This window comes from Salvia splendens, chromosome 11 (genome assembly GCF_004379255.2).
Source record: "Salvia splendens isolate huo1 chromosome 11, SspV2, whole genome shotgun sequence".
NCBI classification, from domain to species: Eukaryota; Viridiplantae; Streptophyta; class Magnoliopsida; order Lamiales; family Lamiaceae; genus Salvia; species Salvia splendens.
This window is the reverse complement of record NC_056042.1, coordinates 21560140-21632228: the sequence shown is the minus strand read 5'-3', so window position 1 is coordinate 21632228 and position 72089 is coordinate 21560140. Positions and strand designations below refer to the sequence as shown.

General features: G+C 37.7%; 3 protein-coding genes, 2 long non-coding RNA genes and 1 other non-coding gene across 6 annotated transcripts; 1 reads left to right on the top strand and 5 right to left on the bottom strand.

The window, feature by feature from the left end:
• Window positions 1–9488: 9488 nt before the first annotated feature.
• LOC121755211 lies at window positions 9489–10532 on the bottom strand. Its single transcript, XR_006040658.1, has 2 exons — window positions 10173–10532; window positions 9489–10072 (listed from the first exon to the last, which is right to left on the bottom strand). It is a non-coding gene; the product is annotated as an uncharacterized LOC121755211 (long non-coding RNA).
• Window positions 10533–13054: 2522 nt separating this feature from the next.
• Window positions 13055–14116, bottom strand: LOC121754277. The gene is made up of 2 exons (XR_006040569.1): window positions 13471–14116; window positions 13055–13351 (listed from the first exon to the last, which is right to left on the bottom strand). It is a non-coding gene; the product is annotated as an uncharacterized LOC121754277 (long non-coding RNA).
• An 11467-nt stretch (window positions 14117–25583) lies between these two features.
• Window positions 25584–27976, top strand: LOC121754197 (cell division cycle-associated protein 7-like). The gene is made up of 5 exons (XM_042149567.1): window positions 25584–25965; window positions 26181–26408; window positions 26655–26738; window positions 27030–27159; window positions 27251–27976. Exons 1-5 carry the CDS (start codon window positions 25688–25690, stop codon window positions 27836–27838), a joined length of 1308 nt encoding a protein of 435 aa, XP_042005501.1. The 5' UTR covers window positions 25584–25687; the 3' UTR covers window positions 27839–27976.
• Window positions 27977–31887: 3911 nt separating this feature from the next.
• On the bottom strand, window positions 31888–38773 carry LOC121756251 (extra-large guanine nucleotide-binding protein 1-like). Its single transcript, XM_042151750.1, has 8 exons — window positions 37338–38773; window positions 37116–37253; window positions 36924–37028; window positions 36637–36804; window positions 35639–35816; window positions 33921–34162; window positions 33055–33218; window positions 31888–32705 (listed from the first exon to the last, which is right to left on the bottom strand). Exons 1-8 carry the CDS (start codon window positions 38457–38459, stop codon window positions 32123–32125), a joined length of 2700 nt encoding a protein of 899 aa, XP_042007684.1. The 5' UTR covers window positions 38460–38773; the 3' UTR covers window positions 31888–32122.
• A 2256-nt stretch (window positions 38774–41029) lies between these two features.
• Window positions 41030–44079, bottom strand: LOC121754586 (protein JINGUBANG-like). Its single transcript, XM_042149921.1, has 2 exons — window positions 43267–44079; window positions 41030–41527 (listed from the first exon to the last, which is right to left on the bottom strand). Exons 1-2 carry the CDS (start codon window positions 44077–44079, stop codon window positions 41030–41032), a joined length of 1311 nt encoding a protein of 436 aa, XP_042005855.1.
• A 957-nt stretch (window positions 44080–45036) lies between these two features.
• On the bottom strand, window positions 45037–45143 carry LOC121756632. The gene has a single exon (XR_006041012.1). It is a non-coding gene; the product is annotated as a U6 spliceosomal RNA (small nuclear RNA).
• Between the last annotated feature and the right edge of the window lie 26946 nt (window positions 45144–72089).

The window sequence follows — 72089 nt, the reverse complement described above, 5'->3', positions numbered from 1 at the left end:
GAATTTAAATTGGTATTATTATTTTAGCTAATAACGAATATATCATGATACAGTTTTTTTTTCGTAATTTATAGACAAGAACTTCAAGAGCTTCAAGTTCTTCAATTTTTTGAGGATAGTTTTTCTTGAAGCGTACCCTCTAAAATTGTTTTTCTTGAAGCGTACCCTCCAAAATTGGGTAAAGTTCGTGATATTATTTGTCAAATTTGAAAGTTCGTGGGAAAAAATCCAACTTTTTGAAAGTTCCATGATATTATAGGCCAATATCCCTTTATAAATTAAGATAGGTTTTGCAGCAATTGTGAAGTGATAAACTAATTTTGATGGACGGAGAAAAATGAAAAAATAGATTATTTTTTCATAAATAGATGGAGTATTAATGTGGGATGGACCGAAATGACAATGTCACGCCCGCATTTTCTAAGGATAGAAAACACGGTTGATCGAGACTAGGGGAGGGTTAAAGAAGCAGGGAAGAAAGAGGGAAACAACACAACTCGACCAAAACTCGAAACAAATGGGAATAGCTCGAATAAAATCATAGTATCTCAACAATCAACAACTCAAAAGAAACAATATTTAGTGGAAGCATTTCGAGAGTAGAATAATGCTATGTATGAAGACACAACATATTCTAGACATTTGATAGACATTCTTCACTTTTATGCTCAACACTCACCACGCTCGTCACTGCTCAACCTGCACATTTTTTAAAAAAGAAATGCAGGGCTGAGTACTTGATGCATTCAGTGGACTCATGCCGAAAACATTTTATAAAAAGTATTTATCATGCCACCATTGAGTGTGACCTTGGGGTTTTAACTTTAGAAATCGCCCAAGACACTAAAATCATTTCCATTGTAAAATTTGGTTGATCAACCATTTTCCCATAGATGTCTACCATATCTGATCCATTGATGACAAGGAACGTGGCCACATTCCAAGTCACTAGACCGGCCGACTCAAAAGACGGCTCACGATCTCCATAGGTGTACACTAGCCTGAATAGTGACTCACTCCCTAGACAGACCCGAATTCGATTATCCATTGATGGCAAAAGCCACATCAGATAGGTTCCATAGAATAAAACAAAACACGGCATGACAAATATTCATATCATTTTCGCATAAAAATATACTTAGGGCATTGCCCATATTTAAAAAGAAAGCCCACCTCAAGTTCTTAATCCGAAATTATTTCTTTTCCCTTGATATCACGTCTCGCTTGCAAGGAATCACCTTTAGCATTTAAATAACACATAAATCAACACAATGAATCAAGTAAATAAATAAGATGCATGCACCTTAATTAAAATCGTTTATCTCGTTTCTCGGTTTTTGGTTATTCGGCGGCCACGATCCTCCGTTGGCTCCTCGTATTTCCACCACGATGTCGGAATAAATTCTCAAAAATTATACAAACTTATAACTAAATTACTTACTAATTATATCTTAATACTTACAATATAACCATTGATGATCCCATCAAAACTTCCCATTTCTTCTTCCGAACCATGAATTTAAAAGTAATAATTTTTCTTCCTAATTATATCTTAATACTTACAATATAACCATTGATGATCCCATCAAAACTTCCCATTTCTTCTTCCGAACCATGAATTTAAAAGTAATAATTTTTCTTCCTAATTATATCTTAATACTTACAATATAACCATTGATGATCCCATCAAAACTTCCCATTTCTTCTTCCGAACCATGAATTTAAAAGTAATAATTTTTCTTCTTATAATAATTAACTAACTAATTAATTAATTAGTTCATTTGGAAAAGTACGTTCCGTGAAAGAAAAGCAACTAACCAACCTATACTCTACCATCCTTCACGCCTCCTTCTTTCCCTCTCTCTATCTCTCTACTTCTCTCTCTCGACAAAATTGAGAATTTCTCCAACTTCCCGTCGCTCGGACTGAACACCGCGAGATCGTCGCTGCTGTTCTCAGGCAGCCACAAACTTCTGATGCAACGCAGGCACTATAGCACGTCTCCTAACACGCCGCATAGTCTATCAGTCGCGTCTCCAAACAAGCTAAACATGGCAGCCACCCCCGCTGTTTCTGCTACTCGAATCCGTCGTCGGTCCATTCCAGCCATTGTTCATCACCGAACCAACCCCGAAACATCCCGAAACCAACCCGAACAGCCCCGCACAACCCCTAACCAACCCCGATTAGATAAGTCCTTAACATTCCGTTATGTTCTTTCATAGTTTTCGATTTATTGTAGCGTTGTGTATTCGCATATTGATGTTCAATTCGTGATCTTCGAATAATTCTGATTGTTGAATGAGTTACGTGTGGGAGTGATGTAAGATGATCATGATATAATATGGTCATGGGGTTCGAAAATTTGGTTGGAGAAAAAATATACCTTGAACAGAGTTTGAGAAAACAACCGCTAGCTCCGTCTTTCAAGTTTCACGGTTTCTTGATTAAAGTTGAGAAGAATTGCCTTGTTGTTTTTTTTTCTTGTTTGCAGCGAACGATTAGAAGTGAGATGGATTGAGGAGTGCATAATATAGAGGGTGGGTGGTTAAAGATATGAGAGAGATTTTAGGGAGTGGAGATATTGATGAAGAAACGTGTAGAATGAAATTAGGAGAAGGAATTCATGTTGACTGAGGATTTGACTGCAGGATTAGAATAATAAATTAATATTTTGGCTTCTTAAAAAAAAGAAAAAATTCCATAGGCTCTCAAAATAAAACGGAACGATAGTTGGCTAAAAAAATTTGACCGTAATCCAAAAATAACTTAAAGGAATAGGAAAAGTCGGGCGTCACAGATAAAATGTGACTCTTATTGTGGGAAGGATGAAGTATATAATAAGTTATTTAAATTAGTTTTAACTTAAAATAACAAGGTTATTTCAACTTAATATCAAAGTTATACTTTTATCAAAAAATCAATATTACATGATATTTTGAAATGTATGTTAAAATTAATTTTAACGGCAAATAATAAAGATCGTTGTGACAATAATAGTTTGACGCCAACCAACAACAAATATCGTTGTGACTTTAACGACAAATAATAAATACAATTGTCAACTAATGACAATGACAAATGTTACATATAATATTGTTCTAACGGCCAATAGACGACAAAGAACGATATAAGTCACAAAATTATTCTCTCACCAAACAATAAATTCATATTTAATTTCAAAAGCTACTTGAATTTATTGAATATTTGACAAATGTCAACTAACGATAAAAATTGAAGTGATAATTATTGTAAATTAAACCGCTTCTTTTTCGCTGGCGGAAAATAAAAAACTCGGGTAAAGTTCGTGATATTATTTACTAAAGTTGAAAGTTCATGGGAAAAACCCAACTCTTTGAAAGTTCCATGATATTAGAGGTCAATATCCCTTAATAAGTTATGATAAATTTGGCAACTACTGCGAAGTGATAAACTAATTTTGATGGACAGAGAAAAATGAAAAAAATAGATTAGTTTTTCATAAATAGATGAGTATGAATGTGAGACGGACCGAAATGGAAAAATGTGACTCTTATTGTGGGAATGATGAAGTATATAATGAGTTATTTAAATGAGTTTTAACATAAAAAACAAGTTTATTTCAACTTTATATCAGATTTATACTTTTATCAAAAAATCAATTTAACTTAATATTTTGAAATTTATGTTAAATTAATTTTAACGACAAATAATAAAGATCGTTGTGACAATAATTGTTCGACGCAAACCAATGACAACTATTGTTGTGACTTTAACGACAAATAATAAATACAACTGCCAATTAACGACAATGATCGATGTTACATATAATATTGTTCTAAGGGTCAATAGACGAAAAATATCATAGTTATTATTATTCTATCACAAAATAATAAATTCACATTTAATTTCTAAAGCTACTCTTATTTATTGAACATTTGACAAATGTCAACTAACGACAAAGATCATAGTTATTATTATTGTGCGACGACATAAAGACAACAAATATATTTGTAAATTACGAAAATAAAAGTTTTACCTTAAAAACACAAGCTTGGTTGAATTTAAATTGGTATTATTATTTTAGCTAACAACTATATCATGATACAATTTTTTTTTCGTAATTTCTCGACAACAACTTCGAGAGCTTCAAGTTCTTCAATCTTTTGACGATAGTTTTTCTTGAAGCATACCCTCCAAAATTGTTATTCAATCTATTAATATAGCCAGAATTTTTTCGCTGGTGGGAAATAAAAAACTCATGAAAAGTTCGTGATATTAGTTGTCAAAGTTGAAAATTCGTGGGAAAAACCCAACTTTTGAAAGTTCAATGATATTAGAGGCCAGTATCCCTTTATAAATTAAGATAGGTTTGGCAACAATTGTGAAGTGATAAACTAATTTTGATGGATGGAGGGAAATGAAAAAAATAGATTATTTTTTCATAAATAGATGGAGTATGAATGTGGGACGGACCGAAATGACAAAATGTGACTCTTATTGTGGGACAGATGAAGTATACAATAAGTTATTTAAATTACTTTTAACGTAAAAAACAAGGTTATTTCAACTTAATATCAAAGTTATATTTTTATCAAAAATTAATATAACATAATATTTTAAAATTTTTGTTAAATTAATTTTAACGACAAATAATAAAGATCGTTGTGACAATAATTGTTTGACGCCAACCAACAACAAATATTGTTGTGACTTTAACAACAAATAATAAATATAATTGTCAACTAACAACAATGATAGATGTTACATATAATATTGTTCTAACAGCCAATAGACAACAAAGAACGATATAAGTCACAAAATTATTCTATCACCAAATAATAAATTCACATTTAATTTCAAAAGCTACTCGTATTTATTGAATATTTGATAAATGTCAACCAACGAAAAAGATCGTAGTGATAATTATTGTAAATTAAACCGCTTCTTTATCACTATTGAGTTACCATCTCCGATCATACACCAAAACTCATTTTTGGGGTAGACAATTTCTCCAACCATACACCAAACACAAACCAATTTTTAGATTTTTTAATGGAATAACACCATATTTGGTGTTACTGCAAAAATTTTGTGAGACAAATACACAAAAATGCTGTAAATTTTAAATATGGTATAAATGGTTGGAGGAAAACAACTTTTTGATGTGAAACATACTCAAAAATGGGTTTGAGTTTGGCGTAATTGATTGGAGATGATATTAGTATAACATGAATATTTATAGTCGGCTATTTTTGCTTGAAAGGATCGTTCATATTTGTATCAAATTTGGCGTCCCAATTTCCATTGGCGTGTTTGATGCCATAGAATTGGGGGGGGCTTGCATAGAGTCTCTACCTACATCGCTTTAGCCCAGATAAAAAAAAGTAAAAAGGAAAAAGTGCAAGAAATTTTTTTTACTTAAATTTAATTTAATGAAACACCTCATTTTGTCCTTGGGAGGAGTGGGCTCTGGGAGAGATTGGACAGAGTTCTCCTTGGGGAGCACTGGACGACCGCCTTTGCGGCTACTAGGGTGACTCATTTGCCTAGGATCTCTTCAGATCATGCCCCTTTGCTAGTGCGGTGCCAGCTCACGACTCAGATTCCGAGGCCTTCGTTTAGGTTTCAGAACATGTGGGTTCGGCATCACACTTTCAGGGATGAGATTGCCAGAGTGTGGACGGCGGAGACGGGCTTCTTCGGCATGCTTAATCTTCAGTTCAAACTCAGCAGAATTAAGGGTTTTCTCAAGGGATGGAACATGGAGGTCTTTGCGAACATCTTTGACAAGCTGAGGGAGGCAGAGGATGCAGTTGCCGCTGCTCAGGCGGATTACGACGGGACCCGACAGGAGCCCACAGGAGTGAGCTTAGCCGTTGCACAGCTCTCTATGTACTCCGCACTAGGATGGAGGAGGATTTCTGGAAGTAGAATGCTGCCATTCGGTGGGCGGCAGAAGGCGAAAGGAATTCCAAATTCTTCCACGGGTGGGTGCGACAGAAGCGGGTGAAGTCCCAGATTCACGCCATTCAGGTAGGAGGACAAACTCTCACGTCAGAGGAGGACATCAGACAGTCGGCGGTTGGCTACTTCCAGTGGCTTCTCACGACAGACGTTGAGCACTTGGAGCAGCCGGACCTTGATCTCTTGCGCAGTCTCCCAGAGACCGTGGACTGCGAGGGCCTCTGTGCAGTCCCCGACTACGATGAGGTGAGAGGGGCGGTCTTTGGCATCAGTGGGGACAGCGCCTCGGGACCGGATGGCTTCTCGTCCTTGTTTTTCCAGCACTGTTGGGACATCGTTGGAGCAGAGGTGGTGGCAGCAGTGGTGGACTTCTTCTTAGGAGCGCCCATGCCCCGCAGCTTCACAGCCACGACCATCATACTCTTGCCGAAGAAGGCAAGCCCGGCGACCTGGGCTGAGTACAGGCCGATTAGCCTTTGCAACGTGACCAACAAGATCATCACCAAGATCTTGACATCGCGTTTGGCGTCGCTGCTTCCTCTAGCTTTGGCGCCGAACCAGAGCGGTTTTGTAAAGGGCCGCTTGCTTAGTGATAATTTGCTCTTGGCTCAGGAACTGATTCACGACATCGGCAGGTCGCTCATTAAAAAAGCAAACTCGTCTAATCTGGCCCTCAAGCTAGATATGGAGTGGCCTTTTCTCGTTCTTGAGAGGATGGGATTCCCGTCGGGGTGGGTGAGTATGGTCGACCGATGCATCTCTTCTTGTTGGTTCTCAGTGCTTGTGAACGTGGCTCTGGCAGGTTTCTTTCAGTCTTCGAGGGGACTTTGCCAGGGAGATCCGTTATCGCCGTCGTTGTTCGTGCTTGCTGCAGATTACCTTTCGAGGAGCTTGAACAGGCTTGTTGACACACATCCCGATATGGAGTATAGATGTGCTAGGCGCGCGCCGGCCATATCCCATTTGTCTTATGCCGATGACATTATCATTTTTGTCAGGGTGCACAGACAGTCCGTCGAGAGGCTGGTACATTGTCTTGAGCACTATTCTGTCGTGTCAGGTCAGATGGTGAACAGGGGAAAGAGTCATTTCTACCTCTTTGAGAAGTTCGACGCTTGGGCGGCTGAGGTGGCAGAGGTGAGTGGATTCCAGCAGGGATTCCTCCCTTTCACTTACCTCGGTGTCCCTATCTATAAGGGGTGGCTGAAGGCCGGCTACCTTTTAGATATCCGACAGAAGATGGTGGACCGGATTCACAGCTGGTCTCACAGACATCTTTCTCTTGGAGGGCGTCTCGCTCTGATCAAGAGCACCCTTGTCACCATCCATCTTCACATCTTCCACGTCCTCAAGCCGTATGAGTATTGGATGAGGGAGTTGGAGCAGATCTTGGCCCGGTTCTTTTGGGGCACGGTTGGGGAGCAGAGGAAGATTCACTGGGTTAGCTGGAAGAAGAAGATTTGCTTGCCATTGGATGAGGGAGGCCTCGGCATCCGTCGTTTCCGCGGGGTCGTCAAAGCCTTCAGCATCAAGCTCTGGTGGAGATTTCTTGCGCAGTATTCTTTATGGGCGCAGTTCACCATGCGCAAGTATTGTTTCCATCCTGGTCGTGTTTTCATTTCTCCTTACTCTGTGCATGATAGTCCTATCTGGCATCATTTCACGAACATTAGGGGTCAGGTTCATAGTCTCATTAGGTGGTCCCTAGGCAAAGGGCGGATTAGTTTCTGGGACGACGTGTGGGTCGGGGATCGCCCCCTTAGGACCTATTGTCCGCCCGGGACTGATCTTCCTGCCGCTGAGGTCTCTAGATTTTGGCATGATCATACTTGGCTTTGTATGGTGTTCCTTTGTATGTGTTGGATATTATCAGGGCTGTTCCAATTGAGGTAGGCAGGCGGGATGTGATGCGATGGAGCCTCACTGGCGATGGCGAGTTCTCGACGGCCTCAGCTTGGGAGCTCATCCGGACACGGTCCCCTAGACATTTCGGACTTCGCATGGTCTGGAATGCTGGGCTGACCCCTACCATCTCTGTCTTCATCTGGCGCCTCCTCCTCCAGAGACTCCCTGTTGAGTGTTATGTTCAGGCCCGTGGTATCTCTCTTGCATCCAAGTGTCTGTGTTGTGTCTCTTCTTTTTCATTCGAGTCGTTTCAGCATTTGTTTGTGTCGAGTCCTCTGGCGAGATCGGTTTGGGATTACTTCGATGGCTGGTTCCCTTACCTTAGCACGCACATTCACACGTGCACTGATATTGCACTTAGATTAGGTTTTTGGTGGAGGTCCTCTCACATGGCCACCGCCTTGCACATCAGCTTCATTATTCCCTGTTTGGTATACTGGTTTATCTGGACGGAGAGGAATAGCTGCAAGCACCGCGACATTTCTTTTCGTTCTTCCCATGTTATTTGGCAGGTTGTTCGGCATTTGCGGACGTTGGTGGCGGCGGGCATACTTGTCCCCCTTCATTGGCGCGGTTGCACCCCACCTGTCGACTTCATGCCTTTTTCTCCTCCTCGCCGGCGAGTTCTGAGGTCCCTGCAAGTGCTTTGGCATCCACCCGACGATCCTTGGGTGAAGCTGAACACCGATGGGGCCTTTATCACCTCGACGGGACAGGCAGGCGGTGGGGGAGTGGTTCGGGGCTCAAACGGTTCTCTCTTGGGGGCCTTTTGTACGCCTCTCGTAGCTGGGTCGGCCTTCGAGGCGGAGCTTTTAGCTCTTCTTCACGGGTTGACATTGGCTATGCAGTTCTCCTCGCAGGTTTGGGTCGAGATGGATGCAGCAGCAGTGGTTGCGATGTTCACTTCAGGACGCGGAGGAGCGGCGGATGTGAGACACCACATGGCTCGCATTCGCACTTTGATCTCACAACTGCAGGTCATGTTCTCTCACATCTATTGAGAGGGCAACCGGGCAGCCGATTTTTTGGCAGGTAGGGGGGTCCAGACCACTGCCATCACCTTCTTTGATGCAGATTCAGCGCCTCGGTATTTGAAGTCGCTCGTGAGGATGGACCAGTTGGGCTATCCGAACTTCAGATTCAGATATCAAGATGGATGACTACTTCACATGGTTCGTGGTTTTGATTTATGGTTTTTTTGTTTCCTTTGGATTTGGACAACATCTGGCCATCATCCTTGTTAGTATTTTGATGTATAGCTTTGTTATGTTTGTTTTCTTGCTAGATAAATAGTTAGTACCCGGTCTGTGGGCATACCATAGTAGCTTTGTTAGGTCTTGTGATTTGTATCTCTCGTGCGGACCGAGTCACTTTTGGGTTTGGTTGATGTATGTTCTTTTGATGATTTTTGATATATACAGGTTGGGTATCAGTCTTAACCCCCCGCCGTGATGGTGTTTGAGAAAAAAAAAAACACCTCATTTTGTCCATCACCATGAGATGTCTTTTGTACACCTTATAAGACTGGCCAAAGTTTAACCAAATTTAATGATTTATGAGTATTATCTCTCAAAATACATGAAGAAGCATCTTATTACATTTATATACTAATTAATTAGTAGTATAAGTTTCATGAGTTAATAATAATGAGGGATCCCATTCCCATATAATAGTTCCTACATACACAATTTTATGAAAATAAACATAATAACTATGCTAAGAATGGGGAATTAAACTACAAAGTTAGCCTTTCATTTAGAGGACATCATTGATGACAATCAAGAACACATTGCATCTTCAAACCTCATTCAACCATGGCGGAAATTCATCCATTTCTTCATCAAAGGGCGAGCTCACAATGTCCTCTTTGCCGCCTCCTGAAGGTGTCTCCTCGCAGAAGCTTTCTTCTGCTGCGGAGGCAGCCAACAAGAGATACAGTAAGGCGAGCAGGGATACATGATCTGCATTTAAGGATTGGGAGCTTAGATTCTTGGAAAATCGAGGCGCCGTGGCTAGATTTGAGGCGGTTTCATGGCTGCGCGGTGGAGATTGAGGGCCGCGGGCCTCGGGCCTCGGCCATGTTGAGGTGCTTCTGTTGGTAAGTCCTTCTTGAGAAAATTGTTGATGCAGGCCCTTGATATATATGTAAGGGCTTCACATAATCATTTCTCACATTTTCTGAGTTCGCTCTCTTCATGATCGCTTTCTTCATTATGGATGGCTATAATCATCGTTGAGAATGTAATTAATTATATTGAGCGAGTGTAATTTTTTTACATTAATATCGCGTACTATCAGTTGGTTTTAAATGAAATCTTTACCTTCTCCATCTTATGCGATTCATTACGCTCGGGAAGCTGGACTAACCACATGCCTTGTGATCGTTGTGCGATTATGAGGTTGCTTTGATTGTCGATGTTCGAGTACACTTCCACCTTTGTATCTCTCTTGAGATTCCTTGCCCTTCTTACAACATCTTCCTATAACAAAAAAATATAAGTACCAAAAATGTGACAAAAAAATGACTTATATATGCAACTGTGTTTATGTAGAAGCTAACCATTGCCATAAAAATGAAAATTAATTGAATATCATGTGAAAATTATTAAATAACTAGATCTAAATTTGCTATTTCAAATATAAACATTATTACTATCTTTTATTATTACTATAAAGATAGGTATGTGACCTGAAATTTATAATGGCGCATGGATCACTTTTACAAACTACTATAATGGTCTTAATCACCATTCTACACAAATTTATTAAAAATAATACTTGTATAATAAGAATATATACACTAACTCGAGATTAATCATTCATATCAATTGATTAATAACTCAAAAGACAAAGTAAATTCAAAATTATAGTAAAACCCAACACACAAGAAATTAAAATTGAAGGAAAACAATAGAATCAAAGAATTAAGAGTTGGGACTGAAAATGAGACACAAAAAGTGGAACACATCAAATTCCATGTTTTCTTTTTGTTAGGAAAGACGCTCGATTTTAGATCTCTCTGCTTACAGAAAGAGACTATGCCGATTCGATGTTCTTAAGGGGACTTAAGATCCCATATCATAACAAACATCAAAATAAGGATCCCAAAATATACAACATGAGAGAGAGAGAGAGAGATGCATACGTATTTAGATGTCATTTGCTTGAATAAAGTGAACTGTTTTAGAGAGAGTGAGATGAGTGAAATGTGTGTAGTTTCAGACTGTAATTTATAGAGACATTAGCAACCCTAAGAACCTTTTTTGCAATTAATGCTCAAAATCTTGTATAAAATATTTATTTTTTCTTATTGTTTTACTTGTGACTCAAAACCATGAATTTGATGTTCATATAATAAAAAGTTAAAAACCATTCTCTCTCATAAGTAAAGTTAAATGATTTTATCCCAAAATTTGGAATTTAATGTTAAATTTATTATTAAGTGAGAGTGAAATTAATTATGATCTGGGTGTATATTAAACTTATTTTTTTATGGTGAAACTCTTATTACGTTGCATACAACATTCTTTTGTTGTATGTCAGTTATCACGACGATTTTTGTCGTTAGTTTATCGTTAAAACAAACTTTTAACTTATCTTATATTCGTTATTGGTAAAATAATAATACTGATTTGAATTAAAATAAGCTTGTATTTTATGGTAAAACTCTTATTTATGTAATCGACAACTATATTTGTCGTTTGGCGGTTGTTGCACAATAATTATCACATTGTTGTTTGGTGGTCGTTGCACAATAATTATCACATTTTTCCTTCAAATTTTCAACTCGCACACGTATCATTAATTTATTGTGTTATATTGGATAGTACTTTTTTTATTGTATTCTCATTATTTTCACTCAATTTCATCTCTCGCATTATAATCATTAATTTCAAAAGTTGTAACTAAAATTTATTTTTAGATTTTGCCACTTTTGTTCCTCATCATTAATTGCAAAAAATTGTAATTGTAATTGTAATTTTTTTTTGCCATTTTTATTTTGGGATTTTGATTCTTTTCTCCCACGTATCATTAATTGCAAAAGGTTGTAACTGTAATTTAATTTTTTGTACCATTTTAATTTTGGGATTTTGGCTCTTTTCTTCCACATATCATTAATTGATTAAAATTATAAATGTAATTTAATTTTTTATATCATTTTTATTTTGGATTTTGGCTCTTTATATGAGTATATCTACACATGAGATAAGAACTAATTCGTTCTACATAGAGAAATTAACGTATGATGATTCATCTATAGTAAAATATTATGGAGTAGTAATTTTTTTGAATGAAAATACGAAATTGCTAAGTGAAGAAAAAAAAAATTATGACTCTTTGCATACTTTAAGAATGGAAATGTTAAGTGGAGAAAAATAATTTACGACTCTTTGCATATTTTAAGAATGGAAATGTTAAGTGAAGAAAGAAAAATTTATGACTCTTTGCATATTTTAAGAATGGAAATGTTAAGTGAAAGATAAAAAAATTTATGACTCTTTGCATATTTTAAGAATGGAAATGTTAAAGAAGTGATAAATAAATAATTTATTAGTATGGGTTTCGAATTAGATAGATAAAAAGAAATTAAATAAATTAGATTTAATTGGTCATTTTCACAATTTATAAAAAGAAAAGAAATTAAAATACTATCAATTCAGTTTAACTTATTTTGGTTTTCATTTGTTTTACCAATTCAATTTATTTTCTGTTTAATTTCAGACACTTATAAACTATTTAGTTTTATATTTATTTAAAATTACATGTTTGGCATGCCTTAGACTGTTAGAGTTTGTATACTAGAAATCACATTTCGAGTGATTGAATACTGTAAAACTCTATATGTTATTTTTCAAAGGAATGAAACAGATTACTTTTGTCATAATGTTGTTATGTTTTACATTTAATGGATGTTTATGGCATATTTAAATGTATAAGCAACGTAACAAAGTCTAAGTCTTTGTTTTAGTAGACCGGTTGTGGGCGTCGTCCACTTTAAGGTAACACGGTCAGTTCTGAACAAAGAAAAATAAGAATTTCACAACCTAGATAGGCCTAGATTACCTATCGTGAGAGGTTGCAATGTCAGTCCGCATATTTCTAAGCCTTACTTGTAACGCCCGTACTTTTTATAGTACTTGGAATAACATCAAGTTACTACGAGACAAATAATAATTTGTCTAAACGAAAGGAAACGAACAAAAAAATAAGAACTTAGGGCTGATCCAAATAAATATAGAGAAAGTCCAATGTGTTATTTTACAAAATGGCTTTGGGCCATGGAAAATAGAAAAATGCTGACAAATATATATAGTTGGGCTTGAATGATTTACAACAAAATAAATTATTTTGAGCCCAATTCTTTCAAAAAAATGTGGGAGCAAGCCCAACACTTTTCTTCCTTTCTTTTCTTTCTTTTTCCTCCTTTCTCGGCCGGTCCTCTCACATGGAGACTCTCCATGTTTCCAACTCCTTCACCTTCCCTCTTCCACCTTCAATTCTAAAATCAAAAGTCACACAAATTAATACATCAAGATCCTTCATTTATCTCCTCTCTTACCCTTTCACTTCAACATTTCCAAGAAAAAAAAAAAAAGATTTGTGAGAGAGAGAAATAACCGAGAGAGAGCCGAGAGAAGGGGAGGAGGAAGAAGTTGCGTCCATTTTGTTTCAACACCCAAGTTTACGTCGCAAGGTATAATTTTTTCCCCTTTTTCGAATCATGAACTGTTAGCATTCGTTCATAGCATTCGCATCACATAAAACCAAACAAGAAAATCAACAATCAACTAACGAACATCACCGTAGTTAATCGAATGCGGAAAGAACATAATTTGAGTACGAGAACTTAGCTTCGGGACGTTTCGGGGCTGTTCGGAGTTGATCGGGCCTGCGCGGTGTCTGTCCGGCGGCTGGACCTCTCTGCGATAGCAGGGGGTGACTGCTCCGGCGGCTGGGTTGCCTCCGCTCCAGCAGTGACGACTGACGGCGAAGGTGGTAGGACGCCGAGGACGAATCGGTGACGGAGCAGCAGCGGCGGCCGCGAACAGCGAGCGACGGCGAGCTGCAGCGGCGGCACCGTCGACGCGTCGGGTCCCTCGGCGGATTTGGGGCCATTGATTGGGTGGTGAGCAGCGGCCGGCGACGGGAAGGAAGTTGGCGGAGGCGGCGACTCAATCTTTGAGAGGGATGGGAGACGGAGGGAGGCGCCGCTGGGTTTTGTCCCCAATAAGGAAATTCTCAAATGTGAAGTTTTGGAGAAGAGGGAGTTACGATGGGGATGGGGATGGGGAAGATGTGGACTTAAAGATTTGGACCTTTTTAATTAATCTTGGGCCAATCTATTGGGCTAGGTCTCAATTTAAATTAGAGTATTGTTTTATTTGGGGCTTTTAAATTGGAAATATAAGGTGGGTAAATAATTAAACGTTGGACCGATAATTTAATCGTAAAGAATGATTTAATTAATTTCCAGAATAATTCGAAAGACGAATAATATTATCCCAAGTGCGAAATAAAAATAATGGCGAAGAGAAATAGTTGCGATAATTTAATTATGCGCTTGAATAATTTTTGGAAAGTTATTTCGACGTCACCGAAAATACGAGGAGCCAACGGAGGAAGTATTAGTGTAAGCGGCCGACTGGCGATGCCTTGGGCGGCTGCCGAATAATCGAGAATGCATAAAAACCGAGAAAACGAGATAAAAGACTTTAATTAGAGTGCATGAATTCTAAATGTTTTCTTTCTTGAGATTGATGTGTACTTTAATTTTTCTCAAAAGGTGGTTCGCACGCTCGTTAAAGTCGGATCAAGAAGTTTGTTAAGAAAATTACTAAGCTTTTGAGGTGGGCTTTATTACTTAAACTTTTTATTTGAAATTGATATGTTTATGGTGAAATAAGGGAGGTTTTAAATAGTATGTCATGCCGTGTTTTATGTTTTGAAATTGCCTATCTGATTGTCTACTAGAATAATGTTCTACCAGACTTTGATGGTTAACGAATTCGGGTCTGATTAGGGAGTGAGTCCCTACTCAGACTAGTGCACTGATGAGGATCGTGAGCCGTCCTTTGTGGTCGGCCGGTCCAGTGATTGAGTTTGTGGCCACATTCTCGTTTCACATGATGGTTCAGATACGGTACATGATGGAGGATGACGATGATGTTGCATGCGCATGCACCTTTTTTATGGAAATGATTTTAGTGTTTCTCGGCATTTTTAACGTAAAACCCGAGTTTCACTCAACGGTGGCTTGACATAACTTTATTGATGAAATGTATTTTGGGCATGAGTTCACTGAGTGCATCAAGTACTCAGCCCCTGCATATGTTTCCCTATGTGCAGGTTGAGCGTGGACGGGGGGACGGAGGATGTTGAGTATTTGGACGAAGACAGTATTCAATAAATGTTCCGGTTGCTATTGTGTCTTCATACATAGTAGTAGCCAACTCTCAAATGCTTCCGCTATGCCAAGTTTTAAAACTCTGATGTTTCTGTATTCTGTTGGATTATTTTCATATGAACTTGATACTTCGTGATTTCAACTATTATCTGGTAATAAAGTTTCACCTTTTGATCTACATGTCGAACCCTTTGATTGTTTTCCCCTTCTTCCCCGCTTCTTAATTCCCCCATTAGTCGCGACCCACCGTGTTTTTTATCCTTAGGAAGTGCGGTCGTGACATTACTGAAATAAGATGACATTGATGTGGTATAGCACTGAATGGATCTAACAGCAAGACGAGTCTTTATGCTATCTACTGAAAGACGAGGTCTTGATAATTAATTTCTTAATCATTGTACGTTAGCATTGAGCATACGGTATTGATTATGCACTACTTTGACTTACCAAAAGGTGCGGGTTTTTTGCAACCCAAGAATCCTGGTATATTGGGTAGTGGTGATTAATATCTAGCGGTGCTAGGATTGCTATTATATTGAATCGTGCGCGAGGTGAGTCTCGTTTGATAATGTCCACAAGAGGAGTTCGAAACAAGGTTTTATTATTCGGAACCTAGCTAGTTGGAGTTTGATTACTCTATGAATAATAAATAAGTGTTTCTTGCTAAGTCCACTCTTGGAGATAATAATATGTTAATTAATTAAGTCCATAACAGACATTGATTAATTAATGGATGTTTCTATCTTAAGCACGGGAAATAGATGGCAAATAAATGGAAACCCGGAATACTTGTAATTTCGGAATTGCATGGGCAGTGCAATATTACTTCTGTAGTCGCTGCTCGTAATATTCCAATATAAGCTTATATTAAATTGTGGGTTCAATTTAATTAGTAAAAAGCTAATTGGGGAAGGTCATATCCAAATTCTTCCATAGATCTCTGACTGGGCCCAATATGTGACTTAATATAAATAGGATAATAAAGGAGACAGAAAAGACACATTTTTCCATCACAATTTTCGTCCCCCTCTCTGTCTTGAAGAGGGACGATTTTCAGCTCCCTCCGTGAACAGTTTCCGTCTTCTTTATTTGAGTCCTAGTATTCTGGTAAGATCATCCCACACTGATATCAGATTACAGTCCGGGAACCAGTCAGAAGATCTGTGGTTTAGTACTCAAGATCTTCACGTGGAGAAGACGCGAGCCATCTTCGATTATTCAGTGAATCAACGAGGTAAATTGGCTAACTCCGCAGCAAGCGTGTTTTAAGGATTGTTTGTGCGAATAGAATGATACATGTGAAAATTATGCGAATAGAATTTGTCTAAATAATCTGCTAAATAGATCAGAATTTCATGTGATCCGTGAGAACGTACGCTTCCGCTGCCAACCCCTTCATAGACGACATTGGCCCCTAGTATCATGAAATTTTCAAAAAGTTTGGTTTTTCCCATGAACTTTTAACTAGACAAATAATATCACGAACTTTACCCGAGTTTGTTATTTTCCGCCAGCGAAAAATTCCTGAAAAATAATATCATGATACAGATTTTTTTCATAATTTTCTTGACAACGACTTTGAGAGCTTCAAGTTCTTCAATCTTTTGAAGATAGTTTTTTTTAAGCATACCCTCCAAAATTGTTATTCAATCCATTAATATAGCCGAAATATTTTCGCGGGTGGGAAATAAAAAACTCAGGTAAAGATCGTGATATTATTTGTCAAGTTGAAAGTTCGTGGGAAAAAAACGCAACTTTTTGAAAGTTCCATGATATTAGGGGCCACTATCCCTTTATTAATTAAGATAGGTTTGGCAACCATTCTGAGTGATAAACTAATTTTGATGGACGGAGCAAAATGAAAAAATATTTTTCGTGAATAGATGGAGTATTAATTTTATAAAGAAATATGAGTGTAATATGAATGTGGGACGGGCCGAAATGGCAAAATGTGACTCTTATTGTGGACGGATGAAGTATACAATAAGTTATTTAATTGAGTTTTAGCATTAATAAAATAAGGTTATTTCAACTTTATACCGCAGCAATACTTTTTATCGAAAAATCAATTTAACATAATTTTTTAAAATTTATGTTAAATTAATTTCAGAAAATAATTGTTCGACGACAACCAACGACAAATATTGTTGTTACTTTAACGACAAATAATGAATATAACTGTCAACTAACGACAATGATCGATGTTACATATAATATTGTTCTAACGGCCAATAGACGACAAAGAACGATGTAAGTCACAAAATTATTCTATCACCAAATAATAAATTCACATATAATTTCAAAAGCTACTGGTATTTATTAAATATTTGACGAATGTCAACTAACGATAAAGATTGTAGTGATAACTATTGTGCAACAACAAAGAGACAACAAATATAATTGTAAATTATGAAAATAAAAGTTTTGCCATAAAAATATTAGATTAATGGATAGTTCTTAATTTAAATCGGTATTATTATTTTAGCTAATAACGAATATAACATTAGATTAATGGATAGTTTTTAATGATAAACTAACGATAAGATCATCGTGATTCGTGACAATTACATTGCAACAACAGACATACGACAAAGATCGTTATAAGCTAGTACATAATAAAAGTTTCACCATTAAAAAACAAGCTTAGTTTAAATCTGGTCATAATTAATTACACTCTCACCAAATAATAATTTAACATTAAGTTTCAAAATTTAGGATAAAAAGTAAGATCTCTATTTCTATTTGCATATCTAATCAATTGACTTGCTTCGGAGAGAGGATGACTTTTTTCATCCGAACTTGCAATACATGGTTTTGAGTCACAAGTATTTCCCATCATAAAAAGAACCAGTTGAAACAATATACTCCCTCTGATTCCTAATAAAAGTCCCATTTTTTACCTGCACGGATTTTAAGAAAATACGGTACTCCTTCCGTCCCTCTGTAGCTGAGTCGTATTCTTTGTGAGTCAGTTCCTTTTTTGGCAAAAAATACTTTACTCCATCTTCATCTCTCTACCTTTTTCCTTTCTACTTTATTCTCCTTTTACTTAACTCATTTAAAACAATTTTTCTTAAATCCCGTGCCGAAAAGAGATGCCTCTACTACAGAGGGACGGAGGGAGTATTTTTTTATGGGACGGATGGAGTAATTGGAATTATGAAATTTTTTCATAGCCAATATCATCATGGCTAGAGATGTCAGATGGAGTTTGCATATCTATATCTATTTGCATATCTAATCAATTGACTTGCTTCAGAGAGAGGATGGCTTTTTTCATCCGAACTTGCAATACATGGTTTTGAGTCACAAGTATTTTCCATCATAAAAAGAACCAGCTGAAATAATATACTCCCTCTGATTCCTAATAAAAGTTCCATTTTTTACTGGCGCAGATTTTAAGAAAATATGGTAGTTTTTTATGGGATGGAGTAATTGGAATTATGAAATTTTGTCATAGCCAATATCATCCTGGCTAGAGATGTCAAATGCTTAGGCCTAGGCTTAGGCTGGGCTCAGTAGATTAATCGGGCTCCAATTGGGCCTTTTTACAAACCCAGGCCCAGGACTGGTCCGAGCCCTGGCACGGCAGAATATAACTTATGCACTTAATTTTGTACTATTAGTTCTTTCAATAGAGTTATTTATGCATATACTTATATCAACCTTACGTGCGTGTATATTACGTGTATATATTTATCATGTACATGAGTGAAGATTGGATATTATTCATACATAATAACATATCCAATAACTAGAGAATTGTTCTTTTGAGCAACAAATTTGAGCTACTCTTGTGAGTGCCGGCTCCACGTCAGACTTTTCCTTATTTTCTCTTTCATCATCTCCTTCCTTCTCCACCCACTCTTTTTCAATTAACAGTTTCGATGTTACTTACTTCTACCCTTTTTTCTTCAATTGACAAATCCTGCACCACAGTTCCAATTCTCCTTCATATATTTTCCTTCCTTCTATTAGAATCGTGCTTGGTCAAACGACTTTGACTAATAATAAATGTTAAAAGACATTTAATTTTGTGAAATTAAATGCAATAGCGTCGATCTACGTTCCGAGTAGATGACCGTAGCATATTCATTTTCTCAAATCCGATTCCCGGTGAGTGAGAAATAATATATTAAAGTTAGTCACAATAAAGCTAGAAATGAGCTAGGAGAAAAACGAAAGGGATTAATTAACTAAGTGTTAATTATCCCACATCGGGGATGATAAACTTCTTTGATGAAGTATTTAATAAGATGAATTATTATGTGTAATAATTATCGTGGAATAAGATGGGTGACAGAGCCGACACGGGCGCCACCGTTAGCCGCGCACCGTGACCCTTGCCCCGTGCACCGGGCGCCGTGTGCCTTGTGCCTTGGCAATTGGTCTTTAGGTGGTCTTTGGGTTGTTCTTTGGAGCTGGTCGTTGAGCGTGGTTCAAGCCCGGTTGTTCCTTTTAGACCACCTCAAACTCCACGCTATCCCCGAGGGACCCCGACTCAAGGTGGTCCCGGTCCACGTCAGGTCCCCGCTGGACCCCGACGCATAACGGGAGACAAAAGGTCCCCGCTAGATTAATCGGGCTCCAATTGGGCCTTTTTACAAACCCAGGCCCAGGACTGGTCCGAGCCCTGGCACGGCAGAATATAACTTATGCACTTAATTTTGTACTATTAGTTCTTTCAATAGAGTTATTTATGCATATACTTATATCAACCTTACGTGCGTGTATATTACGTGTATATATTTATCATGTACATGAGTGAAGATTGGATATTATTCATACATAATAACATATCCAATAACTAGAGAATTGTTCTTTTGAGCAACAAATTTGAGCTACTCTTGTGAGTGCCGGCTCCACGTCAGACTTTTCCTTATTTTCTCTTTCATCATCTCATTCCTTCTCCACCCACTCTTTTTCAATTAACAGTTTCGATGTTACTTACTTCTACCCTTTTTTCTTCAATTGACAAATCCTGCACCACAGTTCCAATTCTCCTTCATATATTTTCCTTCCTTCTATTAGAATCGTGCTTGGTCAAACGACTTTGACTAATAATAAATGTTAAAAGACATTTAATTTTGTGAAATTAAATGCAATAGCGTCGATCTACGTTCCGAGTAGATGACCGTAGCATATTCATTTTCTCAAATCCGATTCCCGGTGAGTGAGAAATAATATATTAAAGTTAGTCACAATAAAGCTAGAAATGAGCTAGGAGAAAAACGAAAGGGATTAATTAACTAAGTGTTAATTATCCCACATCGGGGATGATAAACTTCTTTGATGAAGTATTTAATAAGATGAATTATTATGTGTAATAATTATCGTGGAATAAGATGGGTGACAGAGCCGACACGGGCGCCACCGTTAGCCGCGCACCGTGACCCTTGCCCCGTGCACCGGGCGCCGTGTGCCTTGTGCCTTGGCAATTGGTCTTTAGGTGGTCTTTGGGCTGTTCTTTGGAGCTGGTCGTTGAGCGTGGTTCAAGCCCGGTTGTTCCTTTTAGACCACCTCAAACTCCACGCTATCCCCGAGGGACCCCGACTCAAGGTGGTCCCGGTCCACGTCAGGTCCCCGCTGGACCCCGACGCATAACGGGAGACAAAAGGTCCCCGCTGGACCCCGACGCATAACGGGAGACAAAAGGTCCCCGATGGACCCCGACGGTCCATGGTGTATCTTGTCGTGTAGTGTGTCAAGATGCATCGTGTCTCTTCAGCTCCCAACGACTAGTTCACCAGTCAGTAACCCCGGCGGTTACTGTCTATGGCCTTGATGACAGACATTATGTCTGTTGACCCCAGCAACCCCTGCAGGTGGACTTAGCCTATAAATAGGCATGCATCCATTGCATTCAGTAGACAACAAACTCAAGCATTCTTGCATACACGTTCTCTCCCTCTCTGCATAATCTTCACGTCGAAGCTCTGCCCCCGCCTTACTCCCATTCGCCGGAGCTCTGCTGCTAGTGGTGCTGCTACTTTAGAGACGAAGTCGTTTTATCTTTGGGGACGACACGCCAAACCGAGAGCACTGCCAGGGGTATCTCGTCTTGCGGAAAGAAAACTCCTCGACTCGACTTACATCTTGACGATTTATTATTTCGAATTCTTCTTTGTAATTTCAATTCAGTTTATTTCCGTTTAATTTCTCCATTCTTCATTGGATTGTATTATGCCCGATTAGTGTATCTTTGTATCGTAGTCAATTTTCAACTAACACCTTCTACTTAAGATATTTTCCTTCTTTCTCCGTTGATTCTCCTACAGATAGTTTCCTTGAACTGTTTATCCTTTTTCTGTTTTCCGCCGATTCAACAATTTCCTCACAATAGCTCCGTGTTTGTGCACTGCAATTTTTCTCACTATCTGATTTTTTGTTCTTGCTTTCTAATCTCTGGAATTAAACTTCCCCAACATCGCTAATTCTTGTGGTATATTTGGGGCATGATTATCAATCACTTATTCAAGTTTTCCATTATTTGTGGAGATATTCAAAATAATAATCTCTATATGCCGATTCTAGTTTCTCAACAACCATGACAAAAAAAATCAAAATTAGGGATATTCGACAAATATGGGCGATGAGCAGACCAATATATAGAACAAAATTAGGATATTCAATGTGCGGGGAATTTTAATAATTCGATGGGAAGAAGAAAAAGAAGAAGTTGATGCCGAAAAAATTAAATCTATATTCTCGTTGAGATTATACTTTTGAGAAGAGGAACTGACAGTAAATTTTTGAAGAGATAAAAGAAATGGACGAGAACGACTGAGAGTTACATCGGAACTGTGGTGCAGGATTTGTCAATTGAAGAAAAAAATGGTGAGAGTAACGTCGGAAGAGTCAGAACTGTTAATTGAAAAAGAATAAGTGAAGAAGGAAGGAGATGGTTAAAGTGAAAATAAGGAAAAGTCTGACGTGGAGCAGGCGCTCACAAGAGTTGCTCAAATTTGTTGCTCACCAGATCAAATCATCAATTCTTCCAATAACTATATCCCCTAGTTAATTTATTATTAGAAGCATCATTAGACCATCCACTGTAGGGGCAGCGCACCGGCCGCCCACGAACCGCCGTCGCCGCGCCTACCTATAGCATGGGAAGCGTCCGCCCCGAGGCGGACGCATTTTTTGGGGCGGAAGGCCCATCGGCGAGAAGGCACCGAGGACGCGCCGGGCGTGCTTCGCCAAGCCGGTCATCGGCGCCAGCAGAGGCCTGACACTTTTTTTTTAAATTATTTGTGAAAATTTTATTATAAATACCTCTCCTCCACACACACACTACACACTCCATCCATTCATCCACTCTCAAAATTTTCACTCTCTAAAAATACACGGTGGAAACGACGAATCACCCGGCTCTGACAAATCGGGATATGGCGACTATCCTCCTTCCCAGCCGTGGGGATCGAGTCAAACTCCCCCTATTCAGAGGAATTTGGGTCGCTCGGCATTTGGAGATTACAGACCCAGCATGGACGCTCTTAACCAACCGCAACCGGAGACCCCTTTCCAATCCAGTCAATCTCCTTTCACCGATGCAAATAGATTCGCACTAGAGCAGATGATGGGTTGTTTGAGTCCGGGATTACCGGATACTCCGCCAGCCCGTGTGGATACGCCCGTTCCGACGAGTGTCAGCGGGTTCGGTGGGGCGGGTGGAAGCAACGGTGGCAGGGGAGGAGGCGGTAGCGGCAGTGGTGGTGGCGGCGAGGTCAGCGGCGCCAGTGAGGGCGGCGAGGCAACGAGGCCCGACGGTAAATGGTCCACGCACTACACCAAAGCAGAGTCCATTGCTGTGGCGAGGGCATGGGATGCCGTCACATCGGACCCCATAGTGGGCATCGATTAGACCGAGCCGAGCTTTTGGAAGCGCGTCCTGTTAGCATACAACGAGTTCAAGCCGAGAGGTGCCAAACGACGTGACCCAGAACAGCTCCGCAAAAAGTGGTCTAGGATTCTGAGATCCACCAAGAGGTTTGCGGGCATATACGAGAACAACCTGCTCACTACTGAAAGTGACCGAAGCGAAGCTGACGTGAAGGCGTTGTCTATGTCCCAATTCAACATGGAAGACTGGTCGAAGTTCAACTCCTGATAGGAGTATCTCGTTCTTGAGAACTGCCCGAAATTCAAGGCCATCTGTGAGGAGGAGAGCGGGAGAGGTCCTGGGGCGAAACGAACTAGACACAACATAGCCGGGGACTATAGCGGCGGTAGTGGCTCGCAATCAATCAACCTCAACGACGCCCAAACGGAAGAGCCCTCCGCTACACACTCTAGGCACCCACGCCCTCCGGGCCAACATTCCTCTATCCGAGGCGCTAGAGTGGCTGCAAATTCCTCCCGCCACTCGTCAGCCGCGTCTAGATCGCGCATCTCGCAGCCCGCCCCTAAACCGCACTCCGTGGGCACTGGTCCCCACGAGGTCTTGCAGAGGAACCTTGATGTGCAGTTGATGAAACAACTGCAAGAAAACTGCTGTTTCTACGAGACCGCAACCGACCCGATCACCAAGGATATATACTACGCGCTCATATGTCGGATCAAGGATCAGCTGGGGTTGTCTGGGGCTGGGGCAGCGCCAGGGGGCGGCGAGCGGCAGCGGGGGAGAGGGGCGGAGAAGAGGAGGCGGAATCGGACTCCGCCACCAAGTAGACGGTGGAGGAGGTTTTATTTGTATTTTTTTTAAATGTTCGTTGTATAATTTTACCGTTTCCGTAATACAACTAATATTTGGTCCCAATACTTTTTTTAAATTATTTACATTCCGATAATTTTAATTAGAATTGAATTAAAATATATAAAAAATAAAATAAAATGAAAAGTGGCTAAAAAAAGTGTCCACTATTGCTGCAGACACTTTTTTTTGTGGGCGCGGATAAATAAGAAGTGGCCGTGGACAAAAAAAGTGGCAGGGCTATTGGAAGTGTCCACCTTATAGTGGATGCTCTTATGGAGTATTATATTTGTATATTTATTTTCTATAATTACATAGATTAGTTATTGACTTTTAAAAAAAATAGTGCATCCTAGAATTGATTGTATTATAATAATTTTGATTTGCATAATTATAGAGATAAGTTGTCAATGATTTATCTCTATCAAATATAGTTCCATAAATATAATGATTGATTAGTTATTTATATGTATATAATATATGTATATGAGTATGAATTGATTGGATTTTTATATGTATTTGTATATTTTCATGATAATCATAGATTTTATTAATGAAATTATGCAAAATAATCAACTAATTCAACTTATCAACCTAAATCAAAACTTATAACAAATTTATTTCCATTTTGATTTGCATAATAATAAATATTAATTGTTAATTGATTTGCATAATTATAGATATTAGTTTTTTTATGGATTTATCTCCATTAAAAATAGTTTCATAATTATAGTATTATGATTCCTAAATTTGTGGGATTATATATTTATGCGTGTGTAATCTATAAATATAATATACAAAATTTGTGGGAATATATAAAACTTCATGTAAAATCTTGATTCCTTATTTTGTAGGAATATGTATTTATACATCATTAGTATTATAATACTATTCAAGTATAGATTAATATTGTTTATTCAAGTAGAGATTAATATTGTTTGATTAGTACAATAAAAATTTTGAACTTGGCCCAGCCCAGCCAAGTCGGTCCGGCCCGCTTATTAACTGGGTCCGGACATGAGCCTGGATTGGGCTGGACTCAAATACCGCCGGGCCCCACCAGGCCCAGCTAGGTCTGTCTGGCCCGGCCCGACATCTCTAATCCTGGCCATAAGACTTAAAATAAAGTACTAGTATTAAATAACAAATTTTGAATTTGTCTGGACTCTCTCTTTTGATAAACAATATTTTGTTAATGATCAAAACCACTTGTATCAATAAAAAAATTATATTTTATTTTAATTATTTTCTCTATTCCATATTAATTGAACATTATTCTATATTGAGAAATTTCAATATAGTTCAGTCATTTACTCTTTTACTATATTCTCTATCTGTTTCTCTTATTTTATTCACCATCCACTTAAAACATTATTTTTAATCTCCGTAAAAAAAGAAATGTCTCTATTAATCAACGCTATTTTGAGTATCTATTGATTTTACACAAATATGATCATTAAAATAAATAAATAAATAAATAAATAAACTAGAGTTTAATATTTTATTTTCAAGTCTTATAAAACTGATAAAAATTGGAAATGAATTAATCATCCCAAAAAAATGGAAAAAACAGTCGTAAGTAAGTTGGATGAATGGTGTCCCAATTTTAGGCAAAAGGTATCGAGTGACGCGACGCTTAAATTTCCCTCGTCTCGAAGCAGCTATGCTATGCTATGCTACGCTATTAATATGACCGTTGCAAAACTCAACTCCATTTCAAAATTCAATTGTAATTTGAAATGGTGGCTCTCACAAATCCGGCGCCGGAAAACCTAGACATTCCCCAACAGGAACAGATGCAGCAGGAAGAAGATGATCGGCGTGGCTCCGAGATTTTCGATTATGAACTGTGCAGAGAGGAACGAATCAGAGAGAATCGCGAGAGAATGCAGAAGCTCGGGATTTTCTCCCTCTCTCAGCAACTCAAACCCTCTCCCGTCAGATCTTACCGCAAAGCTAATCGCCTTTACAATCCGCTGCCTCCCTCCCCTGCCGGCCCCACCCGCCGCTCTTCTAGGTACTTTCTCAAGAGCATCTCCAACCATTTACACTATGCTCAATTTTGGTTTTGTTTTATGTAAACCTAAAAATAGGTATTTTAACTCAAAAACTAAAAATTGAATTAGTTTTGGAGTACGATTGGAGCTAATTGCTTATTCTATTTACTTGTATAACTGAATGCTGAAATGTGGAATATATAAAAATATTTGTGATCTGATTTTTTTTACATAGGCTGCAAAGCTCTACGCCTGTTACTTACTGCGAAATAGACATGGGGAAAAAGGAGAAATCAGTGAAGGAATGGAGAGAGGAGGGGTCGAGGCCTGAAGTTTACACTGAGGAGCATGACAAATTGCTGGGAAGCACTGAAATGAGCTGGACTCTTTTTGTTGATGGATATGGAAAAGATGGCAAGAGAATTTATGATCCCATCAATGGCAAAACTTGCCATCAATGCAGGTTGCCAATACTTCCTTTCCACTGCTGCCTCTTTATTCATTAATTTCTCTGTCATAACTTTTTGACTACTGTGATGATTTGTTGTTGTACTAGTTACTATGATTCTATGTTTGCTCCCCACACAACTTTTGAAAAGAAAAGCAGTTTTACCTTTTATTACTTGATGTGATGCGTATTTCTTATTTGGTGATGTGTTTGATTGTTTTTCGGTGTTTCTCAATGCTGAAAAGAGCCCCTAATGTGCAGGCAAAAGACTCTTGGTCAGCGTACGCATTGCAGCAGCTGCAACATGGTCCAGGGACAGTTCTGTGGAGATTGCTTGTACATGAGGTATGCAGAATATGTTGAGTGGAGAGGTGTATATCTTTTGTATTCCATGGGGTTTAAACGGGTTAATCTTCTTCTTCCTATGTCATTAACCAGTAAAAAAAATCAGTCGTTATATGTCACAAAGCTCTTTATAAGTTTTTACGTACAAATGCTTTCTACGTTGCGTCTATTCTAACATCTAAGTAAAACATATAGTTTCCATACCGACAAACAGAGTGTTGTGGCAGTGAAACCAGTCATATATCATTACAAGTATAGATTATTTTATCAAGGGCAACCGTTCTATTGCAGGTATGGGGAAAATGTGATCGAAGCAAAAGCAAATCCTGACTGGATCTGCCCGGTTTGTCGTGGAATTTGTAACTGCAGTTTGTGCCGGCAAGGAAAAGGGTGGCCTCCTACCGGGATGATGTACAAGAAGGTAAATGCACAAACTCAAGTCGACTTGTTTCCTATTATACACTTTTCACAAACAGCATTGAAAGCGGACATTAACTTTTTACCTTTTTCAGATTGCAAATCTTGGCTACAAGTCAGTGGCACACTATCTTGTCCAAACACGGCGTGCAGATACAGATAAAGAGACCAATGTTGGCAGCAAGGTTCCAGTTTCTGCAAAGAGATCGCTGCCCTTTACAGACTTTGAGGTAACTGGTGAAGAAGGCGATCTTTTAGAACCTGGCCACGAATGTTCAGAACCTTTGCCTGAAGCTTTGGCAAAGGATCAAGTTGAACATCAATTGAATCCCGAAGTTGAAGAAGATTCTGCTGGATGTGACGACGATAAAGAAACTATACCTGTGGCTGGTACAGCATGCATAAATGGTACAGAGCCATTGAATGATGAGGCAATAGCCGATGCTAGTGCCGATGAGATTGAGAAAAAGGAGCCTATTCCGGACATCAAGTGCATTGCTGGATCAGAAACGAGTCCAAAACCGACCAAGAAACGAGGGCGCTATGAACCAGCACCAGATAGTATTGGTGGGAGGTTGAGAAAGAGGCGCAAAGAGCCGCAGTTGGGAGGTGCGATCCGTGCAGACACAACAGCAGAGGTGGGAGGTATTGCTAGTCGATTGAGAAAGCGTCGTACAACGTAGTTACTGACATGACAACAACCTATTTATGGTGCAGTGGTTTTGGTTTTGAGGTGTCTGTTGTGATGTAGTTTTAACTGACAACTACTTTTGTCGTGAATGATGCATGCAATCTCACCATGTTTTGCTATTTGCTTGTAATTTTTGGTGCAAAGTAGTTTAACTACAGAAATGACAACAATACACACGTGTACTGTAGCATCAGCCCAGCTCAACATATTCTATGAAGATAAGAAAAAACGACATTCGAAGAAAATTATTAATAATCCTATTTAGTAAATTTGCGTTTGAAGAAAATAAATAAAGGTTATGAAATAGGGAATCGAGATACCAAAAATCATTTTTATATTAGAAATAAGACTAAACTAGATTCATTACATTAGGATGATCAACCGCTTAAACGGAATCATGTAGCATATTTATACTTCATCCGTCCACAAAAAATAAAGCACATTTGTCATTTTTTGTTGTCCACAAAAAATAGAGTGCATTTATAAAAGGAAAGTTTTCAACAACTTCTTTCTTACTTTTTTCCCTCTCTCTTACTAATAATATAGACCCTACATTCCACTAACACTACTTCTCTCTTACTTTTTTCCTTTCTCTCTTACTTTTTTCTCTTATTAATTATATGGGTCTCACATTCCACTAACACTACTTCTCTCTTACTTTTTTCCCTTCTCTCTTACTTTACCAATTCCACATTAAAACCTGTGTCATTCACAATATGTCCTATTTTTCGTGGACGGAGGGAGTATGATTTACTCCCTCCGTTATTTAGTAGTAGAGTCATTTTGTCATTTTGGTGCGTTCCATAACAGTGAAGTAATTTCCCTTTTTAGTAAAAGTCAACATATTTCTTCTCACTTACTTTTCTCTCTTACTTTCTTCTCTCTACTTTTCCCTCTCACATACTTTATTATCTTTTTATTTAATACATTACACACATTTTTCTTAATCTCCATGCCAAAAAGAAATATCTCCACTACTATGGAACGGATAGAGTATTTTATATAGAAAGAGTAAATTAGGGAATCAAAATTAGTACTTAAAAATCTAAAAAAAAACCCATAAATTAAAATATATACTTTCTTATTTAAATTATTTTTCACTTATCATATACTACCTACGTCCTACTAGGAGTAGTTTCTTTTGAGCACAGTTTTTAAGAAAATTATATTTATTGAATTAATTGAAGAGAATAAAGTACTCCCTCCGTCCCTTAAAATTTGGCAACATTTGATTCGGCACAAATTTTAAGAAATGTATAGAAAGTGGGTTGAAAAAGTTAGTGACATGTGTGTCCTACTTTTATATATTGGATTTAAAATAAAATGTGAGTGAGAATGAGTTAATGGAGTGTGAGGTCTGAAGGGGCTGGTAGCGGAAGCGTACATAAATCAATTACATAATAATTCTAATCTATGTAGCAGATTATTTAGACAAATTCTATTTGCGTAATTATCTCATATATCATGCTCATAACTTGAATTAAATCATGTTTTAGTGTAATTGAAACCTAAAACATGTTTTCTACGGATTAGCCATTTTACCTTGGGGATTCTCCAAAGAATCGAAGATAGTTTGCGCCTTCTCCACGTGATGATGTTGAGTGCTAGGCCACGGATCTTCTGACTGGTTCCCGGACTATATGCTGATATCAGTGTGGGCTGATCTTACCAGGATATCGGGACTTAAATAAATAAGACAGAAATTCTATCTCATGAGGAGAGCTAAAGGAAAAATTTCGTCCCTCACAGTGTAGGAGAGAGGGACGAAAATTAGGAATAAAATTAAGTGTATTTTCTATGTCATTTATTCTCCTATATATATTAAGTCACATATTGGGCCCAGTCAGGGATCTATGGAGGGTTTTGAGTATGGTCTCCCCCAATTAGCTTTTTACTAATTAAATCGAACCCACAATTTAATACAAACTATTATTGGAATATTACGAGCAGCCACTACAGAAGTAATATTGCACTGCCTATCCAAATATGAAATTATAAGTAATTCGGGTTTCCATTGTTTGTCGTTCATTTCCCGCACTTAAGATAGAAACGTCCATGAATTAATTAGTGTCTGCTATGAACTTAATGTATTAACATCTTATTAATTCTAAGAGTGGACTTAGCAATAAACGCTTATTTATTATTCATAGAGTAATCAAACTCCAACTAGTTAGGTTCCGAATAATAAAGCCTTGTTTCGAGCTCCTCTTGAGGACGTTATCAAACGAGACTCACCTCGCGCACGATTCAATATAATAGCAATCCTAGCACCGCTAGATATTAATCACCACTACCTAATATACCAGGATTATTGGGTTGTGAAAAACCTGCACCATTTGGTAAGTCAAAGTAGTGCATAATCAATATCGTATGCTGAATGCTAACGTACATTGATTAAGAAATAAATAATTATCAAGACCTCGTCTTTCAGTAGATAGCATAAAGACTCGTCTTGCTGTTAGATCCAATTCAATGCTATACCACAGCAATGTCATCTTATTTCAGTAAGGCTTAGAAATATGCGGACTGGCATTGCAACCTTTCACGATAGGTAGTCTAGGCCTATCTAGGTTGTGAAATTCTTGTTTTTCTTTGTTCGGAACTGACCGTGTTATTTTAAAGTGGACGACGCCCACAACCGGTCTACTAAAACAAAGACTTACACTTTGTTAAGTTACTTATACATTTAAACATACAATAAGCATCCATTAAATGTAAAACATAACAATATTATGACAAAAATAGTCTGTTGCATCCATTGGAAAATAAAATAAGAGTTTTTACAGTATTCAATCACTCGAAAGGTGATTTCTAATATACAAACTTTAACATGGTCCACTACAAAAAATGGTAAAAAAGTGAAAGGTGACAAATTTTTAGGGATGGACGAAAAAAGAAATAAGTAACAAATTTTCAGGGACGGAGGGAGTACGAGAGAAGAAAAAGTAAGAGAAATGTAAAGTGGATAAAGTAAAAAAGAGAGAATAAAGTAAAAGATAGAAAACAAAATGTGTTGCTTTTGCCAAAAAAAGAAATCAATCACTTATAGTGGGACAATCTAGAATGAAAAGTTAATTACTTATGATAAGACGGAGGGAATATCAAATTAAAGGTAATTTTATGAGGATTCTAACGAAATCTCAATTGCATATGTTCCGATGAAAAAGTTACAATAAATTGTAATTTTTATATTTCTAAAACGACTTACACATTACATAATGCTGAAAAAATTGGAATATAGTTTAAGTATATTTTCAAATTTGCAAAGTGTTGTATGTAAATACCCTAAGTTCAATGTACAAAATGCTGAAAAAATTGTACTACATCCGTTTCCAAACAAGAACTTTGGAAACGACACTGGTTTTAATATAAAATTGATAAAGTAAGAGAAATGAGATGAAAAAATGTAAAATAAGAGAGTGGATGAGAAAAAGTAGTGGAATTAATGCTAGTGGATTGTGAGATCTATTTCTTAAAATAGAAAATTTCTATTTTTATGTAATGGACTAAAAATGAAAGAATTTCTATTATGTTAAGTTTAAATCCTTTTTCAAATTTTCAAGCAGTTGTATAGGACACTAAAAAGATGAAATAAAAACTCAACACTAAACGAGATCTCTTACACATTTACTACTACACAAAACACCATCTTTATTCATTTCCCTCTACAAAACTAAGTTATTAATCCCAAAGAAAAGTTCTTAGTTCCGGGGATATAGAGAAAATAGTTAAGTTTTCTGCGATTGTTCACCTGATAACGAAACCGGCGACGACGTCATGGACAGTCAAGATCAAGAAAATCAACGGTGATTTCCACATCATCGACGGCTGGTTCAAGTTCATCAACGACAACGACATCCTCGAAATGAAGCTACTCAACTTCCACATCGTTGGAAATTCCACTCTCCAAGTCACCATTTTCAGCCTCAGTTCCTGCCTCGAACTCAGTAAATTGGTAACGCTTTCAATAACTAAGACCATCTCCAACCATGCACCAAAAATGAATTTTGGTGTAGAAAACTTCTCCAACCACCGCCTAGCTACTTTAATCACATGATGTTATTTTTTATCTTTAAAATAAGCATTCTTAGTAACTGAACAAACTCATACAAGTAGCTTTCAGTTATGGAATTTTACATTTGTACTAACACTACCTATCAATCTATCATGAATTCACACAAATCACCTAAAAAAATGAAAATGGAATATGTAATCTCTATCAGAGTAGGATCAAAATCTAAATGTGAATTCTGTACAACAGGCATGGGAGATATTCTCAATGAGAAAACGAGCTTGCATCCGTGCTATAAATCGAATATTCACTCAGGCAACCATTCGGCCTCTCCTCATCCCAGTTCAATACCTCTCTTGCATATTTCAGCGCTGCGTCTACACTCACAGGCTCCAGAGCCTTCACCGCCGATGCATACAGCTTTCTGCCTGTTAGGGACACGTACAGCCTTTTGAACTTCACGGCGACATAGTGAAAACCCAACTGCCCCAGGGTTGGATGATTTGCGTTGTTGCTGTTGGAGCGGTTACGACTGATCACCGGGTGGAAATCATCAAACCACTCACATGTAGTCAGAGGAACTTGCTCGACCTTCTCCTCAAACGAGTCGAATTTGTTTAAGAGGAGAAGGAACTCCATCTGATCAAACGTTGGGTGAGTGACCATGTTCTCAAACAACTTTTTGCTCAACATCATCTTGTTCACTCTGTTTCCGTCACCATCAAGAGCAAACTGATCATAGTCACTTAGAGAGACACAAAATATAACGATCCGAACATCTTCAAGCATCTCCAGCCACTTGCAGTTTTCTCCAAAGCCTTTCGCCTGCATCCTGATTAGCTGATATCTGTGATCAATAAATAGAAACCGAGTCAATGAATGCACAAATCACAATTATTTCACCTAATCCAATCAAGCAAGCAATAGAGAATGAGGCACAAAGTTGCTGGATCCTGAAGGGGCCTCAGGAAATTACACATAATTTTCTTCGTTTTGTATCCAATAAATAGAAACTTAAAAGGCCACAACATGGTGGACTTGAACCCAAGACCTTGACCTCATGCACCCACATAATTTTCTTTTACATGTGTTCTTAACCATTTCAAAAAGAAACAAAATGACGCATTCAAAGATATTCTATAAACAATCAAAGCTAAGAAATTCTCAACGTTTAAGGTTTGGGGAGCAGAATTAACCTGAGCACGGAATCATGCATATCCCCACAGTCCGCATCACCATCATATACTGGCTCAGGGAAAGAAAACTCAACGCATGCCAGCCCATTGGACGAAGTAACATGTTCAGCATAGAGGATATCCAAATCAGATGGTCTGTAATCTGGTTTCACTATTTCAACAGCCTGGAAAAACAATAAAGGATCAGGCAAACAGTCAATCGAGAGGAAAAAGTTCAAATGGAGATACAGTTAGACACAAAATCATAGTTAATACACAAACGCAGCTTGTTATCTAACAGTGCAATTAAGTTTTACCATTTACCTACTTCTTTACAGGCGAATATTTCACCCTATTTAAACTTAAAAAGTAAGATTACATTTTCTTTTCTAAGAGTGGCTATCAGTCAGGACTAGGCAAAGCAAAATTCATTAACAACTGAAAGTGCAATATTCAAAATCCTTCAGAATGTGAAAAAAATTTCTTCCTTTCAGCGGCCAACATGATGTTTACAATCTGAACATCACAACTATAAACACACTTAAATATTTTTTGGAACAAAAAAAGTAGAGGAACCCAAAAGAATAATCATAGGTATAGTCATTCTCCTCATGGTACAAAAAGTACAAAAAATTAAGGGTTCATGTTCTCCTCATAATAATCTTTATGCTTCTATTTTTTATTCTTTTGAAGACATTAAAGTCAAATGCCACCTAATCATCCCTTCCACATACGACTGTGATTAGACTATTAGTTCAGTACCCTTTACATGAACATCCATAAATAAACACAGCCATCCACATACAACTTTGTAGTTTTTTTTTAATATTTATTTGGTGCTCAATATACTTATACAGATCGACATATATGGTGGTAAAATATCTTGCCTGCTCTAGGAAGTGGCTTGAAACACTGGGGAGACTTTCCAATTCATGTCTTCGTTTGTAAGTTGCCTGGAAAGCAGCACTACTACACAACTCCTGAACTAGTGGCGCATATTCCCGACTAGCAGCAGGGAATATTTCTTCCAGAGTTCCCGATGCATTGATTTTAAGTAGCCAATCTGAAAATGCCTTCAGTCGGGGACAAATTGAATATGGAGTCTCTTCACCATTGGCATCATCATGCCCTGCAATAAACCAAAAGATAGGGGGAAAAGATTACATCTACATATAATACATTAGTTGTGACTGAATACATGGAAATGAATCAGTAAAAACTTCAGAATCAGGTCACAAAGAATGTTCTTCGTTATATATGATAATGAAGGTGCTCCTGGTTAGTGAATCTGGGAGACAATATGATACAGATAAGGTTTACATGAGTAGGGGCAAATAAAAATTCAAGGCTATCACAGATTGAAGAGTGACAGCTAATCCTTGAGTAACCTTTTATTGAATATCTGCTTGATTAGTTTAGTTTAATTATTTTTGAGTTGCTTTCATATTTGTTGTTTCAATAGCTTCAGCTATTTAAATATAATGCCATGAAATAGAGTAGTCATTCAATCTGTTAGTTACAAATCAGCATTTTTTGTTGGGAAAGATTCACTCCATAAGCTCATTGTGATATTCATTCGTGTTTGAATCGGATATGCTTGACTCTTCAAAAATATGTATCATGCATCCCTTCCTGGTAAATGTTTAATGTGTATCAACTGCCGAAAAAGGGTTTGGTAATTATTTTTCATAAAATAATCGCGCATGTAGACGAATATAATGGGGAATCAAAGTTCTTGCCCTAGGTCATTGTGGTTAGAGAGGAATAGGAGAATCTTTGAGGATGAAAACAAAAATCTTAATGGAAACAAAAATTGGAGGAAACTGCATATTTGGCTACTAAAAAATTTCAATTTAGTTATTATATTTAAAAATATTAATTAGCTATGCTAATCTAAGAGTTACCATAATTTATTATAGAGAAACCTGGGTTCATATCTGCAAATTTATTTATTTATAGGATTCAAGAAAAGGAAGAGTATATTGTGATATCAATTGTAACATATCAATTGGGGGATCCATTGTGATATGTTACAATTGTCCATCATTATCTTGACTGATAATGATTAGGATGTGCTTTGATTTGTTATCAATTTGCTTTCATTTGTTTCCTTGTTTAGTTTCAAAGCTAGAATAAAGTATTTTAGGACAGTATCAACCTTAGGCCTCCTCGGAGGATTGTCTTGGGCCTCTTCGGAGAATTATCTTGGGCCTCTTCGTTGGATTGTTCTTCTTTTGATATTAATTCAGTTCTTATTTTCACTTTTTGCTTGGTTTTCATTATTTTTGTGTCAACTGCCTTTCACTCCATATCACATTGTCTCGTTGTTTTATATTGGGAAATTGACTTAATGGTTTTTACAAAATAGGCACGGAGAAGATACATTTTTAAATAGCTAGATTTTACAGCTTTAATATCTTGTTCTATTTCAACTACCAAGAAACTTGGAGAGTTTATAAGCTCTGGCACACAGAACTCTAAGAGAGGAAAAAAGGATACTTGAGCTTATTTACTTTATATACAATAGAATCCCAAATGCAACCTAACAATGATATTTTTACTTACATTTAACAAATGAGGAAACTGAATATCAGATGGAACATACCTGCAAGAGTTGTTCCACAAGACTGATTTTGCCCCAATTCATTCAAACTTTCTTCTTCAAATCGTTCACGGCCCTCAAGCAGTATCCCAATATAGCTATACACATGGCTCTGGATGATTAATTTAATGTGTTCCCGCTCATCCTCGGAAAAGGGTATGTCTTTATAAAGAATTCTAGCCTAATTCAACAAAATTAGACTTGTTAAATTTAAAATGTTAAATTTTTTTCATCCTAGCAAAAACTCATGCATCTAAATTTTCGGCAACATTGATACGGAAATCAATCATGACATAACATAAAATGAAGATTAAAAAGTCACGGATAATTAAATGTTGCCAGATCTTTTCTTTCAACACCATAATCAAGCATTGTCATTCAAATACGCCCTTCATCAACGAAAAATAGTCTCGTTTTGCCATTTTGGGATGTCCACAAAAAATAGTCCTATTTCTAAATATGTAAAGTTTCTCTCTCATACTTTACCCACTTTTTCTCTCAATCTCTCTTTACTTACCTACTTTTTCTCCTCCTCTTATTTTACCAATTTCTCATTAAAACTTGTGCCGTCCACAAATGGGACTATTTTTTGTGGACGGAGAGAGTAGCTACAAATTTTTCCAAAAATGTGGCATTTTGTGCTAAGAACTAGATGGGGTACAGAAAAGAAAACAAAGTTTTCGCATTTTTCTAAGAGTCGTTTTAGCCGAAACGAAACATACATATACTGTGGGTAAACAGCCGTTATAATGAGTCCATAATTCCAAAATAAACCCAGATAAAAGGTACCATAAACTAAAAATATTAAGACAAGGGCTTGCATCCATATGTTAGAGACCTGCATTTCCATTAGACTTGTGAAAAGGGGAAGTTTATAAAACAAAGGAAACATGAAGAAAAGGTGTTAGCACTAATACTACATATTATTCTGTCCATCCAACAATATGCTCAGAGCTTGTGTTATAAAGTGGAATAAATGCAGAGCGAATCTTCAAAGCTACCTGTTTAAAAATGGTACTTGTTCCAGATCCGCTATATCCAATCAGAAGAAGCTTCTTAATCGCTCTCTGCTCGAGATAATCTGAGCTAGATATTTGTTCTCCACAAGTATAAGATGATTTAGAGGGAACTGGGAGAGAAAGAACAGCACAAAGCAGCTTTGTTCCAGCCTGAATAGTAGCATTAATGAGGTGGGGGAAAGACGACGTATGAAGAAGAAAAAATGAGCCACGATATTATTCCCCCGGAGGGCAAAATGAAATACAAATTAGATTTAGCAGAACCAAACCTTTCCCCATATAAAGCCTTTTGTATTGTTCTGTCCCTCCTCTTGGTATGAACCATCTTCATTCACCCAAAAATGTGGATTTCCAGCACATTGAACTCCTGCTAACTATATAAAATACAAAGACACGTATTATTAAAAAACTGTTTAAAGAGGGGTTTCCAAATATGCACATATGAGCAATTAAATGCCAACCTTTAACATGCGCAATTCCACTTTGGTGATCTCACGACCATTTATGTAAACTTGGGTGTTCCCGTTGCTAGCGTCTGCTTTAATAGGACCCCCAACATTGAGATGCGGACTAATAATTTGTAAGGGCTTCTGCCCTTCCTGCAAAATTCAAAACACTACCAGCCTCGTGAGCAATCTGAAAATGAAGTTACTAAATTAAGGTTATCACAATTTACAGCTCACCTTTCCCCAAAGACCTGATACTTTGTCATACCAATAGTTTCCTGGCTTCAGCTTCTTCGGCGGATTAGGACAGCTCTGGAGCATGACAAGCTCATCATTATATAGCGGCACACCATTTACACAGATATACTCAGGCGGCAACTGATTCACCTCACAAAATTTCTCAGTTTTCATCACCTGCTTAACCTCCAGATCATTAAGCAATCGCTTGAGCATTCTCGAGCATTTTCCCAAAGAGACACGCTTCGATTCACTAATGGGGTAGCCAATGCAACTCACACACTTCCTACCCTCCGGCATCGACCCCATTGCTCTAAGCACACAATTAGCACAATACTTAGCATCACAAACCATGCACACCTCCTTCTCCGTGAACCGGCTCCCTTTCATGCACCGATAGCATGCTCCTTTCCTGACCTTCCCCGCAGGCTCTTTCCTCATATCGACAACCTCAGGCTTAGAACGCTTGTACTCCTCGTTAACATCCTCATCGTCCGACTCAATATCACGAAACGTCACCAGCGACGCTCGCCTCCCATCCCCACCGCCAGAATCTCGATTCCCAACCCTAGACGAAAGATAACGCCCGCTCAAAACCGACTCATTCGACTCCCAATCCGTTCTATTCGACTCGTTGAAATCCAAGCTCTCCTTACAAGCATTCGAAGACCCTAACTCTGAGCTCCCAACCCCACCAACACCAACTCCACTCAACACATCACCACGATTGCAACACTCGAAATCGCTACTCAATTCACCAGATATGTCATTAAGATTAGGATTTTCAGTTTCAATTTCACTTTGCAGCGATGCATTATTAGGAGAAACGCTACTAGTATCAGTGTCTTTATTGTAAGAGCCCTCACTCACCTCATTGACCAAAGCAATCACCGAAGTCGGAGAAACGGAGCTCAATTTCAAATCCTTGGTTAGTTTCATGCCGATAGGGTGCACCACCGGCAGAGACAAGCTGCCGGAAAAGGGGAGCGGGGAGACGACGGAGGCCACCGGAATCCGATCCACATTGATGGGGACGGCGCGCGGCAGCTCGCGGGTGATCGGAGGGCCGTGATATTCCACCGCGAACGAATATTCCACCGCATCTTCCACAGCAGTTGCCATAGATTCTTTCCCCTGAAATCGAGCCCTCTGTTTTTCCTTTCAGAACCCACTTCGCATAGGTGCGAAATATCACAGAAAAACAGAATCTTGAACAAAATAAACGCGAGTTTTTTTAGTAAAGAATCAAAAATTGGGCTGTGTTGTGAGGAAGGGTGGGAAGACAGCAAGTTGAAATCTCAGCCAAAAAAAGTCTGTTTTCTATTTTCTGTTTAAATTTGTAAGGAAGAATGAGGAAAAGTGTAGGAGAAAATACAATAAGTGTTGGGAAAGAGAAAGTAGAACAAAGGGTGTGGGCACTGCATCGTAATTGAGCATCTTTTTATGTTGTTTTAATTTAATTGAGTTGTTTGTTCTCTCCTTGTATATATGTTATAGTCCCTTTTCTAAAAATTTGTCATCTTTTGATCAGGGATTTTACAAATATGATGGAAAGTCATTGAAAAAATTATTGAAATATGTATCCTACTTTTATATACTCATTTCGTCTCATTCTAAGTGGAGTATTTCTATTTTGACACAAAATTTTATATAGTGTTATTTTGTGTATGTTAAGAGAAAAAAATAAAGTAAAAGAGAGTGAAAAAGTAGAGAGATATTATTATTTTTAAAAATGTTCGTATCATTTAGATTTGGATATCTCAAAAAGAAAAATGGTTCATTTATAGTAGAACGTAAGAGTATATTAGTTTTATAATAAAATATGAGTAAGAATGAGTTAGTGAAATGTAGGATATTTTAAAAAAATGATAAATATAAAATGTGACAAAATTTTTAAAATAAATAAAAATGGAAATAAGTGATAATTTTTAGGGACAATGAATATCATTTTCTTTTAGAATGTTGATGGGCAGAGTATAGAGGCGAAAACTTTGTGAGTGACGGCAATGGTAGAGTGGAAATCACCATTTTGTAAACATAAATATAAGAATCTGTTTTTGATATTTTGTTTTTTTTCATTAACAAACAGTGAGAGATTAAATTTTTTGAATCTATGGTATAAATAGATACTCCAGTTTTAATTATAGATAGGATTGTCCAGTTGTAATGATAGATAGGATTGATATTGTGTGATAAATGGAAAATAATTTTACTTAATAGTATTAGTATTAGATTGATATTGTGCAGTAAATGGAAAATAATTTCACTTAATATTAGTATTAGTGAGGTTGGATTAGGACTCCCGACCTATAAAAAAGTAGGGATGAGCATAAAATCTAAAAACTGAATGTCCAACAAAATCAAAATTTTAAATTCAATTCGATTTTTTTATTTTTCAATTCAGTTTGAAAAAAATCAAAAAGTAAGATTTTTTTCAATTTCTAGTTGATGCTAATGATCAAGCAATTATCTATCCAGTTCTTTACTTTTTTAATTTTTTTTGTTGCCAAACATAATGCATCTAAATATGTAAGATGAAACATTATGTTCTTTAATTTCACAATATACAACCTATCACAAACGTGCACAAACATAAATATTAGCACTAAATTTATGAAAGAGAAAATAAAATTTTATAAAAACAAAATAAATACAAAATAAGCCTGAACCCTTGAGGAAAGATGAAAATTTTGGCTCTAAAAATTCAATCGATATATAATAAGACCAGAAAAAACCAATATAATTAAGTTGAATCCAATCCAATTACCAACTACAATATATAATCAGAAATTCAATAACCATTGCTAATAAAAACACAAAAGGATTAATATCTAGAGTCTAAAAATTAATATTGACTTCGCTAATAAATTCATTCGTTTTAAATGAATAACAATTTCAAAGTTTCGTGATTGAATTATTTGAGCCTCACGGGCATGGGTTGGGCCCTACACAGCCCATTTGTCAAATCATCCATTTTATTAAATACTATCTTCATTAATTAAAAATAGTCTCACATTTCCATTTCCGACCATCCATAAAAAATAGTCTTATGGAGAAAAATTACTTCTAATTTATTACTCATTTTTCATCTTGTTCTCTTTTACTTTATTCATATTTCATCTTGGTCCTTCATATTTTACTCACTTTATTTCTTTATATCATATTTTACTCACTTTATGTCTTTATATCATTTACTAGCTTAGGTTATTTTATAAATTAGTTCAATATTGTTAATTTTGTATATGGTTACCAAACTTGAATTCTGATTGAAACGAGGCAATAGAGAATCGTTAATATGGTTACCAAACACGAAGTCTAAGCACCGACCTCATTTTGGTCATATTTATACATAAAGTCGGCTTACTAAATCTCCTTTCACTATGAAAGACCATCAAATATGTCAGGCGACTTGATCGATAATTCACTCTCCAAACATGTCCAATTCTCAATAGTTAAAAAGTCCATCCTTGTCCTACATCAACGTGATGATGATCATGTCTCATCTATATATTCTCAAAAATGTTCTTTAAACAGACTCATAATTTAATATCGATGAAGTCTATTGTACATAACAATCCTACGACAGGTGGTCTCCAGAATTTACATTTAAAGCATCTAAATCTAATAATCTTCACTGAATACTTAAACCAATATCAATTCAGAGGCTTTGAATAAATTATGGAAGACAAACTTCACAAATACCTCCTTTGAGGCACGGTTCGACTAGTTTGCGATGGCACGGTCTGGTTCGGGTCCTGCCCCGAAACCCTCCACATCTTGACCGACTTGTCAAGGCTTCCGCTGTACACCACGTAGTGGGTTAGCGGGGAATCCTTGATCTCGACGGCCAAGCACTTCACCGGCCCGCTGTGGCCGCTCAATATGGAGAGGCACAGATGATTCCGGTCCTCCCTCCTCCACACGCATATGTTTGTGTCCGCGGATCCGCTGAACACGAGATTCCCGGACGTCGCCAGGCACAGCACCGCCAGCTTGTGACCGAGGAAGTATCCGCCGTGCGACAGGCACTTGTCTCGCTCCCAGAAGTTCACCTGCCCGTCTGACGACCCGCTGTAGAGCACGGTGGAGGATGCGTTCACGGCCAGCGACGTCACGGCGCACTCCTGCTTCAGCAGCGTCTGCGAGAAGTAGTGCTGTGTCCCCTTCCCTTGCATCTCCCGCCGCCACACCTATTTCCAAATGAAACAAAAATTAATGCAATATCCCATAAATCAAAACGCATAAGTTCAGACGAACCCATGATTTTGATACTGTGTGTTCAAATTAATGTTAACAATTGCTTTACTGTAAAAGGTGGTAAAGAATGATAGAGAGATGGATAATGGGGGAGAAGTAATTTGACAACGAGCCATAGTTAATAGATACACAAGATACTACTGTCACCGTCGAAATAATTATAGAATAATTTAAAAATACAAAGAGTAATCAAAATAATTAAAGAATATTTTTAAAATGAAGAGCATAACTTCAACTTTAATCTACCAATATTATATACTTATGGAGCTAAACAAATAAATACTACTTCCTCCGTCCACAAAAAAATAGGACTCATTGTGATTGACACAGGTTTTAATGTGAAATTGGTAAAGTTAAAGAGAAGTAGTGTTAATGGAATGTGAGGTTCATATTATTAGTAAGAGAGAAGTAGTGTTAGTAAAATGTGAGGTCTATATTATTAGTAAGATAGATGTTGTTGAAAACATTTCCTTTTTAAATGTGCTCTATTTTTTGGACAATAAAAAATGGCAAATGTGCTCTATTTTCTGTGAACTGATGGAGTAGCTATTTTTATTCTTAGACTATAAAGATCATTACTTTATGATTTTGTAATAATACTATCTACATCAATAAAAAAACAAAAACTACTATGTTTGAAAATAAAACATCTATAACTGAATCAGGTTGAAACATCAAAAAATACACAAATAAACAAAATACTCCATATATTCACCCATAAAAAAACAAAAAATTATTAGTTTGAATAAATAAGAAAACACAGAAATGGGTTAAATGTATTAGCTAGAAAATCAAATAAAATTATAAAACACATAAATGGACTAAAATATAAATAAAAGAATCCACAAAATCCAAATATTGGTAGCGATAAGAAACGAAGTCGCATATCCTGGTTGTTAGACGAAATTTTCAACCATCTACGCCAAACACTGCCTCATTATTCACATATGCATGTATAATACTTTTACCGTCCCAATAAAAATGAAACATTTGGTTTCCAACACTGAATTTTATACAATGTTGTTTTTTAGTTAATAAATAGCGAGTAACTAAGACAGATAAAAAATAAAGATAGTGTTGTTTCCATTTTAAAAAATATTTCATTTTTGGTGAGACAATAAAAAAGAAAATGTTTTATTAATAATTGGACAAAAGGAATATAGTTAAAACTCAAAATGGTGGGCACGCCCACAAGTAGGTTCGTCCCTGCATAAATCATTTTTAGATAACACAATGGGGTAGTAGTTAGTTTTTAGTTCATTTTAGAAATGACAGGAGAGGGAGTATAGTTTTAAAATTTGAAAATTTTAAAATATCTAAAAACTAACTAAATACTCTCTTTGTTCCTCAAGAATGTGCATTTTTTCCTTTTTATTTCGTCCTACAAGAATATGCATTTTTTTAATTTTGAAAAGTTTTTTTTATCTCTAATAAGGTGAGATCATTCTCCACTAACAATAATTTATTTACTTTTTCTCTATAGTCTCTCTTAGTTTATCAATTTTACATTAAAACATATGCCGACTGCATATTCTTTGGGGACTGAGAGGGAGTATGACATTTGTGTTATTTAAAAATCCAGTTCTACGTTATGCAATAAGATATGGTTCAATTTAGATCATAATTCGTAGATGTAAAAGAGAGAACTGAAACGAGTATATACAAGTCTCACCTTCACGCTCCCGTCCGCAGACCCGCTGAATACCAGACCATCGAATCCCGCCACCACCGAGTTCACCGCGTCGTCGTGCGCGCTGATCGACTCCAAACATTTCGAATCGGCCACGCGCCACACCTTGATCGTCTTATCCCACGACGCCGAGTAGAGGATCGACTTGTCCTCGCTCAAGCTCAGCGACGAGATGGCGTCGATGTGCTTGATCCAGATCGTGTTGTGGCTCTTCTTCACCTCCACGTAGTTGCTCGGCTTCAGCGACTTCTTCATCTTCGCCTTAAGCGTCGGCAGCGTCCCGATCCGCTTGTATAGGCTCGGGTCCTTCCCGGACTTCTTCCAGACGCGGATCTTCCCGTCCTGGTGTCCGGAGAAGATCCGCTGGTCCGCGATTATGATTGCCTTCACGAGGCCGGAATTCGATCTAAAACTAGAGAACTCCTTCTGATTCTTCCACACGCGGATGCTCTTGCTGTCCGAGCCCGTGAAGAGGAGGTCCCCGGCCGCGGCCAGGGAATATATGTGGCCCTCTTCGCGGACGAGCGAGCCCATGAGGCCGTTGTAGGAGCACGGGTAATCCACGTGGGACGAGGACCATGGGGAGGAGCAGACGGAGGAGGATGACTGGATGTCCCACGCGGAGGAGTTTCGCGCGGGGGTAGGGTCCGTGGGGCTGGAGCTGGACGAGCTCGGGCTGAACGAGTACTCGTCTTGCTCGTCTTGAAGCTCCCGGGAGAATAATGGCTGTTTGCTTGAGACGCTTGAATCTTCCTTGCCCGGATAGCTGTTTTGAATGGCTTTTGATTTTTTCATGTTTGGTTGATTTGTGGGAAATGTTTTCAGAGAGAGAAAAGAAATGGAGAATAATGAAAGATTGTTTGTGGGAGACTTGTTGATTTTGATGCAACTGAACGAATTGCCAAACGTAATTCAACTGTGACAACTAACTTTATGTATAAACAACAATTGCGATTTTGCAGGGATGGTCTGCTAATTATATCTACGATGATGTAATTGAGTCATTTTCATCCCCTTCTTTTTGGAGCATGTTATTCTCAGGCCTCAGCTTCTGTAATTCATAAGAGGATATTTGAGCTAACATCAAATTGTATTTTCATAATACGTAGTATAAAATAATATCATACTTCATCTTGTGTCCCTGAAAAGTATAAACATTTTGTTCGCCACGGGTTTTAATACATAATTGGAAAAGTAAGAGAGAGATAGAAAGAAAAAGTTTTTAAAGTATTGTCTCGCCTCATTAGAGAGAAATGGATTTACAAAATAAAAAAGTTCATACTTTTCAGGAACGAATTGAAAAAGAAAGAGTTCATATTTTTTTAAAGACGGAATGAGTAAATTAAGATAAAAAAGGTTGTAGTAGTAACCTTTTTTGGCTTCTTATAGTATACTAAATTCATGAGATTAGAAGTTGGTGATGAATTTAGAATTGCTTTTAGGGCAATTCGCTACTAAATTTATTCTTGATCCCAAGCAATTCATGGAAAGGACAGTCACAACTAGAGTTATCAAATGGGTCGAGCTGGCCCAGCCCATCAAAGAAATGAAGCGGGTCTAAGTTGGGCTCATTAGTTGAGATGAGCTCCAATTGGGTCATTTTGTAAACCCAAGCTCAGTCTAGGCCCAAGATCATCTGAAGCTCAACCTAGGCATGTGACCAATCCAACCCAAGCCTAGCCCAGGCCTAGGCCAATCAAAGGCCCACCTTATATAATTAGTTTTTAAAAAATATAATTAGGTGATTAATCACTAATAATAGTATATTTCTCTATTGATGCGTGTCATCTTGTGCATTAGACATGTTGATTTTTTCTATATTGTTTCAATTTGTTGGATGGACTGAAACAGTTATAGTCTAATATCTACACAAGTTTCCAACCAAAGCATGAATGCAACATTCAATCTTGACTACATCCAATTTTTTTCTTATATTTTTTTATCCATGATGTAAAAAAGGTGGTTCTGAAATTTATCTTTAAGAATATTACGTGTTTAAACTTTAATATTTGATGAATAATTATACTTCATTCGTCCCATAAAAATATGTGCACTTTCCATTTTTTACCGTTCCACAAAAATATGTGCATTCCATTTTTGGAAAGCTATATCAATTTAATAATATAGGTCTCACTATCCACTAACACTACTTTAACTACCATTATTCTTCTCTCTCTTATTTTACCTTACTATTCTCCACTTCTCTCTTACTTTACCAATTTTGTCTTAATTCTCGTGTCATACCCATTGCATATATTTTTATGGGACGGGGAGTAGAATTCTTTAAATTTGTTAGTTAATTCATATACATGTAGTTTTAAAAATACAACATCAACTCATATGTCATCACTTACTAACAAAACTAACTATATTGGTTCTTCCTTTAGTTATGCACTTAACTTTAGATAAAATAAAGAACAGGAAAAATGACGTTTATACAAATTCAGTAAATGAACTTAAACACATTATTGAAGTTTAGATTTCGTGTAAATGAGATATAAATACAAGTTATACGTTTTTTGCATTTAATATACTCCCTTCGTCCCTCTCAAGATGGCCACATTCTTAAGTGGCACAGGATTTTAGGAAATATTCTTAGGTTGAATAAAGTAGAGAGGAAAAAGGTAGTTTAATATTTTAATGAGGAGATATGAGAGATAAGGTTATTTTCAAAATTGAAAAGTGGTCATCTTGAATGGGACAAACAAAAAAAAGGAAAGATGACCATCTTGAATGGAATGGAGGGAGTATTTAGCAAATCTTTAAAATACATAAACAAAAAATTTAATCAAAGTTCGGTCAGGCCCAACCCAGTCAGGGCTCACATGAAAAGTTGGCATGGCCAGGCTGGGCCTAACAAAATTAATAAAAGCCCAACACGCCTCAAACATAGGCCTGGGTAGGGTTGGGCCTCGGTATAGGCGGGTTGTACAAAGCACGGTTGTGACACTACTAATGGAAGCATAGCAATAATAATTGGAATTCAATTACTTTAATATGTTTGGATATATATAAGGATGTATTCAGAGGCTTTTAATCAATGCAAAACTAGATTTAAATACAAAAATACAGAACAAAATCATATGTAAGGCATTTTTAGGTCATTAATAGTTTTTATGTCATTCTAACAAAGGATGACCTAAAATGATCTTAACATGACATCAAACTCGAATTTTATAATATGACCTAAAAATGCTTAATAATAACCCTCCGTATTTTTGGTTAATTATTAACCATTAGATCACTTAATCCTAGGGCTAAGATTTGGGCTGCATTTAAATGCATTCTTGTTTGGATCATCTCCATGTATTCAGATTCATAAGTTAAATACTGTTCAAAATCAATATACATATAGTCCATTGGATGTTGTGATCAAATGGTCATATTAATGTCACGTGCCATCTAATAATGTAGATTATTAGCCTAATAATGTAACTTAGCTAATGATGTACTCCCTCTGTCCCATTTAAGATGACCCCTTTTGTTTTTTACACGTGTTTTGAAAAAAATCATACTCCCTCCGTCCCACTAAAGATGACTCACTTTTCTTTTTGTTTTGTCTCATCCAAGATGACTCATTACTATAAATGGAAACACTTTTATCCCTACTTTATTGATCACTCTTACTTTACTCCCTCCACTTAACACACAAAATAAAACTGTATAAAACTCCGTGCCGCCCAGGGAAGGGGTCATCTTCCTTGGGACGGAGGGAGTAATAAATAGTTCAAGTGGAGGAAAAGTAAACTAAGAGAAAGAATAATGTAGAAAAAAATCTCTTCCATATTATTCTCTCTCTTAATTTACTTTCCCTATAATTTTTACAAAACAAGTGCGAAAAACGAAAGAGATCATCTTAACTGGAACGAAGGGAGTACTATTTAGTAAAATAATGTAACATCTTAGTCTAATAATATAACTTGGCTAATAATGTAATATCTTAATCTAATAATGTAACTTATCACAGCCATCCCATCCAAGGATCCAATGACTGAGATTTGCTTTGATTTTTGACAGAATTTCACTTATTGACCATAATGCGCCCTTATATGCTTAAATGATTGTTCTTACATATATTATGATAACATAAGATAATTAAAGTTAATGGGCTTTAAGATAATAATCAAGATAAAATTTTAGTGGTGTTGTTTGGTTGAATAGATAAAAGTCAAGATAACTTTCAGATTAGATTTGTAATTACAATTTTTCCCTTATAAGCATAATTAATATATATTTTTATTTTAATAAATTTAGTATTTTGTAAATTAGATGTCAAGAAATAAAAAATTTGCCAATTTACTCATCGTATTTATATACATGTTTCTAAAATTTAATTCATTAATTACTAATTAAACCTTAATCACTAATTAAATCCAAAATAGTAATAACAATATCTGATACAATATTTTGCTGAAATCACGCAGGAAAAAAAGTTATTGTGATAGCACAATAAAAAAATCAAAATTAAATAGGCTCAGATAATTGTTCATCTTTGCCTCATATGCACTGAGAAGGCTCATTTCATACATTTGTTCTGAAGTAAAATTCTGTATTTTTCTGTAGACTAACGTGTAATTTTGAGCCGGGTGTGTAGAGGATCCGCCATGAGCGAAGGTTGTGTGGAGCAACTAGGCGGACAACGGATCAAGGAAAATTGAGCATTTTACAATGCACTGCGAGTTGATCAAGTCAAACCCAAGCGGAAGCAGCGAGAGCACCCAAAAGGAGATAGAGCATATTCCCAGGATCCTCGTGCGAAGGGTACAACCGACCTTTTAAGGGAAGATTGCCCTAGAAATCAGAGCCTCAAGCTTCCCTATAAATAGGGAGGGGAATGACTAACGAGGCAGCTCTTATCATCAGCTCTCTCATGGAGTTGCGTCTTCGGAGCTCACATATTCTCCATTCATTCATATTCCGTTCTACATACTTGGATGAGGGGTTTTATTTCTGGCTGCGTGGTGGTTTTAGATTTGAGTTTGAGTTGTGCAACACCATCCCGTGTGGGCGAAGAAACAATCGTTTTTATTTCCGTTTGATACAATGTCATTTGAAGTATTATCTGGTTTAAATCTCCCTACTTGTCTTGCCATGGATTTTAGATGTTGGGTACGTTTTGCAGTGGATTAGTTGTCTAGATGTTTAAGTAGTTGTGTTTGCGCTGGATCTAGTTTGCGGATGTTGGATCTTAGATTACGAAGTAATTTCATATTGAACTGTCACAGAATGCTTAGATCTAGCTTATTAATGTTTGATGTTACCGATCTGGGTTTAGTTGTATTTAGAGATGGCAGATTGTGTTGAATTCGAGTTCGATTTTGTAGATCTGGTTAGCTCTTTTGTTTTGCATGATTATGGGTGATCTGTTTTGTTTACGTAAGTCCGGCTGATCCGTTAGATTAGAATTATAGTTTTAAGTTTAATCTTCGTGTTTATGTGTAATACCTGCCACTTTGATTACCTTTTCTTCATGTTAGCGTCAACTGAAATTTTTTGTCGCTCTCTCTTCTCGTTGAGATTAAATGGAACTCGCTACCCTTTTTGTTGATTATTAATGTTATTAGTTGGCAAACAAAATTTAAAAAATACTCAAACAAGCTAAAACAAGCAAGTGTATTTTATTGAAACATGGAGACCTTGTACAAAAAAATATGAAGTTTCTCCTTTCCGGACTAAAAATGTTTTATATACATAATAAGCTACCATCTAATTACAAAAATATTCTACACATGAATTGATGAGATGGCATTTAAGATTTGCAAATTATGCACTTTGGGCCTCTTTTTTCCCCGAACCCAAACCACACTGCGGCCTTCTCTCCGATCAGCCCGTCGGGCCGAGGGCAGCGAGCCTTTGTCTCGGTCAGCTATGTGGCAGCCCATGTCCTCTTCCCACCTACAAGATAGAAACAAATTTAAATGGCTAGATAACAAAAGAAATAAAGAAGAATTTGCTTATGTGAGAAAAGACCAACCCCTCTTCAGTATGGTAGACCAAGAACTTACCCAAAGGAGCAAGTCAATCCCTGCAATTCCTTTCCCTCAAGGCAGCCACTGCACTCTCTTTGTACACTATGCAAAAACAAACAAAAGGTTTAATGGCCAAGTACCACCAAATAACACCAAAGTTTCTTAATTAAAAGAGGCAAGGAATCAAAAAAAGAGGATTTGCTGCAACATGAAAACAAGCAAAATAGCAGCCCCATTTATTCCTCCATAGTACACCACACTCTTGCCTATAAAACTCCCTTCTACACCTCCGTTGAACACCCTTCCACACACTTTGAAAAGTTTCAGCAGCATAGTAGATTGAGAGTGTGAGATTTTGAGTTCTTGAGGGAAGAGCAGTGAGTGGACTAAGCTAGCAAGAGCACATCAGTTACTCTCCCAACTCTTCACAACAGCAGGTAAACTCACAAAACCCCCCTGTAACTCCTCTGAATCCATGTAAACACACACACAACCTTCCCTCCAACACCATTCCATCATTAGAATACCATAACAGCCAGCAACACATAAGCAATAGAACACCAAAACTCAAGCATGCTCAGTTTTTTTTTGGAACAGAGAACAGCCTTCTTTTCCTCAAGTGTTATCATCTTAACCACAACTCCTCTATGATGCTAATGACACAAAAAGGGAAATAAAAGCCTTAGGATAAATCCTTCTAACAGCCTTGCTTAAACAAGAGTTTTAAAAAAATAGGGGTAAGGACTTAGGGCTAAATTCCACGAATGTACGTAATGGGAGATAATATCCGCCATTTGTACCCGGAAAATAAACATTCCCAGTGATGGGAAAGACGCGTCAGCCTCTTGCGTGTTTTAACCAAACACGCGATAGTCTCTTGCGTGTATACAAAACACGCGTTACTCTCATGCGTGTTTTAATTAAACATGCATCAAGCTCATGCGTGGTTGAATGAATGAAAAATCGACGCTTCTCCCCTCTTCCTTCACTCCCAGCAGCTCCCTCTGCACGCCCAACGACGAGACGGCGAATTCGTCATCTAGCCGACGAAAATCGAAGTGAATCCGACATCTAGCTGCTCCCATTCCTCTTTTAAGTGTTGTTAGGTAACTTTTTACCCTTAATTTCGATTTTAGTTTGTTATAGATTTAGGGTTCATGGTTTGAAATTTTTTGTTGAATTATTGAATTTGTGAATTATTGAAATTGGTGTCGAATTTTTGTTGAATTATTGAAATTGGTTTCGAATTTTTGGTGTTGGGATGAATTTGTGATGAATTTGGTGTTGAATTGTGATGAAAGACATATGTTAAAAGACATATTAAACTTTACAATGTTTATCAATCTTATTATTTTGTAATTTGTTCCAATCAAAAAGTATACTTTGCTTAATCGGATTTAGAATAGTTAAAAGCAAATTAGTTGAAAACACCGTCAACTTTAGATTTGTTTAGTTCTCTTAACAATGAAAATTGATTTGTTTGGATAAACTAAGATTGTTGTTTGATGAAAATTGTCTTTCGTAACTAAGATTTGGTGTTGGATTTGATCTCAGAGAATTGAACTCCATGTGAGCTGATTGAATTTTGAAATATAAGTAAAATATATAGAGTAATGTATACTAATTGATTTTTATATATACACTTAACAAGATGACGAGCCGAAGATCCTTCCATATTATAATTAAACATGTTGTTAATTGTTGATTATATTAGGATGTCGCGATATGAACCAGAAGATCCTTCTGTATTGCATTATCAGCACAGTCATATATCTCGCAAGGCGTGGGCAGGCGACGAAACAACTCCTTTCAATATTCGCCTCTTTGAAGGCCATTTTTGGGAAATAGATAATCATCATAGACGCGTGATTGATTATATCTGCAGATTTGGTTTTGGTAGAGCTTTTTACTGTGGGAAGTCTCTAGATGTAGATCATACTTTGATCACATCTTTGGTTCAACGTTGGAGGCCAGAGACACATACATTCCATCTTCCCGTAGGAGAAACTACTATTACATTACAGGACGTTCAAGTATTATGGGCTCTACGTGTAGATGGAGTACCCTTTACAAGAAAATGGTTATTGTGAATCTGGGTGGAAGAGTTTATGTGATGAACTGTTGGGCTTCTATTCCCTTCAAAGCGAGATGAAGGAAAACGGTATCTTGGCAAATACATAGGATGACGATTGAACCGTTAGAAGATGGTCTGGAAGACGAAGCCTACATTCAACGGGCACGTATGATTGTGCTTGTGCTATTGGGAGGGTTGATATTACCCGACGACTCAGGGTGTAAGATACATCTGATGTGGTTGACCTAACTTCGAGATGTAGAGGCTGCCTCTATGATTAGTTGGGCGAGTGCTGCACTTGCTACATTGTATCATAATCTTTGTGAGGCGTCCATGGGCAAAAGGATAGACATTGGAGGTCCGACAGTACTCCTACAACTGTGGGTGTGGGAGAGAATGCCCACTTTGAGACCCGATTTTGTGATGGCACGTATACATACAAACAACACTCCATGTGCATTAATGTAAGTTTGTTGTTTCCTCTCCTTTGTGTATTTAATGACAACATATTAAATTGGAAACTTTACTCATTGTAGGTGCACTGGCTCATATATGATAAACAAAGCCCCCAAACATTCTGTTCGACATTATCGTGAACAGTTATCATTACTCCATAATAGCCAGGTAAAATGAATAATGTTTTGATATATATTTGTCTAATAGTTTAATGTAAACTTGTTATTGTAGTTTATTTGGATGCCATATGTGGACCGTCAATTACCAGACTCCTGCCTCGAGATAAACAACAGTTGGAGATCTGTGACGTACATGGTTTGTTGGGCTATTGTTGAAGCACATTAGCTTGAGTGCGTTGTGAGACAATTTGGAGGCACTCCGTTCATTCCAGAATTGCGTGATTGGGGTTTCAATGAAACTCATTTCAAAACAAATCGTCGTGGAAAATCTAAGACGAACTGGGCTATGCAGAACAAGGCTTACATTCAACATTGGGAGAGAAGGTCAGAGTTCGTGCCTAATCATTACATGGAGCCTCTTGAAGACCACGTGCAGGTGATTAGAACTCAATTATACATGGAGTGGTATTTTAAAATAACTATTACATATATCACACTGCCGGGTAGACTTCCAGAAGTAGGGATGAACACTGGTGCATCATCATAAAACTCCAAGTAAGTATTGTATTTTTATAGTTGTTGTTTCATTTAAAGTATTTATGTTATTAACTATTCACGTTTTATTTGTTACAGGCTGAGACATTGGCCCGTGTATTTCAATTGTCTAGCGGTTTTGACCCAGTAAACGCCGTAGGATTGTTGCATGAGATTAACAATCTTGTTCTTAACTGCCTTAACGATTGCGGTAAGAGTGAACGCACAGTCATACCTTCCACACAGCGCACTGATGTGGATATGTCCCGGGGTTTTATCCGAAGAGCTCGCAGTATTGGTCAAAGAGGTGCCCGAACAGGCGGGCATGGTTATTCACGTCATTTTAGAATGTCCCAAGACATGCCAAGGTCATTCTTCTGAAATAACTCCCAAGCCCACGGTGTTAAAGGCGTCTGACATTGTTTAGCTAGAGTCGTTCAGTTAACAAACCAGTTAATGGTCCGCCAGAATGTAATATCAATGATAACTCTAATTGGGAGTTCCCTCGTAGATAACAACACATTGTTATAACACTCGACCATGTTAGTAGATGTCTCACCCCATCGACAAAATTCATCGTGTGCCATAGTCCACTGTGATCTATCTATGGTGGTTTCGAGGTACTCACCTTTTCTAATTCACGCCTTGCAGTCCAATATCTCCGCTCCTCAATTACTTCACCCATTATCCATACCCATTTCTTCACTCCGAGGCCTTTGTGTCTTTGTAACACATTCGATCTAACGTGAACTAAACAATATCGATGATAACCAACTGGTACCTCTTTCCACACATCAGACTGCATGTCATTTATAATGCCTTGATATTTGTCTGATATTATGCACACTTCCTGGTCATGCTTTATAATATGCACTTTGACAAGATTCAAAAACCAACTCCAACTCTCATTTGTTTCTTCATCAACAATAGCAAGAGCAACAGGCAAACAGTTCTTATTTGCATCGTAACCTACTGCAGCAAGTAGTTTACCTTTCAGTCTTCCACGCAGGTGAGTCCCATCAACTGATAAGACCGGCTTTACTAGTTGGAACGCCTCTATTGCTGGCCCAAATTCCCATTTGCATCGTAACCTACTGCAGCAAGTAGTTTACCTTTCAGTCTTCCACGCAGGTGAGTCCCATCAACTTATAAGACCGGCTTTGCTAGTTGGAACGCCTCTATTGCTGGCCCAAATGCCCAAAATACGTAGAGGATCACCTTTGTATTACCTTGACTCAATATAGGGTCATGCAACCACTCAACGATTATCCCAGGATTTTGACTTTAAAACTCAGTCAGGTGTGGAGTTGTCTGAATGATCCCTCCCACCCACCATATATAAGCTCAATAGCTTTTCTGCGAGCATACCATGTTTTCTTATAGCCGATTTTCACGTGAAATTTATCTTTGATATATGTACCTACCGCAGAAGGCTTGAATTCAGCATCGTTTTCAATTTGACTTCGAATACAGAGAGCAATCATGGATGATGTAAGATTAACATGTTCACTTGGATCGTGATCTCCCATACAACAATGACGATCAACCCATGAGTGGATAGACCAGCTACCATCGCGTTTCTTAAACGTTGCTTTAACCTCCCAATTACATGGGTATCGTTGCCCAAGGTCCTTGCCTTTTCTTTTCGGACCAAATGGGTCCCTACAAACTGCATGTCATCTTCTTGATTTACTATCTATAACCTCATACATCCGACCTGTTCCCACATGCCATAATGCTACAGCAGTTTTCAACTGCAATTTGCTATCAAATTTCGTTCCCACATCTATATGTCTCGGATTATCCTAATTCTAATACCACATATCTTCTTCACCCACTCCATTGTCTTCTGAAAAGTAACCTCGGCTGCCTTCACATGATAATGATCGAAAAAATGGTAACCCTTCAGGCACATAGTCGGGAACAGGTTGCTCCCCACGAATAGATGGTTGTACATAATTCTCAACCACCATATCAAGTGTCTCGTCGTCTGTAGAATCTTTACATGATTCTGCACTATAATCAAGATCACTTGGTTGAGAACCATCGGAACCATCACAATCAGAACCATCTGAACCATCACAGTTATCAGAACTATCAGAACCATCACAATTATCAGAACCATCTGAACCATCATAACTATCACATGTCACATTTGGTACATCTAGTTGTTCATCAACCTCCCTCCCAAATGTGTTGAATTCAAAGCTATGATATTCATCATCCCTCCTAGATGTCCCGACATCAAAACTATGATAATCATCTCTCCTAGACGTTCCAACATCATGATGAGTGATAGGTGGTTCAAATTGCAACGCAGTAGTAACCGGAGTATATTCAATAAAAAGTTGAATTTAACGTGGATTTTCAGCAAATATATACTCCAACAAATTATCATCCACTGGTGTAGCTATATAACTCACAACTCCACTAAAAACCACAGGATGCCTCCATGTTAAATCAATAGTATGTGCATCCAAATCAATTCCATTTTTTTCACATATCATTGAAACTAGCTGATAATAAGATATCTTTTCATTCAATATAATAAATGATTTTGCACGAGGGGGATCATAAGCAACACCCAAACCTGGGAGCTGAATAATTTTCTCATCCTAATATAAACTCACAAACACCATCAAGCGTGCAAAATAAGTACGAAAAAACATCATATACTCTAAATTCAACATACTTTAATAAATATTGCACAAAATTAAATACGAAATTTCAATACCAAGTTCAATGCTTCGATTATATATTTAGTTTACAATGCATACATATGACTACATCAATGGCCTAAATTCAATGTTTTTCTTGTCACACAATGTCAAACCATGAACCATAAATCTATACGTAACTAACATATAGCAATGATAATTGAAATTAATGGTCAAAAATTACCTAACACCACTTAAAATAGGAATTAGAGCATCAAAATATCGGATTCACTTCGATTTCCGCTGGCTAGAGACGTTGGGCATTGCTGAGAGTGAGAGAGTAAGCGAGGTGGAAGTGAACTTTCTGCCGACTGGACTGGAACATGTATCCAAGTCAAACACGCTAGAGCGTCACGCGTGTTTAATTAAAAGACGCGAGAGCGTCATGCGTGTTTAATTCAAAGACGCGAGCGAGAGGCTCACACGTCTTTCCCATCACTGGAAATGTTTTTTTCTCGGTCACAAATGGCGGATATCATCTCTCATGACGTACATTCGCGGAATTTACCCAAGGACTAAGCTGTTGCTTGGAAGGCGGCGGCTGGCCGTAGTGACGGCGGCCGTCGACGTGTGAAAGAGAGGAAGGCGGCGAGGGGAAGGAGCGGCGGGGGGCCGACGGAAGGAGCGCCGCTGCGTCCGCCTTCGATCTGGAGATTTCCCCCTTCTAATTAGAATAAATTGGGAGCGAGATGGAGAGAGAATCGACGGCGGTGGACGTTGTCGGAGTTTTCGTCGCCAGCCAGGAAGAGCGACGGAGTGACGAGCTGCGGACTGCAGCAGACGGCGAGGATGAAGCTTCCGCCGCTACGAGCCGCCGGCGGGCCCTGACAGAACGGCGAGTTCGCCGGAGAAGGTGAAACAACGAGAGAGGAAGAGGAAATTAGGTCCTAATTTAGGGGTTTAGGTTAACAATTGATTTTGGGGGTGAAGTGTTTACGGGAGAGAGATGAATAAGGAAGGTAATTTGTGAAAGAAAGGGAGTTGATTGAGATTGAGTATTTGGGAGTATAAGTAATTGGGCCAAAGAATTCCCATAAAATTTGGCCCAATTCTTTGTGAAGAAAGACTATACAAATTATTTGATTAGGATCTAATTAGTAAATGGTAGTTAATTTGGGCCAAGGTAATCAATTGGAAGAATGGCCTGCTTTTGAAATAATTTTATTTTGGAGTTGGGCCACACCTTAAGAGCATAAAAATTTTGTTCAGGAATTAATTAACTTACTGGCCCTCCTAATGTTTTGACCAATCAAATAATTGATGGTCCGCTAATTTAATTCCACGATGATTAATGTAATTCACGGACATTAGTTTAGTGCTCGGATAATTGATGTTAAGAAATGGTTCACTGATTATTTTCCGCAATGACGAGTAGACCTCAGACTTAATTTAATGCTCAAATAATTGCATAGGAGATAATGCTCTATTGACTACAAATAAGTTTATGAGTCCCCACATGATTAAATCTCTTGATTTAATTAATGCTCAAGGACTTCTTATGAAATAAGGAAAAAAAGGAATAAGATGATCATGCACTTAGGATACATTCACGTTAAGTTATTTGACTTTTAAGCCTAATTAAGTATTATTTTTATATTCCTAAAGGAGCGTATTCGCACGTCGTTTAAGACCAAATCAAGAAAACTTATCGGCTAAGGAAATAGCTTTGAGGTGGGCATTCTTTTCAAAACGTGATTTTAGTACGAATATGCGAATCTTTTCTAAATATGTTTGTCATGCCATGTTTTGTTTTCACAATTACCTATCTGCTTGGTTATGCCAATCATGTTAAATTGAATTCGGGTCCCAGTAGGGCCGCAAACCCTACTCGGACTAGTGTACACATATGGGGATCGTGAGCTAACTTTCGAGTTGGCCGGTCCAGTGACCGTCGTGGAATGTGGCCACATTCCCGGTTCATATACGTTCAAATATGATATCTCTGTTTATGTGATTGCGCAATCAATTTTACGAAATTAAAGGAAATTTAGTGACTTGAGCCTTTTAAATAAAAACACCGTGTTCACTCAACTGTGGCTGACAAATTTAAATGCAACTTATATTTTGGCACTATGTCAACTGAGTATATTAAGTACTCAGCCCTGCATGTTTCTTTTCTAACGTACAGGTTGAGTGTGTACGAGGAGATGAAGGTGTTGGGTAATGGTTGTTAATAAGTAGCAGTAGGTAGCACAAAGTAGTGTGTCTTCACACATGCTACTTTGTCTTGGACTCTTCCACTGCAATAGGACTATGTACTAGGAGTTTATGAATCCGGTTATTTATACTCTGATTTCATTTTGACTACGCGCCATCGTCGCCTTCGGAATTAATGTTTTGAGTTGACTTACCCCTTATGTTATCCCTTTGATTTTTTAGACTATTTAGTCACGATATAGCTGCACTTACTAGCACTACGGAGATGTGGTCGTGACATTATGTAATTGCAAAACTGTTCGTTGAATTAACGATGTCTGAGACTATGTTTATACTCTGATTCTCGTCGATTACTTGAAGAAGATGAAGTCTTTATCAGATTTTTACTTTATCGTACACCTTGCAGGGGATTGGTCCCCACTTACTTTTACCTTTGTTTGGTTATTTCAGGTAAGTTTCGTCACAAGTTTCTTAGTTCAATCTAGTTGATCAGTTAGCAACCGCAAGTCTCTCAATTTAGTTTAGCCCAATGGATCAGTCTAATTCAGTTTAATTTCCATAGTTTGCTCAGTCAAGTAGGATAAACTTAACTCACCTTGTATGCGTGGCAGCAGCCATACTCAAATTGTCCACAACAAATGTGAAACACATATGTGGGATTCGACCCTTACTTCTCTTTACTAATTCATAGTATTATGGGTTAAGGTCTTGAAAGCCACTAGTTCCAGGTTCACGCGCCCAGCGACACGAAGATTGGCCTCGTAAAGTCGACGTGATCACCTAAAATTCTACCGCTTGATCCATCCACAAGTTTCGCATACTTAAGGAAGGCATCCTCTCTGGATCAGTCGAGCGTTTCAGCTGGATCAGTCTGCGCCAATCATTTCACTATTTAGCGCGTGCGGTCGTAGTAGCCAGGATAAAAAGACTTTCATGCACATAGAACCAAAATGGTAGCCACAACGGGCATGGTGGGTAGCGACGTTGGCCATGGGGTGGTGGCGGCCATGGAAAAGCACCACTACCGCCTGCACACAACCACTACCAGCCAAAATCGAAACCCTAACTCACACGCGAAGAGAAACTTCCCGGCAACAAAATCCCCAAATCGAAACCTTAGTTCATAAATCAAAACCATAACTGGATTATCATCTTCACAGCCCAATCCCGACTATCAGCAACCAGAATTGGCCAAAAAGGTCAAAATATTGCAGCGCAATGATGGCGGCCATGGAACTTACACCACAGCCGCTGTACTTTTCAGCTTCGTCCGGTAAAGATCTTGAGGAGGGTGAAGTGGTGAACTAGAGAGAGAGATATGGGGAGGGGGTAGAAGAGTGGGAGAAAGGCAAAAGAAGGAAAGCCAAATTGAGGAGAGCTGAACGAGTAGGAGTGGTAATGGTGATGGAGAGAGAGAGTGGCCTGTGAATGTGAGAGGGTAGAATAGTCCATTGATCATTATCAAGTTGGATCTATATGCTATCGCACCATTTTGCTGAGATGATTTATATGGATAGATCACTTAATTTTACGGGGCTTGGGCCAGGCCGATGATCAATCGCAGCCCAACATATAAATTATCTAAGCTACTAAACAACAGTTAAGCCCAGTTAACTATCATATCTTGGGCTCATCTACCCTACCAATCAGGCACTTATAAGATTGATTATAAGTTTACGACTTTGCATTTATCAATCTTATAAGTTTACAACTTTGCATTTAATTGGTTGGGGAATGAATCCTATAGGGGCGGCGCCTAGAGTGTGCTATATTCAACATTAAATGAAAGGATATGTCAAAAATTGAAATTCTAGTAGGGCGTCAAGAATTGATTTTTAGAACTTCCTCCGTCCCAGTGAAACTGACACGTTTTCGTCTGGCTAAGAAGACACGTTTCTTAATCGGCATGAGATTTTAGAGATTATTGGTTAATGTGTTAATTTGGAGAGATAAAAGATGGGTGTAAGTATTAAATGAAGAAAGAAATAAAGTTGAGTATTTTAATTGGGATGACAAAATATGGTTTTATGTATTAATTGGAGAGAGAATGTTACCAAAATATAAATGTGCAATATTATTTGGGACAAATTAAAAATAAAATGTGCCATTTTAACAAACAAGATTGGGCCTTTTCGATCTTATCTTGGAATTTCGAAACAAGATTGCAACGATGGTTGAGATAAATGGAATTTCCAATAATTTGTTGATATAGCAAACATTGTTTGGGGTTTTATGCATTAAATTTGTAATGATAAGGCCACCCGCAACGCGTTATGCGGGTAGCTCGAAGCCCGTTCCTCCGTGACGAGACGCGCGCGGGACGCGTTGCAGCGTCCCGTCGCGTCCCCAGTCCGCCGAGACACCCGTCTCTCTGAGACGGCCCGCGAGACGTCTCGCCACGCGCGCGACGTGGCGCGCACCGGCGCCATGCGTGACACCCACTCGCCGCCCCGCGAGTTGGTTTAGTCACGCTGACGCAATAAATCATTTTTTTAAAAAAATCGAATTTAATAAATAAAAAAAATTAAAATTCAAAAAATAGTAATATTACCGTTTTCATATTTTTTTATTATTTTTTATTTTTTACTCTATAAATACTCCTATTTCATCTTCATTTCACACACAAACACACATATATTCTTCTCAAATCACCTCTCTTTCAACTCCAATTTTCATCTCAAGTCAACTCTTTTATTCTTCCCCCAAAGTTAATCGATCTAATGGATCCATATGAGCAAATGCGTCGAATAATGGAAGAAACACTTGAAGAAGATCGACGCTGGGAGGCGGAGGAAGCCGCGCCGCCCCAAAGACGCTCCCGGACTTACATCCATCATAACCGGGAGGAAGCCGCCGCAAGGTTAGTCCGTGACTACTTCTGCGATAACCCGGTTTGGGGAGATACCTACTTCCGTCGACGTTTTCGCATGCGGAAACCGCTATTTGTCCACATCGCAAATACATTGGCAGCCCGAGAAGAGTTCTTCCAAGAAAGATTCGACGCCGTCGGCCGTCCCAGCCACACGACGCTGCAGAAATGTACTGCAGCAATCCGTCAACTTGCGACTGGACAAACGGCGGATGTGTTCGACGAATACCTCCACATTGGTGAAAGCACTGGGAGAATGTGCTTGATCCAATTCTGCAAAGGCATCCGGGCAGCCTTCACCGACGAATTTCTCCGGAGGCCAAGCACGAGAGATTGTCAGTTTCTGCTCCACCTTCACGAAGAAGTGCACGGATTCCCCGGGATGCTTGGCAGCGTTGATTGCATGCACTGGCAATGGAAGAATTGCTTTGTGGCGTGGAGGGGATCGTACACTAGCGGCCACAAAGGCACCCACCCCACTGTTATACTCGAGGTCGTTGCCGACTACCGGCTATGGATCTAGCATGCGTACTTCGGGGTCCCCGGATCGAACAACGACATAAACGTGCTCCACCAATCCGACCTCTTCGCCGAAGTTTTGGATGGTAAAGCGCCGGCCATCAACTTCATCGCTAACAACTGGCGGTATAAAATAGGGTACTATCTTGTCGACGGCATCTGTCCGAAGTGGCAAACCTTCATGAAGACGTGCAACAGGCCTGTGAACGCAAAGCAGACTCTTTTTGCGCAGAAGCAGGAGGCTGCTTGCAAGGATGTGGAGAGGGCGTTTGGGGTTCTCCAAGCGCTCTTCAACATAATCAAAGCCCCGGCTCGTACGTGGTTCATGGAGAGTATGGTCGACATCATGTATACGTGCATAATCATGCAAAACATGATTATCTAAGACGAAGGACCTGATGCGGGAAATTGGTTCGACCCTGAAGCCCCCGAAAGCTCTACCGCAAGTAGTCCGCCTCGCAGTGGAGTGCATCCGTCTATACAAGAACGGTTGTCTATTCAGGCAAAGACACATGACTCTACCGCCCACGCCCAACTCCAAGATGATATAATGGAGCACATTTGGGCAAAATTTGGCGGAGGAAATTATTAAATTATGTATTTTTAATTTTTTTAGGATTTTACGAATTTTATGTTGTAATTTTATTTTATTTAATGAAGTGTGTTTTTATTAATTGAATTTGTTGGAAATAAAAATAAAAAATGAAATTGAATAAATAGTAATTTAAGAGACGGTTAAGGGACGTATAAGAGATGGATGGTTGCAGGTTCTGTCTCTTAGTTAAGAGATGAAGTAAAAGAGTATAGTGATGACCATGAATAGTAATTTAAGAGACGGTTAAGGGACGGATAAGAGACAGCGTTGCAGATGGCCTAATACTCCCTTAGTCTCAATGTAATTGGATTGTTTTTTTTTGCATCTATTTTGGCAAAGTGATAATAAATAGTTAAAGTAGAAAGAGAATAAAGTAAGAGAAAAAATAATACTCCCTCCGTCCCAAGATAAGCGACTCGTATTCTTTTTTTGGGATGTCCCACTATAACTGAGTCATTTCCCTTTTTGGCAAAAAAGTCTCTCTCTTACTTTATTCTCCACCTACTTTATTTTCTCTTCACTCCTCTACTTTTCTCTCTCTCATTGTTTACTCTCTCCACTTATTTAAATATCAATTCCTTAAATCCTGTACCCAAAAGAAGTGTTTCACTTATCTTGTGACGGAGGGAGTATATAGAAGACTCTTCTCTACATTATTTTCTCTTACGTTACTTTTTCTCCACTTTAATTATTTATATCACTACAACTACTTACAAGTAAAACAAGGTAGTAATAGCACATGGTTATTGCAGGGGCGGAGCTTAGATTATAAATGAAAGGGGGAAAAATTATATGTGAGGAAAATTTGTGGTTAGAGAAGGGGGCAATTATAAGGAAATTAAAATAATCTGCAAAATTGGACAATAAAATAGTCCTCCCTTCGTCCCTCAAGAATATGCACTCTTTTCTTTTTAGTCCGTCCCATAAGAATATGCATTTTCTAATTTTGGAAAGTATTTTCTCTCTAATGAGGTGAGACTCATTCTCCACTAATAATTAGGAATGTCAATCGGGCCAACCCGTTCGGGTTCGGGCCAACCCGTTCGGGTTGTCGGGCCATTCGGGTACGGGCTATTCGGGTTATGATTTTTTCGGGTTATAAAAGTTCGACCCTAACCCTAACCCTTCGGGTTTCGGGCTAACCCATCGGGTTATTCGGGCCAATGCGTATTTTTAATTCTTTTAATATTTTCAAAAAATAATACGTATTTTAAATTTTCTTTAATTATATACGTATTTTTAATTAATCATTCAACAATGAAATACATATTTTTCATTTTCTTTAATATTTAAAAAATGATTAAGTTATTTAAATTTAAATAACTTATTCATTACATAATTATTTACAAAATATCTATCAATAGTATGTTTATGTTTATGTATTTAAAACATAAATAAACACTTTGTTTCAAAATTCAAACATAAATCAATTCGTAGAAAATTAAATAAAATTTTCATAACGTGAGAGGTGCATAATTCAATAACGAAGCGGCGTCAAAACACTTTGCACTATTATATTGGAAATATACTAAAAGTAAGCTTTTATATACGAGTATTTATGAATCCATGAACCACATGGTGATTTTTTTCGTGATCTTATATAGTCGGTTGACGTATTTGGATTTTGCATGGTTTTAGAGGGTTGTCTTGGATGATTTTGATTATATTTCTATATTTTGGTATGTTTACATGTTTGTTGAGAAATGATAGAAAATTGATTAGAAAATGTACACAAAATATGTGGATGTGCAGCAGCCTTGTTTGAGTCAATGTTTCTCGCGATTTTGAAGTCTAATAAACCTCTAATATATATCATTCTCTTCGTCTTCGAAAGAGCTTCGCGTGGATATATTGCACGCCTCAATCGGAGCTTTGTAGAGAAAGTTATGACCGTTACAAAAACTGCTCGATGTGCAGAAGCCTCCAACCCGACGGGCCGACCCGTAACCCGAACGGGTCAGCCCGCCTAACCCGACAACCCGAACGGGTCAGCCCGAATGGCCCGATTTTAAATTCGGGCTGCGAAATTACAACCCTAACCCGGTATTTTTATCGGGTTATTCGGGCTGGCCCGCGGGTTCGGATTACATTGACATCCCTACTAATAATACTTTATTTACTTTTTCTCTCTACCTCTATCTTATTTTACCAATTTTATATTAAAACTCGTGCTAACCCCGAAATGTATATTCTTTGAGAACGGATGGAGTACATGTAAACGTATTTGAGGAGGGGCATTTGCCCCACTTCTTATGAGGTGGCTCCGCCCCTGGGTAGTTGAACTCAGGAATGCTATCAGACATTAAACACTAATGTTTTCATATTTAGATTATTACTAGAAGTAAATTTTTTATTTTAAATGTTGATGGGCAAACTAATGTGAAGATAGATTGTATTAAAATAATTATATATTTATGTTCTATGAAAATTGAGGTGGGTCATTTATTTGCCACATCTACTTATACACTAGTTCCGTCCTTGCTGGGATATGTAATAAAGGGCGGAGGGAATATTATTTACTAAATTTGAATTTATAAAAAAACAGTGTTTTTTAATATTATATGAATTACACTCCAATAACTATTTATTTATTTATCATTTATTAAATTTAATGCTATTTTGTGATACTTATGCTACAGAAATTTGCTTCGATCAGTGATTAAGCGAATTTGATCAATTAAATCGTAAATTAATAGCAACTTCGGTTCACTCATCATTCCAAATTTTTTAGATCAGTTAAAAAATCTACTACATAATATCATCTTTCTACATATTTGTGTTTTAGTTGACTAATTAGTTGTGCATTATTAATTATTGTTATGTTTCTAAATTCTTTTACACGCGTAGCGTGAAGCAATGATGCGACATTGTCGTGAGTTGAAAACAAAAAACCATATAATATGATCGAATTTTGCATGATTAGTGATGTAGTCAAATAAATAAAGGGAAAAGATAAACGTACATAAATTATATAATGCCCTTAAATTTTTCATCAGACCGAACCGGTTTTATTTAAACCATTATTATTTATATTATTTATTTACCAAATTACCCCTATTGTATTTGAAATCCTAAAAGAAACTTTAATCTTAATATTTAAATATCTCATCCAAATAAATCCTCATATCTAGTACTCTCGTATATATGGTTGCTAATATAGTATGTATGTTACGATCCTTCCTCGTGACTTCCCAATCGCGATCGCAACTTAACTCAATCGTACGAATTATCACCAACAATGATCGAATTATGATAACTCGCGAGCTAAGAGAATTAGGTAGGAATTATATTGAATAACAATCTCACGATTACAAGTAGAACTCAAGAAGAATAAGAGAACACAGATAAATGCTCTAGATCCACGATCTAAGCATGAACAATCACACACACATATCAACAACAACAGAGATGATGATCTCACTTCCCTTTTATACTTAGCTCCTCACGCATCCAGCGCCTCATTGCCACGTCACTCATTTAGTCCAGCTGGACTTATTTAGTTGGAGCAACGAACTCATAACGACTCCAATGAACTTCTAACGAACTTCTGACTAACTCTACGTTGCATGCACATTTTTACGCATGAATGATCATGCATGCAACAATGTATGGGATTTGTTATGAGCGCTGAGAATGATTATGAACAGCAATTTTTCTTCATTTTATTTTCTTCCTTTTTAGTGATTTTCACTTCTTTTCCTTTTCTTTTTTTTTTCTTCTTTTCTTGTTCATCTTTCCCAAGCAAATTTTTCACATGAGTATTCCTTCACAAATGAGCTGACCCGTCGATTTCTAGAGCCACTTAATTTCTAGTCAAATTAGAGTGCATCCACCGTTGAGGTTTATCTCCCCACAAAATTGAGCCTCCCAATTGGTAGGGGAAGCAATAGAAGCAGGATAAACAATATAAATATTCTAGCTTATGCGATGCAAAGGCAATATAATTAACCGTCGCTCACAATCGGTGCTCATAAATACGCGCCTGACATATCAAATCCCATATATGTAGGGATATAATTTATTTGAATTTATTTAGTTTGATTCTAATGTATTAAGGAATTTTTAATTTCACCAAAATTAATATAAATCAAAGCTCAATTTGTTAGTTTATTAATTTATTTGAATTTATAGAGAAAACGAGCAAATCCTGTTTGATTTATATGAATTTTGTGAAATTAAAAATTTCAATAACATTTTTTAATGTATTAGAATCAAACTAAATATATAAATTGAAACGAACAACTATGGCTGGCAATTTTTGACACAACACGATAACACGACACGAACCGGCACGAAATTAATGGGTTTGGGTCAGAGCTTATTGGGTTTGTGTACTTATCGGGTCGACCCATTAAGGACATAGAAATTTCGTGTCGTGTTCATGTTGGGTTCGTGTTATCCGTTAACAAATAATATTTTAATATTATTAATTCTTATTATTTTCATTTTTCAATACTCATTATATTTAATTGACTCTCACAGTCACAGTCATACGGCCCCATATCAATTTTAATAAGGCATATCTGATATCTCATTTAAATAATTTAATCACTTTCCAATTAGGGTTACACAATACACACCCACTGCCGCTGCGCCTCTAATCTCTAAACCATTCTGGACTCTGGTATAGGAACTAATTCATCGTCGATTCGTCATCTGCTCTCTGTCACTGTTTCTAATCGTCGGTCGTCGGTCGCTGGAGTTCGTTCACCACTTCTCAGATTTCAGTGGCCCCTTTGGTTTCTCCCCAAGGTCAAGAACTTTCTCTCATTTTTCATTTAATTTTATCCTTAAATGATGCTGAATTTTGTCTACCTGTGGTTTTACCTTTCATATGTGAGATTTTTTATGTTTTTTCTGTCCAAAAATAAGAAAGCATCATCATATTAGTTTACTGTTTAGTGATGTATTTAATATTGATTGATGATTCAGTTTTATGAAAGAAAGTAGGAGTTGTTTCTACCTGATGATTCAGTCACTGAAAGGAATAGCTGGAGTTAAGCTTATACGGAATATAGCATCTAGCTTTGCCAAAAGAAATCAATGAAAGTGAGAAAAACATTATCTTTCCAAGTCATGAGGTTCTACTACTGAGCATAAAAAATAGTTGGATGTGAAACACAAGCTGCAAAAGTTGTATAATTGACTGACATATTTCACTGAACCGAAGTATGACCAACCAAATACTTAGAAATCAAATTATGCTGCAAGTGCCATGTAAGATGTTTTGGACTTGGGAATTTCAGCTTTATTTCTACAGATTAGTCAAAAAGTAGAAACAACTATATTAAGCTTTATTAATTAATACTCTGTTTCTTGATTCATTGTAGGTACAAATTGATAATTATGTCAACAAAATTTGGATCTGGGAGCTCTCCAACAACGGCAAGTCATGCTCCACAAGACTCAGATGATGATGAGGTAGAGATTATAGAAAGCTCTGATTTGAATGTCCCTAAACCACCAAAGTCAACAAAAAAAAAGAAAACAAAGGTCAGATGTATGGAATCATTTTAAAGTTGAATTGGATGGTTTTGGTACAAAGACATGTCAGTGTTTATATTGTGACCATAAATATCAGAGAGTTACAAGTAAATTTGGAACAGGAAACTTGCGTCGTCATTTGGATAATTGTCCTAGAAAGAGAACAAAGGATGTTGGCATGATTTTGTCTGAGAGAATATCAAAGTTTGACCTTATGCATTTCCGTCAGTTGTTGTGTAATGCCATTATTGTTCACGATTTGCCATTTCGATTTGTGGAGTATGATCAGTACCTTAAATGGGATATTAACTTGTTTACTAGAAACACGTTGAAGGCATCAGTCTTAAATACGTATGAAAGAGAAAAGGACGTGATTAAGTCTAGATTAAGTGCAATACTCGGTAGGCTCTGTTTGACTTCTGATTGTTGGAGTTCTATTATTAGTGATGGTTATATTTCTCAAACATGTCACTTCATTGATGATGATTGGGTCTTACAAAAGTTGGTGTTGAATTTCAGTTTGATGTCATCACCACATACTGGCATTGTTAGGGTTTGTATACTAGAAAACACCTTTCGAATAATTGAATACTGTAAAACTCTAATAATTATTTTCCAATGAATGCAACAGATTATTTTTATCATAATGTTGTTATATTTTACATTTAATGGATGTTTATTGCATATTTAAATGTATAAGCGAACATAACATAAGTCTAAGTCTTTGTTCTAGTAGACCGGTTGTGGGCTGCGCTCAATTTAAGGTACGCGGTCAGTTCTGAACAAAGAAAAATAAGGATTTCACAACCCAGATAGACCTAGACTACCTATCGTGAAAGGTTGCAATGTCAGTCCGATTATTTCTAAGCCTTATTGAAATATGATGACATTGGTGTGGTATAGCACTGAATGGATCTAACAGCAAGACGAGTCTTTATGCTATCTACTGAAAGACGAGGTCTTGATAATTAATTTCTTAATCAATATATGTTAGCATTGAGCATACGATATTGAGTATCTACTACTTTAACTTACCAAAGGTGCGGGTTTTTCGTCACCCAACGATCCGGGTATATTGGGTAGTGGTGATCATTATCTAGCGATGCTAGGATTGCTATTATGTTGAATCGTGCGCGAGGAGAGTCTCATTTGATAACATCCACAAGAGGTGCTCGAAACAAGGTTTTATTATTCGGAACCTAGTTAGTTGGAGTTTAATTACTCTATGAATAATAAATAAGAGTTTCTTGCTAAGTCCACACTTGAAGCATAAAATATGTTAATTAATTAAGTCCATAGCAGACATTAATTAATTAATGGATGTTTCTATCTTAAGCGCGGGAAATGAATTAAACAAATAAAAGGAAACCCGGAATACTTGTAATTTCGGATTTGGAAAGCAGTGCAATATTACTTCTGTAGTGGCTCCTTGTAAAATTCCAATATAAGCTTATATTAAATTGTGGGTTCAATTTAATTAGTAAAAAGCTAATTGGGTAGGCCATGTCCAAATTCTTCCTTAGATCCCTGACTGGGCCCAATATGTGACTTAGGAGAATAAAGGAGACAGAAACAATAATTATTATTACTCCCAATTTTCGTCCCCCCCTCTAAAGAGAGAGAGTTCGAAAATTACTTCTTCCGTGAGCTGAGTTCTGTCTTCATTATTCGAGTCCTAGTATTCTGGTGAGATTTGCCCCCACAAATATCAGTATACAGTCCGGGACACCAGTCAGAAGATCTGAGGTCGAGTACTGAAGATCTTCACGAGGAGATGGAGCCAGCCATCATCAATTCTTGATTGAATCAACGACGTAAATTGGCTAATTCCGTAGTAAGCATGTTTTAGGGATTTTATATGCTAAAGCATGTTTTAATTCAAGTTATGAGCATGATACATGTGATAATTACGCGAATAGATTTTGTCTAGATAATCTGCTAAATAAGTCAAATTATGTGATCCGTTAGAACATGCACGCTTCCGCTGCCAACCCCTTCAATTGGTAACAGAGCCTATCTTTGGCTCTGATTATTTGAATTTAAATTTCGCGAAATTCATGTATGCATGTATTATTTGATTTCGAAGCATGTTCTTGGTGTTTTGTTTAATTTATTATGCATGATAAACTCAAGAACTATCGAATCAAAGAACTTGAATTACTCGATCATACGATACGTGCGATCGAGGTAGGGATGTCGAGACAGTGGGAATCGGGGAGCCACGAACACGGGGCGACGTGCAAACGAGCGAAGGCTTGCGCGCGCCGTCGACCGAGACCGCAAGCCTCAAACTCACCCGCGTCGAGAATGACACGGCGGCTGTCATGGTGTGGTGGTTCGTCTGAGAACCACCGAGACACAAGGCACCGAGAGCTGCAACCCTAAGCAGAAGGTTGGAGCTGGCCGAGAGCTTGCGCCACCCGACGGCTCGGATGTTCGAGACGGGCATCAAGACGCTGGCCGAGAGGCGTGCGCCACCGCGTGTGCGCCTGGCCGAGAAGCGCCGGCACCCGCCGAGACGCCGTGACGGGTGCTCGCCGCTGGCTGAGAGGAGCCGCGCCTCCACGCACTCTCCTAGCCGAGACGCTGGCGAACCCCGACGAGCCGCTGGCCGAGACGATGGCGCGCCACCCTGCGCGCCGGTGGCCGAGACACCATGTGCATCGGATTCCGACGAAGAATTCATCGGATTTTCGTCGTTCATCGTTTGTGCGAACCTCGTACGATGAGATAACGATGAAAGATTATTTTAATGATTATTAAATTATTTTATTAAAAGATATCATTAAAATATTATTATTTAATGGAAATAAAATCTTTTTGGAAGATTTACCTAGATTTTAGGAATATTTTTATTATTATTATCTATATCTATGGAAATAAATAATATTATTTTATTACTAGATTGTATGGATGAGAATAATTTTATAGTTTCCTAATAATAATCTAGATTTTAGGAATAATTTTATTATTTTCTATATCTATGGAAATAAATAATATAATTTTGATTCCTACATGATATGGATGAAGATAATTTAACAGTTTCCTAATATTTAAATATCTGAGATCCTAATAAGGATATATATGTATCAATACATTAAATAATAAAATATCTCTTCCTAATCTTGAACATGGAAATAATTTGAATTTAACTTTTCATGTCTTATTAAGAATTAAATAATTTAATTATTTTAGATATATCTTATAGTAGACATGAATAAGAATTAAATACTAGAACATTATTTTCTTAATGGAAGACGCCAACTATGAATAAGAATTTAATTATCCAGCAAATTAAATACCAACATAATTTAATTAAGCTTTTATCTGTCTAAAGGCTAAGGATAATTAAAGAAAAACCATAACCCGAATATCTAAGCTATAATTACGAACTCAACGTTTGTATATGGTCTCCATCAATTGGTCTGCAATTTATGAAGCCTTTTTTTTCTAATATTATCGCCACCTGCTCTGTGGGGACAATAATCCTAAGAAAATAGCAAGTTCAAAAGGCGGACTTCTCAAATATAAATAGTATGAACTAGAATGTAGTTTCCAATATTATCGCCACCTGCTCTGTGGGGACAATAATCCTAAGAAACTGCGAGATTCAGAAGTTCACACAGGATTTATGGGATAGCTTGATCTTGTTAGCAGCACATGAGCATTGTTATGGGAGTGTGTTGTAGGAATGAGATTTTGTAATGCTAAATTCGGTGGTCTTCCTTAGGCTACATTAGGCGGCCATGCCACCCTGTGGTCTCTGGACTATTCGTCGATGATTGTGACCAGTAAAATTGTAAAATTTTAATGCGTATTGACCTCCTCTGGAGGATACAAAATTTTAATATTACAGTTGTAAGATTTTGAAAAGTTTTATGGTTAATCTAATTAAACTTCTTACATAAGTTTATGGCAAATGGTAAATACTCTGTTTTGCAGTGCAAATCAAATCGTCAATATGTCGTTCAATCCTCTTTCTGCAATTCTTAAAGAAAACAAACTCGAGGGCTTAAATTACATAGAATGGAAACAAAATCTGGACATCGTTCTCACAGAAGATGAGTACATCTTTGTACTCACAACCCCGCGACCTCCAGTGCCGGCGGCTAATGCTGCGGCAGGAGTAAGAGATGCACACAGACGGTGGCATAAGGTGAATGAGATGGCTAAGTGCTACATGTTGGCTTCTATGTCTTCAGTACTCAAGCATCAGCATTCAGCCATGGATACAGCCACCGAGATCATGCAGAATCTCAAGAATCTTTTTGGTACTCAGAATCGAACGGCTAAGTCTCAAGCCTTTCGGAGTATCATGTCAAAGACAATGAAGGAAGGCTCGTCTGTGAGGGACCACGTCCTCGAGATGATGGGCCACCTCAACCAAATTGAGGTCTTGGGAGGGACGATCGATCCCGAGTCCCAGGTGACTATTATCCTTCAAAGTCTTCCTCCTAGCTTCCAACAGTTCAAGCTCAACTTCGAGATGAACAAGAGGAACTACACCTTGGCAGAGCTGTTGACTGAACTTCATTCGGCAGAGGATCTTATTATCCAGGCTAAGGCCGCCATGATGACTTCAGCGCCTCGTTCCTCTGGCTTCAAGCCTAGCAAAGGAAAAAGGCAGGCACCGAACTCAAGACCGGCCAAGATAGCTAAGGGAAAGAAGAAAAAGAGGGCAAACAAGAAGCCCACGGGGAAGTGTTTCAAGTGCGGAGAGAAGCGGCATTAGAAGCCAGATTGTCCTAAAAAGGGCAAGGCTACACGTATGCGCCAAGCTTTAGTAGTTGAGTCATGTTTGGCTTCGAAGTCTACTTGCACTTGGGTTATTGACACAGGAGCCACTGATCATATTTGTTTTGATCCTGACTTAATGCAGGTGACAAGACGGCTACGTGATCGTGAGATCGAGGTCCACCTGGGCGACGCTACAAAAGTGGCCGCCATAGCAGTGGGAGACATTTATATGCGTTTTAGTAGTGATAGATTTTTTATTTTGAAGAATGTTTTGTTGATACCTTCTTTTAGAAGAAATTTAATTTCAGTTTCTAAATTAGTTTTTGATGGATATTCGATTTCTTTTAATGACAATTGCGTTATTAAGAAAGATGGTTCTTATATCTGTCGTGGTATCATGGAAAACAATCTGTACACAATCACATCTACACAGTTTAATAATCGCAAATCAGAACTCAATACAACATCAAAAATTTCAAAGAAACGAAAGGAACCTTCAAGTTCAATGAACGAAACGTACTTATGGCACCTTAGACTTGGTCATGCCAATGAAAGGAGGATCCATTCTCTTGTTA

Coding starts and splice junctions, on each gene's coding strand:
- LOC121754197 (XM_042149567.1), top strand. CDS start 25,688: ATGGTGGCTCTCACAAATCCGGCGCCGGAAAACCTAGACATTCCCCAA. Junction 25,966..26,180: donor CCCACCCGCCGCTCTTCTAG/GTACTTTCTCAA, acceptor TTTTTTACATAG/GCTGCAAAGCTCTACGCCTG. Junction 26,409..26,654: donor AAAACTTGCCATCAATGCAG/GTTGCCAATACT, acceptor CCTAATGTGCAG/GCAAAAGACTCTTGGTCAGC.
- LOC121754586 (XM_042149921.1), bottom strand. CDS start 44,079: ATGAAAAAATCAAAAGCCATTCAAAACAGCTATCCGGGCAAGGAAGAT. Junction 41,528..43,266: donor CTGCGGACGGGAGCGTGAAG/GTGAGACTTGTA, acceptor ATTTGGAAATAG/GTGTGGCGGCGGGAGATGCA.
- LOC121756251 (XM_042151750.1), bottom strand. CDS start 38,459: ATGGCAACTGCTGTGGAAGATGCGGTGGAATATTCGTTCGCGGTGGAA. Junction 37,029..37,115: donor TGGAATTGCGCATGTTAAAG/GTTGGCATTTAA, acceptor TATTTTATATAG/TTAGCAGGAGTTCAATGTGC. Junction 34,163..35,638: donor TTGTGGAACAACTCTTGCAG/GTATGTTCCATC, acceptor GGTTTATTGCAG/GGCATGATGATGCCAATGGT.